Raw genomic sequence first — 72,089 nt, forward strand, 5'->3', positions numbered from 1 at the left:
ACATATAAGTACTATTGGGCCAACAAAAGAATAAGTGGACCTTAAACTGTAAAAGGGCCCAAAGATCAGTGTACAAAGCTATTTGTTTCAACTGTCCTTTGTTTATAAGAAATAACCTTTTTCTTTTTAGAATTATAATTAGCATAGTTAAATAACTTGCAATATATATATATAAACTACTTAGCTACGTCAAAGAGTTAACTTTCTTTTTTTGAAAGGTACGTCAAGAATCTCATTGAGAATTTAAGTATGTGTAGATCTTTCCTGTAGGAATTTGTGCAAGAATTTTTACGTAGCGCCTCATTTGCTAGCTGTCTCCTATACGAGTCGTTCAAGTGCGCTCAATTTGTTAAAGATCCTATGAAAGATTAAGGACTTAACAAAAGTTTATAACATATGTAGACTACTCATGTTGTTATCAATTGGAATTGAGATGGAACTTATGAATATTGATAGCGTTTAACTTGAGTTTCATCCATGTGTCTAATTAGGGTTGATCTGCGTGTCTGCCTCGAATTTACGCATTTTGTGATTAAATATTATTTGTTTTTCAACCAACACACATGGTTATAACTTTTTAATGTGCTTTGGTGGGTGAAATACCAAACAAAGATTCATTTCTTGGATGGACCAAATTGTGGATAAGAACTTCTAGATTTTAAGAAGTTGTTCGTATTTCTTTTGTTGATTTCAGAATTTTTTTATTATTATTGAATTCATTTCTTTTGTTGGGCTATCTCTTTCATTAATAAATGGAAATTAGAAACACAAGTCTTGTGGGCAAAACCCACAAGCGATACCTGAATTATTCCCCAGGTTAGCCAACAACCCAAACACTGTTTTGGAGTTTTCATATTTGGAAAACATGCTCCAATAAAATAAATAAATAAATTCCCGCTAAATTATAAATTTAGTTTATAAATTTCTATATTTATTTAATAAGTCCTCGAATTTAAAAAAACTGTCCAATAGATCTTTAAGGATCCATGTGATAACATTGTTGTTTCTTGTTTTTATTTCCTTGTTTTTAATAAAGAAAAATATAATTGCATGACTTCCAACACCACCAGTAGATCTAATAATGATAAAACAATATTTTTATTTATGTTGGAAGAAATTGGGAATGAGAACAAGAAACAAAAAACTTGCTTTTTTTTTGTTTTTTTGTTTCAAAACTTATCTACAATTTTGAGAATATTTTGAGAAATGATAAGCAATAAACCTAAATAGTTATTAAATACTTAGGCTTTTTTAATAAAATTGAAAATGGGAATGAATAAACGGGAAGGTTACCGGGCCCTAGACTTTTAGTTTTATGTATAATAGTTTCTCAAACTTTAAAAAAGTGTCTAATGAGTTTATGAACTCTCAGTTTTGTGTCTACACATTCTTGCCATGTTCGTAAATTTTTTTAAAAATTAACGAATCAATTAGACATTAATTTAAAGTTTGTGTGTAATAAAATTTGAACTTTTAATTTTGAGTGTGATAAAATTGTGAATTTTAGAAAATGTGGGTGAACACCCTATATTGGACACATAATTAAAAGTTTAGGGATCTATTAGACCCAAAATTAAAAATTTAAAGACTTATTAAACATTCTTAAAAGTTCCGTGATTTATTAGACACAAACTTAAAAGTTTAGAGATTAAACTGATAATTTAATATTTTTATTTATAGGTAAAAATATTATAATTCAAATACCAAAAATTTAGATATACTAGCAATAAAGGTTATTAATGTCAACATGTGCTTAATTTAGCGCTTAAGACACTTTGCTCCTAGAGAATGAAGTTCAATTCCACATCTTACATTTATTGAACTTAAAAAAGAAAAAAATATAGGAGTAGGAGATCGAACTCACAATCTCTATATTTGCTTTTGCGAGTTTGTTAATGTATTATTTAGTTGTGCTTTGTAATCCTCTCTGAATGTCATAATTTTTACTTTATAAAAAAGAAAAAGGGTATCTTGTCCTTTTGTGTTCCAATTCCAAATAAAAGATTATCTATTTTTTGGCGATTTATATTTTATAAAAGCCCTAACTTCTTAATTATGATTATTTTTTAGCATAACTAATCGTGTTTTTTTAGTATAACTATAAATACCAATTCCTTGAGTTATATACCTATTGGACAACAAGTAGATGAGAATTCGAACTTATAACCTTCTAAATTCTAAAAATGACTGTGAGCTAGATTCATGTTGGATTGTATAGTTATATGCTTGGAACATAAAAAAATTCAGAAAATTAATCTTCATTTAGCTACAAAATAAACAAAACAAAAAAGAAACATTAGTAAAGTTAAAGAAAAATAACTAAAATTAGACCAGCCTAAAATTCACTTATAACGAATATGATAAAATATTTTAAATATAATTTTCGGTTTTTTAGTTATTCTCATTTTACTTTTCTAAATTTTTTATATTATTATTTATTTACGCCAAACACGATAGCAAGTTAGTCACTCAATTAGTTATTCACGTCAAACACGATTTCCTCGATCTTAACATAGTAAATCACATTTGATTTAATAAAATCATGTTAGAGGGCAAATTAGTCAAAAGCTATTAAAATTTACCGCCTTTTTTTTTTTACTCGATTTTATGTTAAATATTAAAACGAGAAAGAAAACAACAAACAAAAGAAAACAACTTAACTAAAATTAACAAGGCTATTTTTCGAGTTCAAATTGAAGTTTTTTTTTTCTTAGTATAGAAAATTAAAGTTAGATTTAGAGGTGAAAATGAATTAGTTTCCTTATGATCATGAACAATCAATTAAATAAACAAGTGAATGTGGACCACCAAAAAGTCCGCAATTATTTCCTTACGAAATCTAGACCAAGAACTGGTAACGTGTTGTGCTGAAATTGATATGAAAATTATTAAATGTGATTAATAACATTTAAAGTTATAATGTAAATGATCCACGTAAACTTAGTTTATTGACACATGCTTCTTCCTTTGAAGTTGCAAGTTCGAAACCAACTGTCAATTTGTTGTACTAAAAATTAATAAATATATTGTAATATGAATGTTTAAACAACACAAAAAGGTTATATTTCAAAAAAACACATTTAAAGTTTGTAAAACAAAAAATACGAAAATAATGATTCAAGGTAAACTTAAAAAATATTATTTAATTTCTCTAACACATATGACATGTGAAATTATTGACGATGTTGTTTATATTCATCTCAATTTGTGTGTGTGGCTATTTATTGGTCCAAATTTTGATTATAAATCATCTAAAACAAGTCCATTTAAACATTGCTAAATAGATAAGATATTTATAATATTTTTCACTCAGTCATATATTTTTTATAGTAAAAAAAACTGAAATTTTGGACTCTGAACTTTTTTTTCTTTGTCATATTTATGACCAACAAATTTTTTGTGGGTTAAGGGATCGAACTCACAACTTCTTGAGTAGAGATATATGTTAATTACCGTTGAGCTATGTTTGCTTTGACAGATTGAAACGACGATACATGTCAATTTCATAACTCTCGTTGCTCATGACCAACTAATGATTTCTTATACAATTCATTTCAGTGTAGAAAATGATTAATTTACATTGAAAACCTCGAGCCTCTATCAAGTATCAACTAGGTTTAGGGTATTTAATGAGGATTTCACCCCAAACTACTTGCACAGGAGGAACCTCCAAAGTATAGCAGCGAATAATCTTTTTTTTTTTTTATTAATACTTCACCTCATAATCTTATAAGATTATAAATCTGTGTTAATTTGGGCATAACTCAGTAGATAAGACATTCTATTAGTATTATCTTTCTCAAAGTTGAAGGTACAATCCTTCTTTCTACATTTGTTGAACTAAAAACGACCTAAACCTAGATTCATTCATCCCACACTTGTTAAATATTTGTATTTGGTTGAATCCTATGGCCATGAAATTTTAAATTAAATTGACCTAATTAATAAGACATAAACCGGATTGATAATTTCATTCTCTATGATGAATAATTAATGATTAAAAACTCTAGAAGGAAAAGAAAACGATAATTAATTTATCTTAAAAAGCTCTTGAGTAGTCTCTATCGACTAGAGGGTTTAGACTACTATTTATCATTTACTTCACTCGTACCTTCTTACATTGGAGGAGATCTCCTAAATTATCACAAACTAACTAGACTAGCTCATTAATTAAGTTAAAATCGAGAATGGAAACTTAGAGTTTGGAGGCAAATGAATGTATATGTATATCCTATCTTGGAAAACTTTAAATGTTATTAATCACATTTAATCCTCAAAAGAGATTTTTTTTTTTTTTTTTTGGGGAAATCTTGATAATGAAGAAGAAACTAAAATAATACCTTTGAGAGAAAATTGATTTGATTCCTACTTTTTAACACGTAAGAACTTAAGGGTAGACATGTATCAATAAGGTGAATGGATCAGGAATTGATCTTAAACTATATCCAAAAGAGAAGTGTTAATTTGTACTATCTTGCCTAGATTTTTATATTTGTGGTTTCTTAGCCCTACAATTAGTCAATTAAAGGGGAAAATAAGGGAGACATATCAGGGAGAGAGATGTAGAAGAATTAGACCAAAGGGGAGAGAGAAAGTACAAAGAGAGTTTTAATTACTTTTAATATTCGTGATAAATTTCACTTTTTTATTATATGTTGATTTGCAAAATATGTTGGCTAGCTGCTTTTAAAAGTGGGTTGGTGCCAACCTGAATTTAACTGATCAACTAGTTAAATATATATTTCTTCCGATGTAAATCGAGATTACAAGGAATATTTGGATGCCATGCTGGGAGTCGATGTTGTTTCAAACTTGGGGAGTTATTTGGGACTTTCATAAACTTTCTTTAAATCTGAAGGAGATGATTTACGTAACATAAATGGTGTGGAAGAAGTCCATCCAAAGGTGGAAAGGTAGCATGTTCTCTCTCGGATGCAAAAAGAAGTTCTTATTAAAAACATTGCACAAGCAATCCCAACTAATGGGATAAGTTGTTTCAAACTTCCTAAAAGCTTTTGTGAGGATATTACTGAAGCAGTTGCTAGGTTTTGGCGGAATTCTAGAAGAGGAGAATCCCACTGGAAGTGTGAGCAGATGTGCCTTTCATAAGGAGCTCGAGGCTTAAACTTTAGGGACATTGAAGGTGTTAATCAAGCCTTTCTTGCCAAACAAGTGTGGCGAATCTTGAAAAATCTGGATCTTATGGTCTCGAGATTTCTTAAAGACAGGTTCTTCCCTAAAAGTTCTATTCTCCAAGTCTAAAAGCATTCCAGTGGTTATTACCTATATGGTATGGGCGGCTTTGGGGTCGTAAGTTACTTCAACAAGAGCTCTGTATGAAGGTGAGGAATGGAGAAGCAGTTTAAGTTTTTTACTGATAAATGGATTCCTAGAGAAGACACTTTTAAGTCAATCACTCTAGAGGGTAACATGCGTTCTTATATGGAGGTGGATTTCAATGCAACAAACAAGAATTGAGACATTCATAAGCTTAAAATCACAATAAACGAAGACGATTACAAGGCCATAATGTAGACTCCTGTTAACAACTATGGGGCAGATGATGAATTGGTTAGGCATTATGATAACAAAGGTAGATATAGTGTCAAAAGTGGCTACAAGCTCTTCATGTATAGCAAATGAAATCCCTAAATCATCTAGCACAAACAATTATGGGGCCTGGTGGAAGAAATTATAGGGTCCTAAAATTCCCTTAAAAATCAGAATCTTCATATAGAGGGCTTTTCACGAATGCATTCAGTCGAAATGTAATCTACAAAAGAAAGGGATGGAGAGTGTCATATTTGCTCTAAGCATTACAAGACAACTGATCATGTCTTGTTTGGCTGCAAACGAATGAGGAGATTGTGGAATTTATTGCTTCCTAATCTGTAGATTGATGTGAACAGCCACAATAACATCCAAGATATATTTATGTCTTTATTGGAGAGTCTTTCGAAATGTAAGTGATATGTATTACATGTGTTAAGTATCCCACATTGAAAAGATAAGAGACAAAATTAAGGGTCCTAACAAGGATTTATAATATAAATGGACTACGCCTCTCATACCAATTGATTTTAAGAAGAAACCCATTAACATTAATAATGTGTTGGTCCTCATGGAATGATCGGAATGCTATAAACAATATTTTAGGCAAATCTCTGATGTTGTGAATCGGAGAAATTTGATCACCTTGAAGAAACATCTATTGATTCTCTATCGAAGGCAAATGAAGGGAGTAACAAGCACAGAAGAGATAGGGAGCATAATAGTCGCAGGTCGCCCCCTCCTCACCGTTGGATGAAGATTAATGTTAGCTCTGGTTTATTTCATTTTTCAAATTGGCTTAGTTGTGCAGCCAAGGAAGAATTCGATTATTGTGTGGCCCACGTGGCTTCTTCATCTAATTAATAAATTATGTGTGTTTTGGATTCAAATAAAAAAAAAAAACTAGAACAGTAAGATTGAACTCCAACCTCAAATGAGGAATCATTACCATTGAACTATATGCTCATGTTAGCAATGAAAACATGTAGTCGAGTTATGTGAGTTGAAAACGAGTATTGAATAGACATATATTCAATGGTAAAATAATATAGTGAGAATACAAATAATTCTTGTTTTAAGGTTAGACACAACTCAAATAAACATACTAAAATAAAACTTTTAAAATTTCAAAATCCAAAATATTACGAACCAAAATAAATTCTAGTGCTATAAAAAATTATAATTTGTTTTAATTTGTTTTATTTATATTATTTTAATTCCCTCATTACGTATTTAGGCACTCTTTTGCACAACAGCCGAAATGGCTATTTATATTATATTTTGCAAAATAATAAATAATAATAATAATAAAGTTTATTCTATTTTCTATGGTCTGATAATTATACAATCTAATAATAGGTCGAAGTCAGCTGTCGGCGACGGGCCCCACCACTGGACTTTAGTCCGCTTGTTAGCGCGTCAAAACGTACGACATAGTGGGTCCCACTTTGATTTTGTGCATTTAATTTTCTTCATTAATTAGAATTTGATGGCTTTTTAAATATTTCGTTTGGGAAAATGAATAACTATTTATTTATGGAATTCCGTTTTTTCTACGCTTTTCATTAAATTGTGCCAAACAAATAAATGAGTTTTATATTTTCCTTTCAATTAGTTTTTTTTTTTGACAATCTTTCAATTATTAGTTGGTTTTTGTAATATGGTTTTGTCTTCTCATGATTATATATGCTATGATATTTAATGTTCATTAAATAGTGTAGGAAGGCTTAACAATTTTATTTAAGGTGATGTAGATTGTAAAGAAAAATAAAAATATTACAGCATGAGATCAAAAACACAAAAGAAATAAAGTGGCATGCTAAAAATGACTTAGCAAGGTTTTCTTTTCTTATCATTTCAAGTGGGATTAGTGTTTTTTCTTATTTATTTCAACGATGTGTGCAAATGTGGATTCATGTTTTTAAAAAATTCATTTCATATTAAGTAGATGGGTCCAAACATAATCACGCAAAACTGTAGAAAAAGAGTGGTCGGTACCAATAATCCAACAATGTATTTGTTAATTAGCATTATCAAATAAATTGCAGCGTACTATAAAGAAAAAGAGTCGATCAAGATAAGAGCAAATTGCTCCCAATATTTCATTGACGGATAGGATAATAACTATTTGAAGAGAGAATCGATGGTCCTTTGTTCAAGAGGAGAGATTATATTGGAGATCTGAATCATCGTATTTCAAATTAACTAAAAGTGAGAAATATTTATGATATGTAAATAAGAATATTCATACCTGATGGGCAATGTGAGTAATCGCATGGAAGCCATTGATCACGTTTTGATTAAGGAAGTGATAAAAAAGTATTGAAAAATGTTTGATTAGAAGCAAATCCTAATTGGAAAAAAAAAATAATGACTATAATTCTTTGGTTAGTGTCCTCTTTTTGCCTTTTCTGTTCACTTGTCATAAACTTAATTTTCAAAGTCTTGTTTATGTTTTTAAAATTTGACTTAAAAAAAAATAAAATACATATGAAATAAATTATAAGAAAGAAAGCATAAGTTTTAAGAAACATAAAATCGTAATCAAACAAGTTGTATTACTAGTCACAGATGAAATACTGATTATCATCTCAAAGATCAATATTTTAATCACCGTCTTTATAATTATTGAACTAAAAGAAATTTTATATTATTACCAATACATCATATTTACTTGATTTTGTATTACATTATAAGACCACTGACTATTCTCATTGAAAAAGAATGATACAACTTGGTTCATTAAATACAAAAGTAAAATAATAGAAAATGCTAACTAACGGAACATATAAGCTAATATCCTAATACTCCCCCTCAAGATGGGGCAAAAATATCAACAAGGTCCATCTTGGACAGCAACAAGCGAAGAGTAGAAGCAGTCAGAGGTTTAGTAAAGGCATCAGCCAACTGAGCGGTAGAATGAACGGGCAGAAGACAAATGAAACCAGGACTCTCTCCCGAGTAAAATGGCAATCAAGCTCGATGTTTTTTGTATGTTTGTGGAACACAGGATTGGATGCAATGTGTATAGCTGCTTCATTGAAAATCTTGTAGTAGACGGGCGGGTATCAACATAGGAGTCACAATCAGCATCCGAAAAGCCTCTCAATTGAAAAGAAGAGGATGCAGATAAAAAAAGCCTTGTCGAGGTGCATTTTTCAAGTAACGAAGCAAGTGGTATAGAGCATCCAAATGAGACTTGTGAGGATGAGAAACAAATTGGCTTAATTTGTGTACAACATATGTAATGTCAGGCCGTGAAATAGTTAAGTAAATTAACCGACCAACAAGGCTTCGATAAACGGCTGGATCAGAAAGGACAACCGAACGTTCAACAGTTTGAAGACGAAGAGCAGGATCCATAGGCACAGACATAGGCTTACAACCTAATAAACCAGTATCTTCAAGCAAGTATAAAGTATAATGACGTTGAGACATCGAAATGCCTCGAGAATTCCGGGCGAGCTCCAAACCAAGAAAATACTTGAGCGGACCAAGATCCTTAAGCTTGAAATGCTAATGTAGAAGTGATTTCAACTCATTAATAAGTGAAGAAGAAGCTCCGGTAAGAATTATGTCATCTACATAAACCAATAAAGCAGTGAAAGTGGAGCCAGAACCACGTAAAAACAGTGAGCAATCAGACTTGGATGGTGAAAAACCAGGTGATATTAAAGCCTCTGAAAATTTAGCAAACCATTGACGAGAAGCTTGCTTAAGACCGTAGATAGACTTTCAAAGGCGACAAACAAGACGCTCCCCCTTTCGAGTAACAGGTATATAGAGGGCTTGTAACCCAATGGCATATCCATATAGACTTCCTCAAAAAGTTCTCCATGAAGAAAGGCGTTATTCACATCTAATTGAATAAAAGGCCAATGGGAAGAGACGGCAAGAGTGAGAAGCACCTTGATAGTAACCAATTTGGCAACGAGTGAATAAGTCTCAAGAAAATCAAGCCCCTCTTGCTGAATATAGTCCTTGGCAACTAAACGGGTCTTATACCGCTTAATACTACCATCAGACTTGTGTTTGACTTTGTAAATCCAGCGATAACCCACTGTGTGATGGCCATCAGGGAGAGATACAACATCCCAGGTATGATTGGTTTCCATAACTTCAAGTTCGGCTGTCATAGCTTCCCTTCAACGAGAATGACAAACAACCTGGTGATAAAATCGTGGTTCATCAACAGATAAAATACCAACAGCTAGAGAATAATGTGAGGTAAACAAACAAGAATAAGAAACATAATGATGAAGAGGGTGCCGAGTAAAACAGGATGATGAATTGTCACCCTTGAGGAGAGCACAGTGGTAATCTTTTAAGTAAGATGGTGTCTTAGCGGTGCGAGAAGAATGACGGAGAGGAACAGCTGGTTCTGTATTAGACGAAGCAATAACATTATATGATGGATCTACTGATGTACCAACAACATGTGAATCGGGGACGGATGCAACAACACTAGAAGGTATTATCGGAAGGACCAATATCAAGAATGATAGAATCAGAGGTGCCATCAGTAGCATCACCAGAAAAATTCATAGTACCAGTAGTATCGAAAGTGCGAGACATAAGAACAGCAATAGATATAAAATCAGTAGCCATGGGGAGAACCAATTGTGGAAATGGATCAACATGTAGAAAGAGCTACATCATGAAAAGGAAAACAGGTTTCATGGAAAATAACATCCCTGGACACAAAAAACTCCTGCTTTTGAATATTATAGAGACGATAACCTTTCATACCAGCAGGATACCCAACAAAAACAGTATCTGTAGCCCGAGGATCAAATTTGGTTCAATGAGCGTATAGAGTAGATGCATAGTATAAGGAATCAAACATTCGGAGAGATGAATAATCAGGTGCAACACCATATAGAGACTCAAAATGAGTATGCCACTTAAGTGTAGGAGAATGAGTTCTATTGAGCTATTAACACACATTCACCCCAAAATGTGATAGGAACTCTAGACTGAAAATAGAGGGCACCAGCTACATTAAGGATGTGTTGATGCTTTCTTTCAACAATGGAGTTCTGTTCAGGACGACCAACACATGAAAACTGATGAACAACATCTTTGGTCTTAAAGAAATCTGTAAAAAGGAGCTCAGGGGCATTGTCAGATCGAAAAACTTTGATACAAGAGTTAAACTGAGTCTCAACATAAGCCAAAAAAAATGAGGAACAATAGTGGCAACATCAAATTTATGTCAAAGCATAAAAATCTATGTAAAACGATTGTGATCATCAACAATAGTCAGAAAATGGCGATAACCATTAGAAGTAGCATGTGCATTAGGTCCCTGGATATCAGCATGGACCAAATCAAAAGAAACAGCAGACATATTATTGTGCGAATCAAAAGAAAGATGCTTCTGTTTAGCTAAAGGACAAACAGAACAAATATGATCCTTATAGCTAACATCCTCAAAAGATAAAACAGTACGTAGAACACTAATGCGTTTAAAGGATGAGTGGCCAAAACAATTATGACAAATGTCAAAAGAAGGCTTATGTACATTAAAGGTAGAATGACAATTGATACCAACTAAAGATGCAGTAGTTGTGTCCCCAGCTGACGAAGCATGGAAATACAGCCCATTGAGTAAACTACCATTGTCAATCATCTTCGAAGTGTACATGTCCTGAATAACACAAGAACCATTAGAAAAGATGATATTTAAATGGCACAAATCTCTTGTTAGGACACTGATGGATAACAAATTGTAACTAAACTGAGGTATATAGAAAACATTATGTAGGGTGATGTCCTCTATGATGGAAACTGAACCACTGTATTCAACCAACAATCGCAATTGATTTGGTAAACTCACAAATACTGGAAAAATCCTCAACATATCAGAAAACATAGATTTGGAACAACATATATTAGCTTATGCGCCAGAGTCTAAAATCTAGCACGAAAAGGTAGGTAATGTACTATGAAGAGTACCTGTCAAATAAGATGTGGAAGCCTCATCAGTAGAGGCTTTCGAAGACCTAGAGGTGGCCAATTGAGATTGCAGTAATTGAATCAATTCGTGGCATTGGCTGGAAACATCATAACTTGAATGAGCATCATTCACTGACGAATTATCAGTTGCCTTCGAGTGAGAGGCCGAAGGCGTAGTGGTATAAACAGAGGGCGAACGCGAGCCTTGAAACTTATACCTTAGAGGATAACCATGTCGTTTATAATAAAGTTCAATGGTGTGTCCCTGAAAGCCACAATGAGTGTAAAACGGACGTTCCTTCTGAGTCTTGGAAGAATAAGTAGACTTATTTAAAGATTTGCCAGAAAGTGAGGCTTGAGGAAAAGCCATGGCAAAAGTCGAAGTCGCGAGATTTTAAGTTGCAAGATTAACTCCAAGTGAGGAATTTACACCAATAGAACGTTGTTGCTCTTCCTGGTTGACGAGAGAAAACGCCGAAGTAATCTACGGAGGAGGATCCATTAAAAGAATTTGAGCATGAGTTTAGGTGTATGACTCATTTAAGCCCATCAAGAAATTCATCAGGTACTCATATAGCAGAAAATGAGCTGCCAATTCGGCACCACCACAAGTGCAAGAACAAGAGGACGGAATTGATGCAATTCATCCGAGGTGGATTTGAGTTTGGTGAAATAAGTACTCACCGAATGTTGCTCCTGTGAAATAGTAGCCAATTGCCGCTTCAATTGAAAAATCTGAGGGCCATTGCTTTTCTTGAATCGCTCCTTCAAGTCGATCCAGATATCGCGCAGATTCGGAGAAAAGTATACTAGCCGAAATCTCCTTTGAAAATAAATTAAGTATCAAAGCAATGACAACATGATTGTTGCGAATCTAGGCCTACAAAATATCTCCAGATGGTTGAGCAATAGTGCCATCTATAAACCCTAACTTGTTTTTGACTGAAAGGGCAATTACCATCGATCGACTCCAGGATGTATAATTGTCTTCAGTAAAAAGTTGAGTAACTAAGACCAAACCAGTATTGTCTGTATGGTGGAGACAATAAAGATTGAGAATCGAGTCAATGTTTACCGGTGAAAAATTCGAAGCAAGAGGTGGAAGAACAGATGAAATCGAATTATCAACCGGAGATTCATCAACTGGAGAAAGAAGACGGAATAACATGCGGCATGTGGAAGAGAAACTATTTCAAAAATTTCACGTGGAAAATAGAAATTTTCTCTGATACCATAATATGACTGAATGAGAATAATTGACTGTTCTCATTGAAAAAGAATGATACAACTTGATCCATTATATATCGAAGTAAAACAATAGAAAATACTAACTAACGGCCGTGGTATATAACAAAATAGTGAATGTCATAACTAAGTATATAACAAATTAACTGATAGTGAATATCCTAACTACGTATATAACAAAGTAAGGGATAGTTAATATCCTAATACATTACTCAATTAATAAGAAAGTTGTATACTTCATCACATAGATATATCTAAACTAATGTGTTAATCCGAGTATAATTCAATAATATATATATATTTATGGATTGAATCTCCACTCTTACCTATTGTTGACTAAAAAAATTTTGTTGAATACATTTTAATAATTATTAAAATATTACACGATCATTATTGAATCCTATTGCATAATTTTGAGTGCAACATAAGTTGAAATAGATAAATAATTGCTATTATTGCAGCTATAACATTACATCTAGCTATTTTATTGTAGTTTATGTTTATATTTATGCTGCATTTTGAATAATTGATAATATTATCGAACCCCACAATGATTTTAGAAAATAATTACAATTTAATTTATAATTTTAAGTAACATTGATGGAAAATCTCAAATTGGCCCCAAAGTCAAAGGTTTAATAAACACATTAAATTGTTTTTTTACCCTCAAACTTCAATGCAAAAAAGTATTGGCAATATAATATATAACCTACGAAGTGTTTTTAGTATAACAAATTGAGGTGGGATTTGAACCACCCACGAATGAGTAAAATGTCAATTATCGTTGAACTATAATCATGTTGGCATAACCTATTTGAAGTTATTTAGCAAAGAGTAACAAAAATTTAATTGACGAAACATAAATCGATAAGTATTAATGTGTTCTTTGGAATTAGATTAAGTAGTCCATTACTTTTTCAAGAATGTGTTTGGGCGCATATGGGATTTTAAGTGTCAACGTTGATGAAAATATCAAGATCTCAATTTTATGAAAATATCATATGAATGAATATTAATTTCTGCCTAATTTTTTTAAAAAAAACAAAAAAAACTTGATGGAGAATTTTCATGACATTGAGGGTATAAGATGGAGGACTTAAAAAGGAATATTTAATATATTTAACCCTAATATTTTCTTTAGCATAATCTAATAAATAATTAATAAAAAAAAGGTGGAACAAGACTCAAAAACTAGAAACAATTATCTGTATAAACTTTTATATAATTGACATATTCCATTAGCTAAACATTATATTTCATTTGAAATACTCCCAATAACATTGGGGGTATTTGGAAACTTCCACACGGCTTTGGCCCAAACAAAATACAGACTTTTCACACATGAAGAAGAAAGAGGAAGATTATTATTAATCCTCAATTCATTTTCCTTTTAAAATTTTTAATTACGATTAAGATATAATAATAATAGTAATAATAATAACAATAATAATATATTATTTAATTAAGCATTTGAGTTGCTCCAAATTTCTTCGAGCTCTCTGGCGAAAGCCGTCCGTCTTCCGAGGACAATGGTGATGTGGTCTTTATTTTCCACCACATTCACACGCGCCCTCGGCACACGCGCCTTCACGTTGTAGCTGCACTCGACCGGAATCACGTCGTCGTCGCCGCCGTGGAATATGTTCACGCGGCACTTTACGCCGTCGCGGATGGCGTCCAAGTACCTCTCGATCTTCCCGCCGGTGCCGCATATGACGTTGTGCAGTGTGTGCCACGCGGCGTTGTGAGTGTGGGAGAAGAACCCCTCTACCAAAAACGCCTCTATCCTGAAAAAAAAAACACAAAATAATTAATTATTTAAAAAGTTCATTGTTATTTAACTTATTTTAGCTTTGGATTAAAATAGGATAAATTATAAAAATTTATTACTAAACTGTGATTATGTCTTTTTAATTCTAAATTAAAAAAAAATACTTTCCACTCAAAATCGTAACATAAAAATATCTTTGGAAAAGTCAAAAGTACTCTAAAATATTTTGTGAGAAAAAATGCTTGTAAATTGCATTTTTGCCCATGTCATGTGCTTGACAAATTATTCAAATACACCTTCTTCAAAATACAAAATACAAAATAATTGAGATACACCATAAGGGGACAAGTTAATACTTAAAAAAAAATAGAGAAAGATACACTCACTTATTTTTCTAACAATTGTCTAAAATAATTTTTGAAAAAAACTTTAGTACTGGCATGAAAATTTATCCAGGCTATTTCTAATTATTGTTTGTCATATTAAAAATATTTAAAAATAGTTTTGGAATCCATGAAATAAACTAATATATTAAATTAGAAAAATAGGTACTAAATACTAATAGAAATTTCTCCTTATTTTTGTAATTACGTGTTAGTCAACAAAGTAAATAATTTCTGTGGTACGTAAGAGGAGTTAAATAGCCGCATTAAATTAGAAAATAAAAAAGTAAAACTCTGTCTCAGAAATAAAATAAAGTAAAAATAAAAAAGTAAAAATCTTACTCTTTTGAGAGAGAGAGAGAGAGAGAGAGATATATATATATAATATATATATATAATATATATATATAAGTAAAATGTAAAATTTTGATAAAAAAGTATTATCCACCAATTTATATAAATAAAAATCTTATTAAAAAAAAAAGTAAAAAGTACGATTTTGATAAAAATAATATCCACTAATTTATTTCGCGTCAGTTTCGTATTTTCTTTTACTGCCATGCCTCTAACGTACGTGACAATAGATATAATAAATAACATGCATTAAGTTTTTTTTTTTCTCTTTTGAAAAATATTTGACTCTTTATTGATAAATACCAAATATCTTGGTAATTTATGTCCAACCTACTCAATATTGAGCTATATCTCAAACTAAAAGATTATGAATTCGATCTCTCACTCCCACATGAATTGATATGTAGTCAAGTATTTCTTTTTTTAATCAAATTTAGAAATAAAAAGACCCGACCCACCACTATATCCAAATCAACTAAATGCTACAACTCGAATCCAAGTGAAAGAGTACTTCCTGACAAGTCAGAATTCATTTTCATTAAAAGGATTGAAGAGAGATAGTTTATCAAATTGGAATTTTTTTAGTTGAACACGTGAATATATGAATCTAATTGCTAATCTTTAGTGGTGAATAAATATTTTATCACTTGAGTTATATTTAAGTTGTAGAGATGTAGTGAACCGATCTTTTAAGGGTCAAAGGATCATAATTTTAGTTGACCGAACCTGACTTGGATCGGGTGGTGCGATAAATATGGTAGGACCAGAAACTTACAATTTTATTTTTTATTCTTGAATTTTGAAAACTTTTTTCTTAACTAGTCATATGCATTTTATTTTATTTCATTTCATTATATAGTAAAAGTTTGGTGGACGGTGAGGAAAACATTAAACTAAACAAGAAAACGTTGAATCAAACTCACTTTTATTAAATTAGCTAGCTACATGGACCACGTGTCTTACCTTTGTTCACCATTTTAAAGCAATTTTATTTTTGATAAAATTCACTTCATTTTCTTCTGAGTTAGACAAAAATTCCAAAAATACTTGCCTAAACCACAAAAAAACAACTCGCATCATGACAATAAAAGTAGAAGTATTTTTAAAACTTTGCAGAATTTCCAATTATGGTTGGTGTTTACGAAGGAAAATAAAAAGATTTAGGATTCAAGTTTGGTAAGAAAAATGAGAAGAAAAAGAGAAATTACCTGTTTCTGGTGACAAGTTTGGTTAGAAACTCCCAAAAGCGATGGTTCTTGCAAATGAGTAGGCATACCGTCCTGGATATATGCTCATACCAGCACGCTATCGACGCCCCGCACGCCATCGGCGGCCACACCCGACGCGGAGCGACCTTCTTCATCACGTATTGACTCCCCTCTTCCCCTTTCGGTACCGGATAGTACGGCTGCAATACAACCGTTCTTTAACTTTTAAATTACCACTGAATCTAAAAGTTTTGGAGCAAGAAATTTAACATCTGACTTCAACGACGACGATTGATGCTTCATCCACTAAACTATATTCCAATTGAGTATGGACCAAAGGTTGAGGAAAGTGACACTTTGATGTATCCTCCCTTTTAATTCCGATAGAGTTAAACAAGTTTTAAAAAATGTTTAAAAACTTTTTCCGCTTTCAAGGTAAGTCTAATAATTTTATCCCTTTCAATAATTTTGTATCTAATAAAATTTTAATTAATTAGACATTTTTTTATTTAGAAAAAATTAAAACCACTTATCATCTACTTTCTAAAGTTTATGAACCATTCTATTAGACTCAGTATACCAAATTTATAATTTAACCCGTATTAAATTATAACTAGACTCAACAGCATTTAAAGAGGTAATGGTATATATTTAATATTGTATTTATAACTCTTTCAATTATCACATATTAATTGTGTAATGTTGTCCATTTTCAATTTGACAAATATAAACATTTTGTAATTGTCCCTATATTTCTCAAATTTTAGTGTATGAAATTTTAAAAGCAGCACAATCAAGTTTTCTTTACTAAAAAAAATCAAGTCTTTTATTTCTATTTTCAAATATTTTTTTTTTCAAAACATAAATAAAATCATTATTTTTGACATTAAAAAATAAATAAAACATAAAAATTAAAATATTTAATTTTAAACATTAAATTTCACATAAAAAATTCTTTTTCTTTAATTTAAAATTTTTGAAAACCAAGATTACCAAACATATTTATATATATTTTTTCAATTAAAGAAACAAAAAATAGTTACTAAATTCTATTTTATTTATTAAAACATAAAGAAACAAAAAACAGAATCTCTCTGAGTAACATTCTGGTTCTTTATTTTTTGTTTTCAATTCATTAAGAAAGAAAAATATGATTGCATTTTGTAATTATTTCTTATATTTTATCTTTCTGAAGCTAATTCCAAAATTTTTTACGTAATTTTGACAAAGTTTCTAAAGAAAAAGAAATTTCTAAATACTCAACTTTTAAGTAAAAACAAGAAACAGAAACAGAAACGATGACCCAACAAGAATGAAGACTCACCGGCGCGAGAAGCGTAAGGGACTTGACGGAGGCGGGGTACTTGACGGCGAGAGCGAGAGCCAAAATGCAGCCGAGGGAGTGAGCCACGATGTGAAAGGATTTTACTTTATACGCCTCTAAAACCGACGTCTCGATCATCTCCACGTGTTCTTTCAACGTGTACAGCGAATCCGACGGCTTCGGGCTCCTCCCGAACCCCAGCAGATCCACCGCCAGCAGCCGGTATCTGGCCTTCGCCGCCGCCGACAACTCTGGGAACACCGTCTCCGTCCAAAACTCCGACGACGAAATGAACCCATGAATGAACACTACGTCTTCACGTGCCTCATCTGAAAATACACATCACCATCATACTCCCCTTTAAATCCTTTTTTTCTTTTCGGCAAAAATTCGATTTTTATTTTACCCTCTTTATCCTTATTTTGAGTTTTAATAAAAACTTAATTATAGGAGTTATACTCGAATTGACAGTTTCCGAACAGCGGGTAAGTGGATATTAGGTTGAAAAAAGTTAAATGAAATTGACCGGTCTGGAGATAGTAAATTACCTTTAGGTCCTTGGGCTCGAACGAAGAGCGACTTTTTGGAAGAACACCAACAAGTACAGAGTTTGCAATCGCAATCGGACCACCTGGCGATCGGGTATTGGCGGCCATTGATCTTGTCTTGAAGCATTTCCACAATGGTGGAGTTGACAGTGAAGGTGGATCCGACGGCGGGCTTGGGCGGCGGAGGCAGAAAAGGTTTGACCTTGAGGCGGCGGAGCTCGGCGGCGGTGACTTTAGACAGCTCGGCCACCAGAGAAGGGCGAGTGTAAAGAGTGTCGGAAACTTCCTCAAGCTGCAGCCTAGCAGAGGAACAGAGGCCTTTGTCGGACACCAAAATCTTGTTCCCACGGCTGCTTATGGCCTCCTCTTTAGGGGAAGAACAATAGCAGGGCTTCCACTCCGATTCAAAGCAGAAATCCGCCACTTTGTAAGCAAAACACAACACAATATCAATAACGTCCAGAATAGAGAAGAGGAAGAAGCTGAGGGTTTCGTTTATCAGCCGCCCGACCATCGCCATTGCCATCCCAAAAAAAGAAAAAAACAGGGCCGGGTTACCTAATTTGTGTCATTGGAAAAAGAAATGGTAGAAATCGTATGGGGGTGACGCGAGTTTGAGGTCTTTTGAATGGGAAAGGAGTGTGTGGAGGTGGGGGTGTATTAAAAACTGGAGAGGAGAGAGAGGGAATAGTCACAGAGGAGCAGATAGCAGATGAAATGAATTGATTGTTTCATTTAACGCCATCTGTAGAACAAAGGAAGAAATGGGGTGGGTGGTGGTTGAACTGAATCTCTATTTCTCTCTCTCTTTCTCTTAAGGCAACCAAATTCTCCTCGGCAAATGGGAGTCTTGGCTACAAGTTTTTTCTTTTTCTCCACCACCAAACAAACACACAAAACCCCTCCTCTTTATATAGGGGGGAAATGGTTGTGCTTTTTTTTCTTTTTGGGTTAAAAGATTTTGGTTACATTTGCTGATTTAGTCCCTCTATTATCATCTTATGCTTTTAGCACCATTTGATTGGACTAGTGGGTAACCCAACAAAATTTCATTCTCAATGGGGGTAACCTACTGTTTTTGCACCAATTTTTATCATTTGTTAGTCCTATTGAGATGAATGTTTTAATGTTTATGTTTAAATGAGACTTATTAGATAAAATTGAAATTTGGAACAAGGTTATGTTCATGAAATTGACATCAACATGAGGGGTAAATTAATGTTTTTGTAGAATCTCACAAAAATTGATAAAATATAAAAATAAACGTCAACGTGATATCATTAATATGGCTATGGTGTTAATATTATTAATTTTTTTTAACTTATCTAGAAACTGTGAAATTAAATTCTAATTTGTTAATTTAAATATTTATTACGAAATTTTTGTTTTTATAATTTTTTAAGAAATATCTATTCACATCAACATTTTGTCAAGGAAAATATTAAAAAAAAAGTTGAGATTTCAATTTCAACGTTATTTCCAATTCACATGATAGTAATTGAAACCTTGATTTGGGCATAATTATTTAAGCTTTTTAGAGTCAATTCTCTAACCCCGTATTTGCGACGTTATATTCTTTAAAAAAAAAGAAATGGACCATGTTGAATTTATTGATACGCCCACACTAATTTTATCTCGTTTTGTCACACGGTACATTTAGTTACAAAACGGAAAATTCAAAGATATAATAATTATTCTTTGAAAAAATATATGTAATCAAGATAATTTTTTTTTAAAACCTATGGACCACCAAATTTCAATAACTAAAATTATAATTTAAACCTTAAATAAAAACCCTCAAAATTAAATCGAAGGCAGAGAATAAATCCAAAAGAAAAAAAGAAAAAAAAAAGACATTTTTCTTGGCAACTAGGATTACAGCTCATACAATGTGGTTATAGTCAGAAATTTGAGGCCAAACTCATTAAATATTTTGTTCACCACATTAATCTTAGTAAATGAATAAATATATGAGAAAAAAAAATCCTCTGATATTTAATGCGAGCTGCATAAGCCACATGACCTCTTCACCACCGTCTAACTGGTAAATGTCAAGTTATCTATAAGATCTAAACCAAATTCATGGTCGGTTCTCACTAATTTGTTAACAACTTGTGTATGCTTGAGATTAAGCAATTTTGTAATGGCTCTTCTTTTTTGTGTAGATATATATTAGAAACCCTCTGAGATATAGAGAGTTTCCTAGGTTTTGAAGAAGGTAGGAACCCTTTCATTCATAGATAGTAGGTGAGAAACGTACCACAAGAGGTTATATAAAGACTCTTAAGTTTAGAGAAATGGTTGACATATCATAATTACAAAAGAAAGATCATTTAGACAATGACTATGAGAAGCACAAACTTTTATGTCTTCTCGTAGTTGTGCAAATAATTTGGAAGTACCGTTGAAAGTACGATTTTTTTTTCATTCTAACCGAATGTTCCCTGAGATAGAACAAAAAATATTGCTCCATAGAATATTATTATGTCTGGTGGAGTGGGGAAAGACATACCTTCTTGAATGAAGTCTTCGAGCCCACGAGAGGAGGCTTTTGAAAGTTTTGACAAAAAGATTTGTCAAATCGATATTGTGAACCCACAAGGTAGACATAAGTGATCAAAAGATTTCGAATTCAGATGGCATAAGATGCACCAACGGAAACAAATGCAAGTGATTTTCCAACGAAATTGATCAATATAACGTGTATCAACTATTATCAAAGGTTATAGGCTTGGAAAGATACCTAATAGAACTTTGATTTTTTTTTCGAGGGTAACAAAGAACATAATAAAGATATGAAAATATATATGTGAGAAACATAAAGAGAAAAGGGAGGCGTTCACTCTAATTTAAACAATAGTTGATATATATTAAATGTAGGCAAAACCGATCCCATTGAAGAATTTTTCCGAAGATTCATTGGAATAAAACAAAATTTTAGATTTTATCTTTGAGAAAAGCTTTTGTTGTTGTTCAAGTTCGTTCGAGATGAACAAATGACGTGTCACCTCTTATGTGCTACTCTGCCAATTGGTTTTGAGATGAAACTCCATGAATATTAATATGGTATCAGAGCCCAAACACTCAAACGAGCATAAGATCCGATCAAGATTAGTGAGACGAGAAAAGGATTAAGGAACCTAACAAAGTTCATGAACTACTTCTTTTATTGCTAATTGGTTTTAAACTCAAACAAACATGTGGAACAAAAATTGACTTCGCAAAGATGGGTGAGCCCAAAGATATTCATGGAAATTATCATGAAATTTATAAAATATATAAAAATTAATAAACCCAACATTTCACCCTTTAAAAAAGTTAAAAATTCTTATTATTAAAATTATGTCCACATTACTTCTATTTCAGTAATATTTTTTTATATCTAATTGATTTTTATAAAAATGTCGATTAATCCATTGTGTTAATGTTGAACCTATCAACATATAAAAATGTTGATAGGAAGATGCAACTTTAAAATTAAAACACTTAGCAGGGTAGGGAGCTCCGAGAGCATATTTCGCCTGCTAGAGGTGTAGAATTAGCAACTGGAGGAGCAAATTGCACAGCTGCAGCAATTGTTGGGCCAAGGGCCCCCAGCTGCAGTGTTCCGGCCAAAAGCTGAGCCGCATTTCTGTCAAATTAACGTCAAGGTTGGTAGAAGAAACAATGCCCTGAATGATGCCATTCAGCAGAAGACTTTGCTTGCAACGAGGGCTTTCAGTTTCTCATCCTTTTCCTCCGTTGTTTTAGTGGCGATGTTTGACCTTCATTTCTTCCCTAATCTTCCCTAATTACCTTCATTTTTTTTTATCTTTTTGTCATGACTTTCTTATTCTTTTATTTTGAACTATTAAAAAGGCTTGACTGCCTTGATTGGATGAGACCTGATTTTATCTTTGAGCATTTGTGACTCTTGTACAAGCGTTTTCCCTTCAACCTTATCCGAACGATCGCCACTATCATGACTTCGTTATTTGCCATGTAGCAGGCTGAGGTTTAACCACCCCTTCTTGTATGCGGCAATTGAATGTTGTCCCATCATTTGACATAATTTGTGAGTCAGGTAGATTTTTCGTCACTCAAGCGTCGTGCACCTTTTCGAGGCGCGTCTCCTTGCTCCCATATCAGGTTAAAGGTGCGTTTGTTCTCCTTGTTGGCTTCTCGTCGCTTGCCTTATGTTTAAAAAGGGTCGGCAAGCCATCTTGGTTTTCCTTGCAAGCCCTTCCTAGTTTTCATCAAGATGTCCAAGTGCTGCCTGTTGGGATTATGGACTCAAAAGAGAAAATCTATATCCTATAAAGAAAAGAATTTTTCAACACTATTATCAATTCCTACCGGGAGTAGAATATTGTTGTCTTATAAGGATTACAATATTGTTTTCCTATAAGAATTAGGATATTTGGCCTCTTATAAATAGAGCTTTTATGTTAAGGTTTCATTTGTACAGAATCCAAATAAAAGAGACTTGAGTGGTTGTGGGCAGTGTTGAAAAGGATTCTGTATCCAGTGGATTTAGTGAGTGTTTTTCATTCATGTACCTAAGTATAGTGTGTTATAATACTTAGAAGTTAGAGGGTTTTTGTTGGGACCTCTAGGGGATATTTTTAGGGAGAGTTTTATATTTCAATCCTTAAACAATTATTAGTAAATTACCCACATCTGAGTGGAAGACTCGACGTAGCCCTTAGTGGTGAACCAGTATAATTTGCTGTGTTGTTATTTTTGTGCTTTTACAGTTTTCTTCATATTTTCATATATTTTGGTTGTATTTGGATATTTCTGTGGAAGGGGAAATTATTCAAGGTCTTCAATTCCCCAACAAGATTGTTGGATTTGTAAGGTGATTGCAAACAAAGTCTCACATTGGCTAGGGAAGGGAATGATCATGGGTATATAAGACAGGACAATTATCTCCATTGGTACGAGACCTTTTGGGTGAAACAAAAAATAAAGCATCATACCATTGTGGAGATACTCGGATACGAACATAGTCGTTTACACATTTTGTAGGCCTATGATGCCCTCCTTTTGTACTTCTTCCTCATAAATGAAATTTGTGATTATGCTAATCTTTTTTTGTCTCGACTTGCTGTAATTTATTATGCTGCATTTCTGGGTAGAAGTTAGTATGATCATTTTTTAACTTTGTCATCACCGTTTGCATAGATAATTTTCTCGAATGGGGTCGAGCTCCTTTTTGTTGAAGGCTTACTTCTCAGTTTTGACTTTCAGAATGTCTTTCGAGTCTATCAGGCAGTGGTGAATTCGTTTGAGGGATCGTCCGTCGACTCTAGGCTTAGGTATATGGTTATTGGTATTTTAGGGACAAGTAGAACTCTTTCAGCGAGGGGCCTTCCTCTAGGGCATTATCCTTGGGGTTACATCATCTTAGTAAAGTTTTGACTTGGGGCCTTGGGGTTCTTGACGAACATGGCCGCAATCAATTTTTCTCGCATAGGTGTCATGAAGGTGCCATGTACGCCTTCGTCCCCAGGCTTTGGGTTACCGGCAAATAGAAATCTAGCACTAGTATAATGCTTTGTCGAATGCACTCTGATGTTGGACCTCAAGTTGAAACAGATATGAAACAAGTAGAGTAGAAAGGCAGTAATCTTGTGGGCGAAAGTCTACTTGAAAGTGTATGCAGAATTCTCACAAGGAGTTGTGTAAATAAAATCCGCTTACCTTCATTAGAGTTGCTCTTCTTCTTATATATTGAGAGAGATGTTGATAGAGTGTGTATCAGAGAGAGAGAGAACGGCATGCCGCATTAGGGGTTGTTGGGACAACCATGCTCCTAGCCTCTGTGTTTTGTAGAAGGGGGCACGGCGGCGTCCTGTGGGACTCTCTCGAGCGTATCACGATTTGGACGTAAGGTATCAGTATCCTGCTTACTAGCTATTCCTCATTTTTCCAAGTGCAATCAGTCTCTCGACCAATGTGCTCGATCTTCGTGTAGTTTTTGTTGACTGGTCCACACGACTTTACTAGATCTTAGACGCGTATCACCTTTGATTTATCCAATAACGCACCAACCATTTCTCAACTTTTAAAATTAAATAATTCTTATAAGACAACTATCAATGCTCGAAAACTTTGAAAATTTTCAATTAGCAGCACCCAATAAACTTTCTAATCATAATATTTACATCTATTGCCAATCAAAATTTGTCTTCCACTTGATGAAATTTTTGGTGACAATGGAATCTTCCCTATTTGTCTGTAGTTCCTATTTGATCATTACCACAACCAAAATCCACCACGTTGGTGGTTGTTTGTGCCTCCAGCCATTGACACACGTGAGTGAATACAGAAGTTTTTTGTCTTCTCAAGTGACCCCATTTTAATTTGAGGACTTGGTTTCATGATTATGCATGGGCACTTTAAATCCAAGATCAGTCATCTTCATCTCTATAAAAGGTGTCATATTTGGTGGACGTGATGATATGATGTCTTTTGGATCCATGTTTAAAATATCTATACAACTCTGAAAATGAAATAGTGGCACTCGTGGGTAAAAGATGTCTATGATGTGAGGATATCAGCTTTATTCGCATGTGATAATATATAACCATTTTTTGTTCTGATTTTCTTAGCTATTTTACAACTCCTCGAATATATATTTTTTTCGTCACTAATCCGTCATGAATATTATTCTGTATGTTCTTATTTAATATAAACGCCTTTTAAATTCGTTGACATATTTGGAGATATTGTGTATACTATAGTATAGACCAAGATTAGATTAGACCACGTTCATATGAGACTTTGGTCTAAAATCAAATTTTTTTAATAGTATAGTCCATGAGTATCTGCATAACAAACAATTAAAGATTAGGTTAGATTACAAATTTAGTTGATAAATTTTTAAATTTGTGTCTGATAAATCTCTAAAACTTAAGCCAATATGAGTTTAATTAATAAGAAACATAAAAACTTCAGCCAATATGAGTTTAATTAATAATTAACATATGTTTCTGATCAAGAGCTCATGAATTCAAATTCTTTATTGTACTAAAAAAAAATTTTTAAATTTCAATTTTATGTTTAATAGATTCTTGAACTTAAGTATATATAATAAGTCTATCATGAACAAATTTGTTAAAAAAAATTAGCAGATCTATTAAACATAAAATTTAATTTTGTGTCTACTAGGTTTGTGAATATTAAAAAAAAAAAGTCAAATAGGTCTAGGACCAATTATACATAAATTCTAAAGTACTTTAGAGACCGTTTAGATATAACATTAAAAGCGTTTAATGACCTATCACATTTTTAAAATTTTATAAATTTATTAGACATAAAATTGAAAGTTTGGTGACTTATTAGATATTTTAAAGGTTCAGAATTTTAGTGGACACAAATTCAAACTCACAACCTAGTTGAAGTTTATGTCAATTATCGCAGAGCTATGCTCGCTTTGATAACTTTTTAATTTAACTTAAAAATTGTGATATGAGAATAAAAATAAGATCACAGTCAAACATTGTAGGTAAATTAACACAACACAATATGCTACGAGATCGACGTAAACATAGTTCAACTGCATTAAGAACGGTAGGCGTAGAGTTGACGAATGTTGATAGGAGAGCTAATGGTTTCATCTCCATCAAGGAGCTCTTTGGCAATGATGATATTAGCAGCTTCTGTTGGGTGATAAGCATCCCAAAACACATATTTCGATCGATCATCACAAAGAGAAGAGCTTCTATTTTGGTTTTGGCCCTTGTAGCAAACGAAAGGAGGGAAGTATCCACCACAACATGGTTGCTTTGCATCCACGAACCCTAACATATTGCTCAAAAATCAAAGTTATAAAAGATTTTGTGAAGAAATGTGTATATATATGGTGCATTTGATTATGCTTAAATGGCGTTTTTTATAATTATAAATTTTAGTTTGAATAGTTTGAGCTAGATTTCGACTTGGGTCTCTGTGATTTTAAAATTTTCATTGCGGTACCTATACTTTGGTTAAACCATTGTCTAAAAAATCCTATATTAACATTTCTCTTATTTTATATCTTTTTTGGACGTGGTTGATATCAATATTCATGGGTTCAATCTCAAAACCAATTGGTAAATGAGAGGGGTAGGTCATGTCTATTATAAAATCCCTTCTTTTATCAATGTGAGATCCTTAACATGACCCTTTAAGATCGTGACTCTTTTGGCTCATCGATCTTAGTCGGGATCCCATTTTTGGACCGGATACTCATTTGAGCTTTTTGGGCTCTGATACCATATCAATATTCATAGGTTCCATTACAAAACTAATTGGCCATAAAAGGAGTAGCTGCATTATAAACCTTTGTTAGGTCACTTATTGGGATCTTTAACAGTTGAGAGAGAAATTAAGGGACGAGTTTTGAGAAGTATTGTTTTTGAAGATGTGTGCAGCAAAACATATGGCTCCTTAGATACTATTTTTCTTTACCAAAAAACACAATTTAGGTGTGTTTGGTATACGTTACTGTTTTTTATTTTTCAAAGGAAAAATATAACTATAATAACTATTTCTTATTTCTTTTTATTTTGGTAACCTTTTTTTTTATTTTTTGTTTTCTAAAATTTTAAATTAGAAAACTGATGAAAATTAATATTAAAAAACTTTATTTTACATTTTATAAGTCAAAGTGTTAAAATAATGTTTTTATTTATGTTTTGGGAAAATTTTAAAATGAGAAGAAGAAACCATTAATTTGATTTTGTTGTTTTCGAGAATTTCTACATAATTTTGGAAACATTTGTTAAAAATGAGGAAAAAAATAGCTACTAAAGACTTATATTTCTAAAAACTTGGAAAAGAGAAACAAGAAATATGAGATGAAAACATTACTAAACCAACCAGCTCGTATTTTATATCCGATTCAAAATCTAATATAATTAACCTAAAATAATAAATCAATTTAAATTTTACAAATACCTTATACTAAAGGTCAACTTATTCACCTTTATCCTACCACCTCCAAAAGAAATGTGGCAGGTTAGAAAAAAAGCCAAGACATTTTAGAAGATTTAACACAACCATATAGTATAAATTTTAAAAATATCCTAGCGACAAAAATGGGTAATTTAAAATTTTTCTTAGTTTAGGAAAAACCCTCTAATATTTTAACCCAAAATGGAAAGAAAAGCCATGTGAAATATGGGGTTTGAGAAATCTAACCATATTGTTGATAATTATCAATAATCTGCATGAAGACAGCATAGGAATTGGCATAAACGAACATGGTTTTGGGGTTGAACTCTTGATTCAATTGGTCAACCACTTCACTCAGCCTAAAATTGTAGGCTTCAATCAGCTGATTCACTTCTTCTGAGCATTCATCATTTGGTGCAAATTGCAGTGTCCTGACAAATGGAATACATCCAAGTGGTCCAACTCCGACCACTACAACCTTTCTTGCCCCAACACCGTGGAGTCGCTTCATCAACAAAAGCATCCACAAGTCAATCTCAAAGGGTCCGTCGAGTAATGTTCTTGTTTTTTTTTCCTGTGTCTTTATTTTTAAAATGTTACCAAACTAAAAAACGACATAAATCACTATTAATATTACCAAACGTAAATATAAAATTGTTTATGTTTATGTTTCTTGTTTGTCTATTCATTTTTCATTTTTCTTGTTTTAACGTAAATGTTATCAAAGGGACTCAAAACTAATGAATAGGACAAACTGATATAAAATCGTGAGTCATACACCCTATTTAAAGTTGACCCACTATGTGGTTTGGACAAAAACTAAAAGTAGGGAACATGGGTTGAAATAAGTGCTTGTTTCAAAATTTTCTTTGCCCAAAATCATGCCAAGCTCTTTGAGTCCTACCAAAAAGCAATATTGTCCAACAATTGACACTAAACTCTCATGTGTCCTTGCATTCTTCTTTTTAATTACATATATATGGTGGGCAACCTTTTGGCCTAGGGCTTTCGTGGTGGAGGCAATTGGCCAAAACACGTTTTTAATAGCAACTCTTCAAAAAGGTAAATATATATGAATCGACTGTTTCTTTTTCCTCCAACTGCTCTTTATTATTTCTTGGATTAATTTTAAAATTTGTTTCCAAAATCCAAGTCTAAGTTTTGAAAACTGAAAAAAACATAGTAGTTTTTGTTTTCAAGACTATAAATTCATGTGTTGTGTTTTTTTTAAATGGTGAGAAACATACTAAAATGATAATTTGCTTCTTTCTAGCTATATTAATAAACAATGCAAGAATAAACTTGATGAAGTATATGAATGTTAAGACATTTTATATCGTTTTACCTTGAGCTGTATTGTTATGTTGGAGATCATATGATCCAAGTAATCACTTGGGGAAGCCTTGTTTGTTTGGAAAATTGGAATGGAGGGTTGGATGTAGTTGATTATATCATTGGATCCAACTGTTAAAGAGAAAATTGCATTCTTCAAAACCTCCATTGTTTCATTCTCTCCCTTTACCTTCACCATGTACCTTCTACTCTCCTCAAAATTCTTCACTTGCTCCCTTAGTGGAATCCTTCCCAACTGTGTTCCACATAAACAATTTATTCAAAAGCTTGTATTTTTCTACAAATTATTAGTAATTTTTACATTGACATTAGGAAAAAAAAAACATCTTCAGTATACATTTTTGCTCGTTGAATTTCATGCCAATATTCGAGTCCATGTGTGTCGAGAGTATTGAGAATATATTGAAAATGTTGAATTTAGGTTAAATTACTATTTTAGTCCCGACCCTATTGTTTTAAAAGCTTGAATTTGACCATTATACATGATCTTGTTAAATCTCCTAAAACATCGCCTTATTGAGTACCTCTTAAAAGTTCATGGTTTTTTGATCTGATATATAAAATGTGCGACATAACAACTATCATCTAGTACCGAAATGATGAGGTTTAGAGAGATTTAAACCATTTAAAATCATTAAGGCCCTGATTAAAAGCAAAACATAAGTCATATAAACTAAAATGGTAATTAATTTGTTCTAAATCTAGTACAATGTGGCTCGTGATTTATCTTTTATGTATGTTTTTTGGAGGAAATGTTTTAATTTATAATATTTAATTTTAAGAACATATATAGTAATGTAAAAGTGGACTTACAAATAACAAACCAGTTTCATCCAAGATGCCAGAAGCTCCAGAAGCATAGTTTATTCCTCTATACATTGTGTCTACTTCTGTATTTGGAGCCAAAAATGGTGGAGGAAATGACTTGGCACCAAGATATTCATCTGATTCAAATACTTTATAAATACTTTAATCTATAATATAAAGTTGCTTTGATATATATATATCAATTCGACATATATATGGCATGCTATTTAAAGAACATTGGCAACATTGGTAAGAAAAACAATTTATAGTTTCTTCTATTTTTGTTTCTCTTACTATTAAAAAAAAAATCTCATTTTCTGTTTTTTATTTCTGATTTTTAAAAAGATTGATAAGATTGCTTTTTTTTTTTTTAATCATTTTTCGCTCACTTTTTTTCCCTTGTTCATAAGATCTCCCTTTTTTGTGTTCAATACACATTTTTGTTGAATGGTTGCAAATCTAACGTAATTAAGCTGGTCAAAAAAAAATAACAAATACACGGAATCATCATCGTTATAGTTACACCAAACTTACATTTAAGCACCCGTTTGACAAGTAGTTCGTTCATTTTCTGGTTTTTGGTTTTAGTTTTTGATTTTTCATTTTTAAAAAACGTGCTTGTTTTTTAAGATTGTTTTTGAAATTTTTAGTAAATTTCAAGGGGAAAAAAATAGTTTTCAGAAACAAATTTCTGTTTTCATAATTTCTTTTTTATCTTCTAATGCTGTAACTTTTTTTCTTTAAAATATTCTTACCAAAATTTCTCTCTCAAAATTCTTCTCCCTCTATAATTTTCATCTTGAAAATATTTACAATTATTTCTCTCCCTCTGAAATTTACATTTCTATATATTTCTATTTCTTTATTTTTTTCTAACATGCTACTCTCATCTTTCTTCTAACATGCTACTCTCATCTTTCTTTCTCTAAAAGTATAATATATGTATATTTTAAGGTTTTTCATTTTCAAATTTTGCCTTTTATAACTTTTCTTACTCTTTCTATATTTTTCTCTAACAAATATATCTTTCAATTTTTCTCCATCTAAATTTTGTCTCATTCAATTTTCCTTTTTACTTATAACTTAAGATTTTTTATTTTTGTCCTTTAACTTTACTCTTTCAAATTTACTCTCGCTAAAGTTTCTCATTCAAAATTTATATTATCTCTCTAAACTCTTATTTTCATGTCTCTACATTTAGAGATGACAAAAATTCTCGTAGGGTTCTAAGAACAGAGAATACAGTTTCCACTATGTCTCGTCCCGATTTCATTTTCTAAATAATTAATATATATTTGTTTTATTAAATTATGAATAAAATATTAAATATCTTTTAAACTAATTATTTATATCAGTAAATAATAATTTTTGAATAAAATAGATATAAATTATATATCTTTATTACTTTTTATCTTTTAAATTATAAAAAAAATCAAATTTATTATTAAACCAATAACTTTTCTCATGAAAATTTTCATCGTGACGATTCTTGAACTCGGACCTCGATTCTTGGAATAGGAAAGCAAGGTGGAAATGAGAATTAGAAATTTTTGCAAGAAGAGGATGGAAGAGGGGATCCTCACTTCTACTCCACACTATTGTCATCTCTACTTTATATAGATTTTTCGCTCTATAATATATACTTTAAACTTTGTAACTTTTTAGAAATAGAAAAATGGTGATCGGTTTGGTTTTTAGGTTTTCAAAAACAAAAAACAAAAATAGTTATCATACCGTACCCTTTTTTGTTTTTTAAAAACACAAACTAAAAATCCAAAATCAAAAACAAAAAAATCAAAAACTAAAAACATAAAATGTTATCAAAATGGGTCTAAGTTAATCACCAATTTTGTCTAAAATTATTCTAAACTCTAAATTACATTTCAAAATGGTGTGTTTCTGGTAAGCTTAATAAGAAATCCACATTACCAATAATATCAGAAATAGTCCGACCGTTGGTGAACCTTCCGGTGGGTTGGCCGCCGGAGGGCTTGAAATCGATGCCGTAGGGGGGCGAATCAGCCCTCGACAGAGTGAAAATGTAATCGTTATTCCCAACATCGACGAGCGAATCTCCAAACACGAATGTCGTTAGACAAAGACACGACAAGAAGTTCATGGCCGAAACAACTAACATTATAGTTATAAAGTGAGATCTAGAAAACTCCATTTTGATGAACATTTTCCTTCATTCCACATTTTGGTTAAATAATGAAGTGAAAAAACTTGATCACATTTGCAAGAGAAGCATAGCATGTGCATGTTCTCAAACTGCGATTTGAAGTAGTCGCCAATGGGAATAGGAAGCAGTCGTCTTCTAACGTAATTTTTTGTTTGCATTAGTGTCATTGTTTGAAGCCTTCAAAGGGCTTAGAAATGGACGAAATTGGCCATACCCTGGTTTTGGTGGGCAAAACTTTTTAAGGCTTTTCCTTTTTTGATATGGGTAAATATGTAATTTTGGTTTTACAATTTACTAATATCTGATTTTATATTTTATTTTATGTAATGATGGTTGATTTATACTAAACCACAATTTATCTAAATATCTATCTAAGATAATCATATTTGTTAGGGGTAAAATAACCTCAATCTAGAAGCAAGCTACATAAAAAGTCGAGTTAAGTAGCACGGAATAAATGTCTTTGTACTAAAAACGATCGAAGAATATGAGACTTGGGGTTTTTGTCCAAGGGGCCAAACTTGAGGGGAAGCTTTTCGATGTGAATTCTTTATCTTTATTGAACTTGAAAGGAGAAGATATTGAGAATACATTAGGTGATCTCTCCCTCTAGAAAATAGAGAGGAAAATCTCATAAATCGATGTAGGATAAGTGAGTATGTGTGATAGCTAGCACTACACCAATGTGTAATCTCTCTTCTTTTGTAAATTTCATCGAATCATTTTATTCCAGAAGAGTTGTGTGAAATTCATTATTATGTTTGGCCAAATTTACGCATCAACATATTAATTACATATATGTCTATATTAGATATCCAATTACTTTTATAATTATTTCGATATAAGATATTTTTAAATTCCTCTAGTATATCTAACTTTATATATGATGTATATTATACTAGTCACATATTAAACAATTTGTTTATATCTCATTTTATCCGAAGGGTTCAGGATCATTGAATTAATTTCAAAATCATGACTATTTTAAAATTTAAACTTTGAAGTTAATTCTACTTTGATTTCTGAATTTTAATAGGTAAACCATTTTCATCTTCATGATTTTCTTTGTCGTTAATTGTTTAATTGATAGATAATTAATATGATTTGAATGTGTATTAACCTCTTAACCTACACGAGTTGGAACCATATAAGTTGATTGCTGTAGGTACTGAATGGATAGATTATAATAAACGGAAGATTCATATAATATGGACTTAAATAATTGTTATTTTTTCAATATTTGAAAGTTCTTTTTTTCTTCTAATTTTTATTGATCAAAATGTCTATTTTGAAAGTTAAAAAACTACAATAAAATAAATTTGAAAATTTGAAACAAAAATGACATTTAAACCTAAATAATTTCTCATTAGATCATGTTGTTAAAGGCTAGTAAAGCAAAATCTAGGAATTGTTCCAAAAACAAATTTTAATTCCATTTTATGGTTCTTTTAACATCCACGACTTTTTCTATTTTGGTCCCAAAATTTTTAAAATAACTATTTTATTTTTTAATATTTAGTCACTAGTCGCACTCGTTTTAATCAAACTTATATATGTAGCTTTAATAGTTGTTCATGTTGGCACATTAATACATATATATTCAAAGATATATATATAATTCACATTTGATAAAAGCAAAAATAAACATAAAGATCATAATTGCTGTTATCAAGTAAAATCGGGGTGCCACACACGTTGCAAGCTCTGTCTGCCTACATAGACTGCGTCAAAGAGGAACCACAAAAGATTGAACACAACATACCCAATTGAGCTCCATACAAAGAATAGTCAGCAAGCAGGATGCTAACATCCTTTATCAAAAACTGTAATACGTTTTAGAGGATCACCCAGGATACTGTCACGTCTCCACTTGCGGTGTATAGAGGGAAAAAGAAGTTGTTCGATGGTCCCCATTAGACCAAGACGTGGCACACCGCCCTCCTGTCTCCACCCCTCACTCTCAAGCTTACCCACTCTCTCTCTTTCCATATATAAGGAAGAGAGCAATCTTACTCAAGGTAAGTAGTCTTTTTATTACACAATTCCATGTGAGAATTCGGCACACGTTCGAAGCACGTTCTCACCCTTGAGATTATTATCTTTTTACTCTATTTATTCCAAATTCATCTACTTACAATTTCGATTCTAATTTAAGCATTGGAGTGCGTCGATACACAGCACCACACCAGTGTATTAGATTTTTGTGTGTAGGTAACTATGACCTCAAGGACAAAGACGTTTGTGGTACGTCATACCAACAAGAAGTCTGCACATAAATCAACATCTACAATGGTCTTTTTTTAATACACATTTCAAAAGTTCAGTAATTAAACTTAAAAGATTTGAGACTAAAATGAGATTTCAACCGAGAGCAACAAACAAAACAACAACGAGAAAGAAAAAAATAACAAAAACAAAAAAAAACCAAGTGAAAGGATGGTTTGATCATTATAAGCTTAGTAGAGTCAACTCGAGGAACGTGGCATGTCACAAAAGGAAGACATTAAATATACAGCAACGAGATATCCGATCCCCCTTCATCTCATTTGACTTTTCTAGCTGCTCCTCTTTAATGGTCATACCATTTTTGACCTTTTTCTCTGCCATAAATTTGCTTCACTGTCTCCAACTTTTCTCTCACTAAACCTGTAAGCCCATTGATCAAATTATTTAAACACATTGATGGGGTAACTGGATTTCATTTATGTATCCCAAATTAAAGTCTGTGCACGTCGGAAAAAGAGAGAGAAATTACATCAAACTACACATATATAGAAGCTTTGACTTTGGATTTGGCAGCTTCAAAGACAAAATGAGCTGTGATCTTTAAATAGAATCCCATGTCTTGTGGGCAGCTTGCATGCAAAGAGTGTCTTCTTTGTGATTTTTTATTTTTTTTCCTTTTTTGATATACGGCTTCTTTTTATCTTGTCGGAGTAAAAAATATCTATGATATATAAATAAGAAGAACATTTTTAATTGATAGGGTCTATTTTTAGGTGATAAAAAATAAAATCATAGAGATTCAAATCTAAAATAGACATTATCGTACCATTGTAAAAATATAAAAGAGTTATTTGTCTCGTCATTTTGTTCGTTGACATGCATCGGCGAATTACGAGAGAAGCCTTTAGTCAAAAGGACAGAGAGGGTCTTCAACATGTGTCTCTGCAGAACCGTGTGGGTGTGGTTAGAAGTTAGCCAATTATGGTTTTTTATACAGTTAGAGCCATGCATGACTCTTAATTATGTTTTGTCAGTTTGGGAGATCCATTCTTCTGAACTCATAGGGCCTTGACGAATCAATGCTTGCAGAGGAACTGCAAAGACAAAATCTCAACTGACCTAAACTATGTAAGTCAAACATTAAGGACAACAAACATTTTCGTAATATTCTATCATGTTATTGTCTACTTTGGACATAAGTTTTCGTGGTTTTACTTTTGATTTCACCTGAACGTCTCATATTGATAGAGATGTTATCTTTCATTTATATACTCGTGGTGTTCTCTTTGTATAGCTGATTGTGGGAAGTTTCCTGCACCCCTACTGACATCTATTAGTAATTAAAAAGAATCTCTCTACTAATCCTTGTACTCTTTTGGTAGAATTTGAAAGTAAAATTATATTGAGTTAGACTAACTAAACTGAACAATATCATAGTATTTGTAACTGATATTTGAATGGCAAAAAGATATTGATATTGATGCAGTAATATTTTTACTAAATGAAATATATTTGCATTCAAATGCTCTACCACTGAACTAAATGAAATATATTTGAAGTGTGTTTTGGGATGGTATTTGTGTTCCAAGTGATCAGAAATAATGCTTTTTAGAACAAAATAATACAAGAGAAATTATTCAATTAAAAAATGGCATTTCAAATTAGTTGAAAACACACAAGTCAATGACAATATTTATGTCATTTTTAACCCAAATATAAAAACCCACAAAATTAGTTGGTGACTTGTTTAAAAGTGAAACTGTTCAAGGAAAAAAAGTCTAATGAGAAAACAAATCAAAAGCAGGAGGTTGGCTTAATAAATACTCCATTTTAATTATCTTCCATTTTCCTTCTTGGATCCAAATTTGTTTAGTGTATGGTTCCCCTTTAATCGACCAGTCTTTGGTAGCTCTAGTAAAGGCACCAGACCCAAATAATATGGTTATGCTCAGCACATGGAGAGCACAACCCTAGACTAGGGGTCCTGATCAAACACCTCGGCTCAGCACGCGACGAGTCCCACCTCAGCTTAGGGAAAGATTTGAAATTGTGGAACCCATCAGTCATGCCTCTATATTCCCTATGAATAACTAATTTAAGTATCGGAGTGTGTTACGTATACAACACCTTACTAGTGCGAGTTCTCTATACAAGTCATGACCTCCGTTAAGTCATCACGATCTTAGATCTGACACTATCAAGGTTCACCTGTGTTAATCACACATCAATATCATTTATATGTTGGCGCAGGAGGACGAGTCGTTGTTTGTCATAATCCTATGTTTAATATTTTGAATATATATTATTTTTATAACAAAATCATTGTATTCCAGTACATTATTAGTTGATATATGACATCTCAACAAGAATTTGAAGCTATGCGACAGAAATTTTTTTCAAATACATTCTAATTTTGTCGGCATAGACCACTTATGGCATCTTAGGCAACATTCTTAGTTAAGTTGAGCTCAAGGGGTGGATTATTGTGTGTTTTAGGTTCATTTTAGTCAGGTATAGTTTAAGGGAGGTGAGTTTACATACTTTGGCATGGGTTTATTTTCGTACCTCATCAAGCACTATTTTAGTTAAGTCGAAGTCGAGGGAGTGGGTTGTGTAAGTTACGTTTCATTTTAGCCCCTAAAACACCATTTTAGTCGGGCTAGGGCTAAGTTAAAGGGGTGTGGGTTTGTGATATCGGATGAGATTTTGGCAACTTAAAGGACCATTTCGCTTTTTGAGTTCAAAAGAGGTGGGGTAGTGTGTTTTGAGTTTATTTTGGTATCTAATTAGGAGCCATTTGGAGGAGACATGAGTCGATGAGTTTCGAGTTTATTTTAGTGCCTTAGATTTTAGGTACTTTTAGACGTGTTTTTAGCTACTTTGAAACACTACTTTGAAATGCAAATGGTGGCCATGTTAGGTACGTTTTGTTCTTGTTCATTTAACGCACTCCTTTATCCCTAGCTTGAAAATTTAAGGGCTCTTTTCATAATGTTTATATTCTTCCTTAATTTCTTGTGGAAATCTAATATTTCTATTAGGTTTCTTGTTCCTCATTTTTTAGAAACATTCCAAAAAATGTATAGAAATTTTGTGAACAATAAAATCAAAATTTTTGTTTCTTTTTTTCATTTCTAATTTTTTCCAAAACATAAATAAAATTATTGTTTTCTCATTATTGACTTATAAAATACATAATAAATATTAAAAAGTAATAATAACACAACAAGTTTGAATATTCAATTTAAGAAATTAATTTCATATAAAATTTTTAATTAATCAATTAAACGGAAATATTACTGTATATATACTTTCTCCAACGCAATGAGTGTCGGGAAAAGCATAGACAACCTCTTCAGAAGCTTAGAAAATCATCATCGTGCAATATCCTCTTATTTACTTAGATATATTGAAAGATCTACGGTGTATTTAAAAAATAAAATATAATAAATTTAAAGAGTAAACCTCCACATTTTTTTTTTTGATGCAGAAGGTTTTAGATGTCATATATGCTTCTATAACATATTTCGTGGTTAGGAATTTTCTCAAAACATTTTATGATAAAAACATCATCGTTTAAATCCAACGTTAAACAACGAACTAGAGCACTCGTCGTCTTCCCAACATATGTAGAAAACAAACACCATTTTCAGCAAGTTTAGTCCATATTAACCTAAATGAGCTTTATTTAAGAGGCCCATCTCAAGAAACTATAGCTAGCCAAAGGGCCCATTTAGGTTATGAGGCCCATATCAAGTTAAACTATAGTTAGCCCAAAGCCCATTTATGTTTGAGGCCCATCTCAAGTTAAAACAATAGTTAGCCCAAATGCCTATCTTTCCTTATAGGAATTTATTTTTTATGTTTTTTTATCTTTTAGAAATCCCTTCAAGGGTTTTTATGCATAGGAAGAGTATAAAATTGTAATTTCTCATTAGTATACATAAATTCTTGGAGAAACTCTCTGAGTTGAATTCCAAAAAATTTCCACCAATTTAAGTATTGTTTGTAATTTTTGTAACACAATTTTTCAAGGGAAAAAAAAATTAACAACATATGTTTGACTATGAGAATGTAAACTTAAAAAAATGTAAATATTACAACCTCTAACATGTTTTGATTTAGGGTACAAGTTAAAATTTAAAAAAAAACAGAGAAAAAAATATAATCAATTAAGCTTGACTTTGTAAGTATAAAATTGAAATGAATTTCTAGTTTGTTTTGGTTAGAATTTGTCTTTCTGTCAATTTGGTTTGATTTTGAGGTAATTTTTAAAACAAACTTTAAATTCTATTTTACTTTTGAGCTTTTATGTTAATTTTATTTTAGTCCTTGAAACTTTAAAATATTTCTTTTCGAGTTTATTTCATTTTAATTTCTATATTTAGTCCACTTTATTTTTTTACTTTCAAAACTCTATTTTGATTTTTTTTTTTAAAGTAACCATTTTGCATGCAAAATGTCAACACATATTCTATAGCTAATAAAAAAATCTTAATTTTAAATTATGATTACATTTTAAGAAATTTATTCAATGATTCTCCCGGAAAAAAAAAATTATTCAAGAAAGTATTTGTACTTAAATTGTGACCGTAAAAATGAGATTAAAGAAAAAAAAATAAATTGACCAAAACAAATGTTTGAAAATTACATGGGTTAAAATGTGTACAAAAGCAAAGTACACAAATCAAAATGCATACCACAAATTTGGGCTTCAATTAATTGTAATTAGCTCTGCATACGTTTTTTAACTGTCATTACATACCTGATAAGACTTGATTTAAGGTTAAAAAGGATAGGTTTGTATGCTAGTTGACGATTATCTGGGATGAAAAATGTATTTTCATGCATATAATTTAGGGAAAATGTGCATAATTTGTGATTAGAGACTTTGGAATTCAATTATAGGTAAATGAAGGCTAATTTGTGTAAATATGCTTATTTTGTAAGGAAAAGTGAAGATTGATGATCAAAATGCGTCACGCACATTGTAGGACCAAAATTTCTAGCTTACTCTAGGAATGAGTCAGCCGAGTTATTTTGAAAGTTCTAGCTTCACAATGCTTCAGCCACATTCGATGCCTAGATTGTCAAAACGAGAATAACAACTTTTGACCAAGTAATTGGTCAAAGATTTGTTATTAGTTCCTAATATCTCTACAACAACTATCCAACTTCCCTTGAATTTTTCAAATCCTTGTTACTTCCATGGTCTATAAGAGGAGTCTCCAAACATCACTTATACACGTCTCATTTTCCATGCTTTGCTTTTTCTTTCTAAATTCTTATCAACTTTAGCTTTTAAGTTTTAATTCCAACTTTAAGTTTTGTTCTTCCTTTATTGTTTTTACAATTATTCCTTGCTTATTTTATCGCAATTCTAGTTACTCTAATTTGTGTTCTTCTTTCCCGATTCAATGAAAATACATTCTTTTGTTATCTTCTTTTGCTATTGCATTTATTTTAATTCCATGAGTAGCTAAATTAAATTTTCAACCCTCCTACGAATGGTTTAGTTCATCTATTTTAAATTACATCTATCAGTGAGCACGGCGTATTACACTCTCTTTGCTTATCTTAATTGATACAATTTATCCATTTGATTTTCTTGTTGGCCACTTGTTTAAATCACACTAGTTTGAGTTTAATTCTGAGAAGGCTAGAGTTAAACGGATCTCATCAAGGTAAAACGGGAAGTTACCTAGCAATAAGAACTAAAACAAGATCCTAGACATAGGCTCTCTTACCCGTTAAACGTAAGTTGATATTTAATTTATTTAGGATTCTAGAGTTGCATAGACGTATGTAAACACTAACCTAAACTTCTAAACAAACCAAAAGCGGTGTGGAATAGGAGTTGAACCAGTTTGCATAAATTAAGCGTAATTACGGGCACATTTGGTAGGTATAATTCATCATTTTAGAACTAAATAGTAGTAGGGGGTTGTCCTTTTAAATTCTATTATTTTCGTGTATTTTTCGTGTTCAACCAATTTCACCCATTTTTATCACAAACCTGATTGCTCATTCCAGCAGTTTTCAAATTCAATTTTAAAAGAAAAACTAGTCTCTGTGGAGACGAATTTGGAGTACTTTCATATTATTACTTGTGACAGTGTGCACTTGCACTCTACCCTCTAGCTATTAAGCAGAGGTGCAACAATACCTTTTTTTGTGACGTTTCTAATCCCCCGTCACGAATACCCTTTCTTGGTATACAATGATGTCGAAAAGACATCACGAAACCTTTTCGTTACATTTTTTTAAACGTTATTGAAACCTAAATTTGTATCATTGAAGAACATTTTGAAATTACAAATATTAAAACAAACAAAAATAAAATCAAAATAAAACTTAAAGAGTTAAAAATAATAAAATGAGATTTATACCCAATCAAGGTCGTTTTGTTTAGTTCGCAATCTAGATACCTTTTATATTTTCATTTTCAGTATTTTCTTGTTTTGAATTTGAAACTTTAAAATTTGTTAAAAATTAAAACACCTAAAATATAATATATTATAAGTTATACAACATTGAAAATTAATAATTATACCAAATTTATAAAAAAATGTTAATAAATTAATTAATATTATTTTAAATTAAACTAAATATTTAATGGATAACTACTGCTCGTTTATAAATATATTATTAAAAGAGGTTTGTCATTTTCAAATCTGCTATATCTGAAAAATAACTTGAATGATTGACTGGTTTGGGCCATGGATAAAAATTATTAAGGTAGATAAGAGAGAAACCTACTTCCCTGGATCCTGAAATTAATAAGCAAGAGGTGCATGTGACATGGAGCCATTATTTCCTTTTTACAGATCCCACATTCTCACAAAAGCAAAATTCATGACCCAATGGACCTACCACACTACCTTTCTTCACAAAAGAGAGGGAAAAAAAAAAGTAGCAGAAAGAAGAAGAAGAAGAAAAAAGAGCTTCAAAAAGTAGAAGACATGGAGGAGACGATGATGAAGACGGATCCTTCTCCTGATCATAAACCCATCTCCGATTCCACTTTCCCAAGCTGGAAACTTTACGAGAACCCATTTTATATTAACCCTCCACACCCTCAAATCCTTCATAAATCCGCCATTAACAAGCACCTCCATTATTGTCTGAAGCTAGCTTCAGCTTCTTCTTCTTCTTTCTCCTTGTGCGATCTGATTCCCAGCAAAAGCCGAATGGATTCCGAGCTGGATCTGGCCCGGAGTCAGATCGCGGAGCTGAAGACCGAGCTTCGCTATGAGCGGAAGGCTCGAAAAAAGATGGAGTCTTTGGCAAAGAGGCTGGCTAGGGAGTTGGATGAAGAGAGGAAAGGAAGAGAAGCCATGGAAGGGCTGTGTCAAGACCTGGCTACTCAGATTTCTTCGCATCAAGCACAGATTGATCTCATGAAAAAGGAGATTGAGGACGAGAGGAAGATGCTAAGGTTAAATCTAGTCTCCCAATTTTTTGGTCTTTTACTTTTAAAATATCTATTTCAGTCCCTGAAACTTTTTTAAAAAATATTCCTTTTTCTTACCTTTATTTTGCTTTAACAAATGAATAATGTATCATCGAGGAGGGTTGAAGTTATATAGCTTGGTTAAGAGATTGAGGAAGAGAGGAATATACTAATGTTAAGTCTAGTCTTCTTCGGTTTTCAAGATTTTTGTTTTCGATTTTGTCTCTAACCTTCTAGACTGTTCATTTTTATCTCTAATTTTTTATTCTATATTTTGGTTGCTAAATTTGTAGGACAACACTAAGTGTTAGGAAAACATTTTGAAATGATTAAAAATATTTCTTTAAAGGAAAAATCAATAATCAAAATAGATATTTTAAAAGGTTGGATAACAAATTCAAAAAAGAAAAACCAAAATGAGATTGGAATATTTGTTAAATCCCAACTAATTTAACTAAAATCCTTAAGGTACTAAATTAGACACAACAATTAATTATGAACATTGAAATTTGTTAGATTTCTAATTAAATTTACCCTAAACCATTCGCTTAACTTTCTGAATTTATGGAGTTACTGTGTTCAAACGCTACTTTATCATTTCCTTTCCTCCCATCTATAAGTGAGGGAATTACTCGGAAGTTCCTGTTCTAATACCGTATCCAAACCCAAAATTCCATAAATTTAATCGACTTTTCATTAGGTTGGCTGAGGTTTTGCGAGAAGAGAGAGTTCAAATGAAGCTCGCAGAAGTAAAAATCGTGTTCGAAGACATGCTTTCAGAACTCGAAGCAGGAAGCAGCAACAACAACACATTCTCCGATTCCATCACCAAATTTTCCGGCAGATTGAAACAGACGGCGGAGATCAACGGCGGATCTTCAACGGCGGACCAACCCACACGATCGGCCGCCGCCGTGGGAGATCAGAGCGAAACCAAAATGATGGAGATTCCGAGAAAGGCCTCGCCGGAGCTGGAAAACCCCCACATTGTTAGAGGAATTAAAGGGTTTGTGGAATTCCGGCGAGTGGTTCGAGGGAAGGGATCGAAGGGTAGAGATTCAGACGCCAAGTTGGAGTGCCAAAAGTCTCAGCTTAGGGTTCTACTCAAACATAAAGGGGCTGTCAGATCCAACAACCTCATTATTACATAATTTTAGTTTTTTTTTTTCCTTTTTTCCTTATTGACAGCACACTCGATCTATGTGGATTGAATGATTGTTTAGTTTTTTGGGGAATAGTCGCATGAACTGATGAAAATAAGGAAGATTTTGCATTTTTGCTTTTTGGTTTTGGGCTTGGGCTTGGGTTTGAGATGGCTGTGGAAGAGATTTATGTGTATAGAGTAATTGTAGGTTTTGTTGAGTTTTAATCGGTTTTCATTTGAAAGTGATAGTGATAGTTCAATTATAGACGTAAATTGGGTTTTTTGAGGATGGATTATTGAGTAATAATATATAGCTCTGTTTTTAGTTTCTTTATTTGTAAAGTCTAAGTTCTCTAACAAGTTGAGGTTTGTAATCGGATGTAATATGATTCTTAAACTTTTAAATGTTTTCTTTCAGTCTTTCAACTTTTGCATAGAGAAGTGAGAGTGAACAGTGAAAGACAATACCACCGGCAGGACAATGACCCACCTTCTACACTTTCCACGCGTTCTTGCTTCTTTAATTATAAGGAGTTTAAACTTTTTTTTGGATAAACGCACCAAAGGTAACAACATTTTACTCTCTGAACTTGGTTCATACAAATCATTTTCTATGTCACCTTACCCAGACTCTTTGAAATGGTTGAGAACTACCTTCAAAACTTTAATCGCTATCTTTAGAAATAATAGATTTTTCAAGGAAAAAAAAAAAAGATAAGATGGATACATACCCTGAGGATAAAAAAACCACGAATCAAAGAGGATGCATTGTAGAGATATACCGAGTCAACTATAAAGGTTGAAAATATTCCATTATATTAGTATCAGAGGGCTATGTGGGTTTGTAAGAGGAATGTGCAGATATTCAGGATATTTGGGGTATCATTGTCCTACGGAGGAATGACTTAGGAGGCATTCCTATATATACATCGTTTCTCCAACAAATGAGAAATGGTTCTCCAAAAAACTACAAAGACTAAGTGGTTATCTCATAGACTAAGGCAAAATGATTCCAAGTATAGTAAAGATTAAAATGAATATATATATATATATATATATAAAGTTTCAAGGTAAAGTTAATTTACTTTATAAAAACATATTGTGCATAAATTGTAGTTCAAATTTGAAATATATATATATATTAGTTTTAAGAGTGGACTAAAATGCAAAAATTTTTTTTTTTTTTAACAAGGGTAAAGAACAAAATAGGATAATATATAATGAACAAACTTAATTTTTAAAAATAATAAATAAAATTCTTGTCAGATAGAACATAAACAAATCTATTGCGAATTAAATTCCATTCCACCAATCTCTTCGTCTTTTTCAAGACTTCCTCACATGCCTTTTCTCCTCTCTTATCTTCTTTCAAGAGATCACATGCTCGTTAGTTTTTTACATTATTGATTTACCGCAATACATATCGTACATTGACTAAGATGTTAATGTGTTTATGAGAGAAATATATTTTAAAATTTGGTAAGAAATAAAGTATAATTTCTAAATATAAAAAGTTATAGATAAAATATTAGATTTTTTGCTGTGAATTTAAATATCTAATCTTTTAACCGATAATATATAGATGAAATATTGGAGTTTGTGCAAATATAATAATTTTTTTAACAAAATTAAAGAAGGGGAAGTGAAATGCCTAAATCTCGTATCACTTAAAGTTCTTATAATTGCATTGCTCTAGCCCTCGGGCACACTCTTAATCCTAAAAAAGACATAAAATTAGTCTTTAACTTCAAACGAAAATAATGTTTAAGTTGTTTGTGTGGAGAACTTATTCATTTCGTAGAATAATTAATGTGGTTAATTTTGAAATTGAGTTGGAAAGCAGTAACATTTATGTAGCTCTGATGAGTGATTTGTGATATGGATATACATTGCAACTATAGAATGCACGTCATAGTTCAATTGAAGAAAACAAAAAGACTAAATTGAGTTATGTACTATACATTGGAAGGTGTAATGGCATGATTCTTAGGTTTTTGTGTAATCTTTTGATAATTTTCTCAAGGAAACCAAATATTTGATTATGTCATATACATGGTTTTAAATATCTCTCGATACGTCGACATTCCCTTCAACATATTTATGTTTTCATGGGTTTTTGACATCGATATGAGGAATAAATCGATATTTTCGTCATAGTACAAGAAAATCGACAAAATACAAAAAATATCAACAAAATGTCACTAATATTTCCTAATATTAAGATTAATTATTTTTTACTAATTTAGAAATAGGAAAATGTTTATTTGTTCATTTAAATATTTTTTTTTACGATTCTTTTAATTTTTCTCGATATTGATATTTCCATGAAATTGAGACATCGGCATTTTCATCGATATCATTTAAAACCTTAGTTATAGACGTTGTTATTGATTTTTTTTATTTTTCAAATAAAAACTGTGTGTTTAGTCACTTAATTTGAACATAATTGTCACTTTCACTTTTATCCATGATTTTTGAAACTTGACATTTTTGATCTTAAAATTTAGAAAACCTTCCATTTTGATCTTTTACACGTAAGTTATCAACTTTTCATTATTAAAACCAACAAAAAGTTGAGTAGATGCGTCATTAATGTATTAATTATTATATCGTTTTTTAGTTTTTATTTACAAAAGAAAAATTGCATAAACAACTCAACAAATCATTAAAAATAACTAAGTAAACTAGAGGACAACTACCCTAATTCTTCACCATCTTTTATCTCATCCTGCTAGATTCAATCAATTTCATCGCCTATGACGATTCAACCAACAACCATTACTTATATGAGATTTAAACTTAATCACCTTGTTTATTCGTTGATACTTATTATTTTTATTCATTCCTTCTAAAATATCCAATGGACTCCACGAGACGTTTTGATTTTCCTACGACCCATTATTCTCTCTCGATACATACTAGGCTAGATTTACAGTCACCGCCGAAGATAAATTGACTTAAACTAAGAGAGACTAATAAAAGCCCACAAAGATTTGGGCCAAGGCCTTGTAAGTTCTAACAAAACAAAGCAAAGTAATAAATGGAAGAGTGTACTTTGGTGGGGCTGACCAAAGCAGTTGGTAAAAGCTAAAAGAAATCGAATTTGTTAAAGCAATTATGGCACTTCGAATGAGTTCCCCATCCCCAATGCCACCGTTTGAACTTGAAATTGAATTGAATTTTAGCGCCCAAACTCAATCAAATCAAAACACAACACACACACACCCTTTCTTTCAATTTTGAATCAAACTCTTTCTCTTTCTCTCTCTAGTTTCCATTGATTTTGAGTTTCCCAAAATGGGTTGTGTTTCTTCCCATCTTCTGAATCACGACGACGAATTCGCCCAACTCGGAAGCTCGGCTCTGAGTCACCACATCGTCTCGCTCACCTCCACCACTTATGGCCTCCTCAATCTCGATCCGCCGCCGATTCCGATTCAATCGCCCGCCGCGCCGCGGTTCACGTTCGGCTCCGTGTTCTCGAGTCCTCTGTGTGAGCCCAAATCGGCGTGCCCCGAGCCGGAGGTTATCAATTCCTGGGAGCTCATGGATGGCCTCGATGCCGATAGTTTCCGATTCTCTCTTCTCCCACAATCCAAACGCTTCGCTCTCAAAGACCCTCATTCCAACAACGAAAATTCTAACCCCAATTGCCCTAATCACATCCTCGAATCCACCATCCTCGGACCGTCGTCTCGGGCCGCTGCCACCGCCCCTGCCACGATACCCTCTCCGGCAAAGCATTTGCTGGACAGGTATATTAAACTATCATTCATTGTCCATATAGTTGCAAAATATATCTGGTTCTATGCCAATTATCAATCGACATCTTTAAGAAATCTCATTACACCTTTACAAGAATTTTCATCATAAAAACTATATCGTTTTTAATCTATGCTAAAGTTTAAGGATTACACCGTTAGAAATGGTCAACTTCAAGGAGTTAATCGTTAGCTACGGACTAAATCGTTACTTCTTTCTATTAATCTTTACTCATTTATTCTCATTCTTTTAACGCTCTATTAATTAGAGGGGAAATGACATGTACGAATACGAAAGTTCAGATTGGGGAGTATATTCAATCCTTTAATTCATTTATTCATGTTCTTATCAAGGTTCGAGAGGCTCTGCCCGCCGAGCGGGGAGAACCGGGTGGTGGTGTACACGACGACTCTACGCGGGATACGAAAGACGTTCGAGGAGTGCAACGCAGTGAGAGCAGCGATAGAGGGCACCGGAGTGCAGATCTGCGAGCGAGACGTGTCGATGGATCGCGGGTTCAGGGAAGAGCTAAAGGAGCTGATGAAAGGGAGAGGGCCAGAAGCTATGGTTCCCCCAAGAGTGTTCATAAGAGGAAGGTACATAGGGAATGGGGAACAAGTGCTGAAAATGGTAGAAGAAGGAGCTGTGGGGGAGCTGCTTCAAGGGCTGCCCAAAATCAGAGGTGGGTCAGTTTGTGAAGGGTGTGGGAATGCAAGATTTCTGCCCTGTTTTCGGTGCAGTGGGAGCTGCAAATTGGTGATGCCAATGAAACAACAGGGGAAGAGGGCTGTGGTTATCAAGTGCCCAGATTGCAATGAAAATGGCTTGGTCCTTTGTCCCATTTGCAGCTGATTGTGCCTTTCAGATAACTTATAGTTCTACACTTTTTTTCTTCTTTTGTTTATCATAGAGAAGGTTCAGAGAATGGGCATTATTCTCTTTTGTTGCTCTTCATTTATATAGAGTGCTTTCTGTTGAATCTGATGCAGAGCTTTGTACTTTTTACAATAAATCTAAGGTCAGTTCATGGCTGATTTTACATGAAAGAAATTGGTTGTCTTCTTTTGGTTCAATCTTTGGAAGCTGGTTGTAAATAGCTCTTCGTTCTTGAGGGTAGTCACTCTGTTAATACGGTTTGATCCTAAAGTAAGGGCTTAGATTCATAATGTATAATGTTATACCATTTTAAAGATGTGGAAAAGCTTGTTGTTCGAATAGAACTTTGGTAAGAATTCACCCTAAAATAAAATGAACAGAAAAAGAATGAGATATGGAAACTACATGATAAAAAAGATTGTGATGTATCACACAGGGTTTTTTTTTTTTTTCATTTGTATTTATCAGACGAACACACTGTATTGACAAAAAATAGGATCACTAAAGATTACATTAGAAGAGCAGTGACCATACATCACAATCAAATTCTACGAATAAAAACAACTATCGTTTGGATAGAAAAACGTTAAAATGAGTTTAGTTCGGTAATTGACATATATCTCCAACAACCAAGAATAAAAACAACTATCTTTTGGATAGAAAAACGTTAAAACGAGTTTAGTTCAGCGGTAATTGACATATATCTCCAACCACCAAGATATATGAAAACTATAGGATAAAAAGATTGTTACAAATCACATATGGTATCCAGCGCATTTGTGGATGTCCTTTTTTTTTTTTTTCCTAATTCCATTAATGGGCTATAGAGGCTTAAATTCTATTTAATCTCTTATTTTATTTTGGTTTTTATATTCAATATTATGTTTTACTTCTTAAATTTTGTATAAGTTAGTACTTTAATTGTTACTATAATTTGTTTATTGTAAATAATTTAATAGAAATGTGACGGATATTTTCAAAAAAATTTTTTAGGAAGATGCATATACAAGTGTTGGGATATAGAAGCAACATTGTTTTAACAACAATTACTAAAATATTTTTTCCTCATAGTTAAATAACTTTCTAGAAAAAGAAACAATTATTAAATATGTGTTACATTTTGCTTTCTAAAAAATAGAAATTAAGAAATTAAAAATGGGAAATGGGAAATATAAATGTCATTTAACATATTATTTGAATTTATTTTAAAAATAAGTTATCTGAGTCTTTTTTATCTATCAATCAAATCATAGTTTAGTAGATAAGATACAATTATAAAACAATTACAAAGAATATCATCCATTTCAGCCATGGTTAAACTCAGATAAGTAAAATGATTTTTTTATTTTTTTGAGGCCATTGATCAATCCATGAACCCCGGGCCCAACTCAGAAAACGGAACTGATAGAACTTGGGCTGACTTTATAATCAGCCCATTAAGAAAATTATTTAGAAAAGCTCGGTTGGGAAATGAATTTGCATTAATGTTTTTTTTTTCATTTTTAAGTTTAACCATTTTTAAGGTAGGAATAAAACTATCAACTTTTAAGATGTTAACTAGTTGAGTTATATTCAAATTAACCCACATAACTTTTTTATAATGACTACTGCATAATTTCTATTTCATAAAAAAAAAAATAATGTAATTATATTAGCATCACTCAAATCAATTTGTTAAAGGATTGTTTAGGGTCTACATTGGTTATCTAAAATCAAATTAATTTGTGATATTTCAATTCTCAATGATAGATCAAAGCCAACAAAGTTAATTAATGATTCAACTAAAAAAAGTGAATCATATGATTGATTAAGCAAATCTAGATGATAAGTGGTTTACATAAAACTAATTATCCTTTATTCAATTATTAAGAATTCATTTGACAATTATTATATTGTTCAACAATAAGTTTTCATTTCATTTTCTTTTTAAAAAAAAAGCAAAAACAAAAATTCTTGTTTAAGTCTTAGTTGAGTTGTGAAAATAAGGTTCTTTTCGAAATGTATTTTACTTTACTTTTTAAAATTTCATTAAAATTTCAAACTCACGTTTAAAGGAAAATGATCTAGTAAAAAATTGGAGATCTATTTGATTATGATTTTACTTTCTTTTTTCCCCCTTCTTAATCATGTTTTCTTACTAACATCTCTGTTGTTTAATTTTTGGCTTCAACTTTTGAAATATTTTTAAATAGTGACCAATAAAAAAAACATATCTTTGATAATAATTTTATTTTCTTATTATGTTTTCCTTTTTTTCATTTGGAAAACTTAATTTGTTACTCATAATAATAAATCACTACTCAACCCAAAAACTTAAGTCGATGGATAAATTTAATTCATTTATATGGATTCTAACAGTTACTACCAATATTTCTTTAATTGTTCACTCTCTGAAATCATTTTTAAATCTTAGGGCTAAATTTCAAAATGGAAACTTGATTTTTGGAAATGGGGGATTTATTTCATTTCTATTTCTCTTTTAAATTTCTATTTCTACAAACTTTGCTTATATTATATTATTCTATTAGTAATTTTTTCAAGAGCATTTTAAATCTAATCAAATTGTTAAAAAAAAAAAACCATAAGAGATGGTTGTTTTAGAAATTATAGAAATTGAAAGTGATAATTCTTGACCAAAGAACTTGTTAGTTGAACAATATATTTTTTAAAATAAAACAAAAATAGAAACAAAAATATTATTGTTTGGTTTTCAAAATTTTACTTTTTTCTCCTTGTTTTGTTTTTTAATGATTTCAAAACAAAGAAAACTAATATCATGAACAAAGTTACATAAATTATTAAAAGCATAAAAAAATACATCCATATCAATATCAAATTAGCTTGTAGTAACCAAAGCTACTTTTAGAAGACAGAAATATTAATCATTAAACGGCCTTTACTAAAAGGTATATAATAATAGTAATCAATTATTGATAATTAGTCAATTAATTACAAAGAAAAGAAGATTCAATCAATAATTGGCATGCAACAAATAAAGTCGTTGCTCAAAATTATAGTTTTACCAAAAAAAAAAAAAAATCATCTAAACTTCGTTTTCTTTTCATGCTTAAATTGTCTAAATTTATTAAAAATTAGAAGTGTCAGCTAACTATATTTAATTAACCAAATGAACAATTATTTGTACCATTTAAAAAAATGTAGGAAATATTTCTAATATTAAACTATAAACTTTGTCTTTAATGTTTGAACGTAGTGTTAATTTAGACCGTAAAATTTAAAAATTTTCAATTATATGTCTATGAATTTTAGATTACATATCTATTTAGTCATGTGTTAACACACCATTAATAATAGAAGGCATAATGCTAACATAACATATTTATAGTTTGTCAATTTGTCACTTGGAGCCAACTAAATAAATTTAGTTAATGATATCAACAATAGAACTAAGTAGAAGCACGATCCAATAATAGATGTTATTTAACCTACTTTTAACTATTTTTGTCAATAATAAATATAAAAGATTAAATATACCTTAATCTATCAACTCAAGCTTTTGTGAATTAAAAAAAAAAAGCTTTGGGTCGATTTAGTAACAATTTAACATAGTATCAAAATATGGATATCTTACATTTAAATTGTTACAATTTTATTTCCTCCTCAATTAATATCGATAAACGCACTAGTTGGGTCTGGTTCAAATTTCCAAACTCACAACTAATATAGCTTAGTTTAACAAGTTTCTAGATACAAACTCATATATAATCTATGCCAAATGCAGCATTGCTCCGCGGTAATTGACATATAAGAGCTTAAAAGGTTTTGAACCCTTTGATAGAAAATTGAAAAATTCCTCTGTCATTGAATTTCCAAAATGTTACAGAAAAATTGCCTAAGCAAAGCTTGCTCAAAACCTTTCTATATTACACATGGTTGAAAGGCACAAAATTAGTGCACACTTTTAGAAAGAGAATCAGTAATTTATGAGGAAAAATTAAAACTATAAAGGCCAACTAAGTAGGGAATTAATTGGCTTTAATTTTCCTGATGTTACTGTAATCTGATTGACTTGATGCATGTCCAATTATGATGTTGAGTTGTTCGTTGGCTGAAATGACAGTTATTGTTGGTTGATGTGGCAGTGGCTGCTGATGAGTTATTGTTGGCAGTGTTGGATTGTTTACAGAGCTTGCGATTTCGAATCCCCACCTACCTTAACCGTTGAACTACGCTCATTTCAAATTTGATAATCAAATATTCACAAATTAAATTTTGCAATTTTTTAATTCAAATGAGGGCATAAAGCTAATGTGTGTGTGTGGTTTGAAAGCCTTGAAAAATTGTGCATGGGTTTGGTGGGCTAAAAGTGAGTCCCTAGGATGTTACCTTTGGGCTGATCATGATTGAGACTCTTTCACCTAAAACATCCTTAAAAGCTAGCAAATGGTCTTCTCTATGTACTCTCTTTTATGCCCCAAAATGGAATTTGAATTACATATATGTATGGGATGGGAGGCATCTTATCAAGTATATATATATATGTACCAAAAACAATGCTGAAATTTAACCAAGTCTTTGTTTTTCTAGAAGGGCAAAAGAGAACTATATATTCAATCTAGCTCAAAGGAATAATCAAAATTACTTTTTCCTTTCAACCTTTTTATATTGTCTAGAATAACTTTTGATTTTGTCTTGCAATTGATGTTCCAACCCCCTACAAGTGTCGAAATCATTGAGGTAATTAATTGCTCGTGTGTTGTTGTTGGATGATTTGTTGATTCAATTATGATATCGGAGAGTTTATAGGGTTTGTTTGATTATGATTTTTACCTTTTAGGTTTCGGTTTGCAAAAGAATTTCGTGAAATTTGGATAAAATTGCGAAAGTGTTTTTTTAAGAAACCAAAAATAAGCAATTGAAATGGTTAGTAAATAAGCTAAATTTTTACAAATTACACCCACCAAGAAACAAAATTATTATGGAATCAAACCTATAATTGTCAATAATTAACCAAATGGTCTTGGTTTTTGGGTTAAGTTTCGAAAACAAAAACTGATGTAGAATCTCCCTAAAATTTTGGGGAAAATTACAAATAAAATAGTCAATTTAAGTAAATATTGAGAAACAAAAACGTAATCAATTAGGTTAAGGTGCGGATATCTCGTTCTCTTTAAAGAGATTCAAGCCATCTCTACACGGTGTGTATTTCTTTATCAACTACCCGTGTAGCAGGTACTCAAAAACATTATGCAGTTCAAACCACTCTGCTACTAGAGGTTAAGTTCAAAGCTCCACAACAAAGAATACACCTCTTTTGGTCGATTGCTCTTAGAAAAACAAAATAGAGAAAGTAGGGAAGATACAAGATATGTTGTAGGTTGTTTTGGTTGTGTTTTGAGATTGAAAGTAAAGGAATAGAGGTATTTATAGGAAACTTTTAGGTCATAACTTAATATAAATTAATAAGTTTTTTAACCTCCCTATTTCAAATATGTTTTTTTTCCATATTTTGATTAAAAAAAAACCTCTCAAAATTTAAATTCTCAAATGAAACAAAAAGAAGCTTATATTTTGATTATTAATAAATAGTAAAATGTAATAGCAAAAACTATAAATTTTGATCAAGACCATTTATTTTGAGTAATAAAATTCGACGAACACAAGAAATACATTTTAAAAGATGTATAGAAATTACAAAGGAAACGGATTATCAATAAACAAGTTTAATTATTTTAAAACATGACTTATAAAATGATATTCAATTTTTCAATAAATTTTAACATTTCAAGAAAGGCCTAACCACACCGTCAATTGTTATCAGCCTCTAAGAAGTTGGGGTTGGTAAGCCTGTTACTTGTTAAGTCATCTCCACGCGCTTAATCAACATTTATTAAGTCAATGATTAGGGGACAATAGAATATTTAGCCCAAAAATAATTGTGAAAAATGAGATCGATAGACGTGTTTTAGAAACTATGAGATGTTTGTCTAAATAGAAAATAATTAGGAAAGATATAAGAAATATTTGATGGTTATGCTTAGGTCAATAAGTTTGTTAAGCTATGTTTATCAAAGCCCTAAGAGGGCTTCATAAAGCAATGAAATGGATGTATCATCTATTATTAATTCAATTGATTTAAGGTTGTAGGGCCGGTCGGTAAAACTCATAAAACTTTTCTCAAAAGTATCACTCAAATAATATTTTCTTTTAATTTTAATTTATAGAGACATGAATATGATAAAGCAAACACAATTTATATATATATTACTAAATCTTGTCTGAGGAGATTTTCTTTTGGACTTTTAAAGTAATTGGAAATTAAGTAAAGTACTTAATGGTCAAGTTTGGGTTCCCAAATGGAATTTGTTATTCTATAATTTTAATTAATTAGTTGTACTTTAAACTTTGGTTGCAATGCTAATATGGAAGATGTTGATTGAAGAATTGAAAATGATGTATGTGTTCAAGTAATATATTCACCCCATAGTTTATAATAATATTTTAACCATGGGTGATATTAAAAATCTAGAGCCCACCATCCCAATTTGTTAAGGTTAGTGTGATTTAATTGGATGCTACGATTGGATATCATATTTTAAAATATTTATATTTTATTTTGGAGTTATACGTAATTACTATCCCGAATGTCTTAGTATTTTGCAGTGTATTTTGCCTGTTAATTAACTTACTCGTATATATAACAATTATTATTGAACAAGCCATCACAACTCTAATGAAAATTAATTATAATTTAACCTCATTCAACTATTTGTTTGATATTATTTATTGGAAATAAACTCTCTCTCCTGTAGAGAAGTTCGGGATACAATAATGGATCGTAATTATATTCTTGGTAATTATATTCTTGAGAAAAATGAAAGTATAAAGAAACCTACTTTGTTTGATCTGTTGATGGTTGATGAACTTATTCTTCATTCGTCTTTTCTTATGTTCTCGTTAAATTTACTATAATCTATATATACATAACCAACTCATGGTCTTCATATAACTATCCCAGTTGTGAAAATAAGTTCATACTAGTCAATTTTTATCACAATAAATCATTCTTTTTTAGGTACAAACTTAGTTATAATGGAGAATATTGATACTTCAATTTTTACTATTTTTATTGTTGGGTTCAATCTACTTTGAGGTTCAATAGATTGTTTAATCGTATCTTTCACTAAATTTTTGTGCATAACAATAAATGAACTAATAATTTTAATGTTAGTCGTCAATGGCAACCGAGGGCTAATTTATATGCTCTCAAAACTCGCAATCAGGGGTGGATTCACGTCGTGGATAGGACACGTGCCAGAATTAGCTTAACTATAATATATGGTGTATACTTTTAACATATAAAAGTTTGTGGTCCGGTTCAATCTCTAAAGATTGATATTATTTTTGTTACGTACTATTTTTGAATAAAAAATATAAGTTCTGTTTTATAAATTAAAAAATAAAAATATCATTTAAAGAAAATATTTAAATTTTATACCTAATAAATTTATATGGTAAATTATATTTTTATGAATTTTTGTTATATATTCTTTTTAAATTAAAAATAAAACTATTGTTTAAAGAAAATAATTTAAATTTTATACCTGATAAATTTATATTGTAAATTATATTTTTTTCAACCAATGATGAATTTTTGTTATATACTCTTTTTAAAGTAAAAATATAACTATTGTTTAAAGAAAATAATTTAAATTTTTATATCTAATAAATTATTTTTTTAATGTAAAAAAAATTATATTTTCTTTAATGAATTCATCCATGAGATAAAAATAAGAAATACCGACCAATTTATAGTATTAGGTTCTTTGATTTTGTTTCTTCTTTAGACAATTTATGTCAAAAGAAATTTAATCTTATTAAAAATAACTTTATTAAATATTCTTTATTATTTTTTTATATTTATACAAGTAATTCAATCCTATTTTATTTTGAACAAACTAATTTCTAATTATGTATAGATAATGTCATAATTTTTTAAGAGTTTTGCTCAATAATTTTAATATTTATGCTAAATAAAAAAAGTATCATACGTAATAATCTATTATATTCTAGTTTGCAACATTACTTGATCTGAATGCTTGTAATAATTGCATCGAAAATTATATTTGGGAAGGAAAAAAACCCTTTTCACCTCTACTTGTATCAATTTTTCAGCGTAAATTTTCAATTTTATCAAATACAATTAAACTCTAAATTTCGATAAGTTATGTAATTTTACCGTATATTAATTTTCGTTAATTCACCTATTAATTTAAACAAAAAAATGTAAAAACTCATTAATGTAATAAAAGACAAGTTTTTTTTTCCAAATTAAGTTTGTCTAAGGTACAAAATCAACTATTAAATAACTCTACTAAAACTTACAAATTAAAAAAAAAAAAGCAACGTTGACATCGTTTTTATCTAAATCCTATCATTTTTATACCAAATATATATCTATAATCAATTTGACACATATGAGTGTACTCTTTTCAACTATGAAAATCTAAAACTTGTAATACTTTTTAAAATTTAAAGGAAAGATTATAATACTTATCCAAGTTTAATATACAATTCGATTATTTTGAAAGTTTAAAGTAAAAATATAGATATATACTTAATTTGTAATTCCGTAGTGGTTCAAGGTTTAATCGCTTTAGCCAATTACCTTTATATGAATTTGTGCTCCTGACATAAAAGTATAGATCTGCCACTGCTCGCAATAGTATTGTGATGGGATTGACTATCTTAAATTTAAGCAATAAAACACAATGAATCGACGTCAACAATATCTATCTTGTACTAAAGTTACTTACCCTTAATTGAAATTTTCATATCCATTATTGGACCTTTGTTACCTTTCCATGTGAATGTCTTGGACACAATAAAGAATTCATTAGGCTTTTTCCTTATTCAACTAAACACTACAAAAACTATAGGGGATCAAGGAACACTCTATATGTCAATATTTTAACTTTCTTGTTAAGACATTAATAATCTGATCTTATTGTTTGGGGAAGGAAATACTCGGGACACGTGGAAGGCCCCTATTGGTGTTCCAAGATGACTCATGAATCATGTCCAGCTCGGAAGGCCGAGATGGCCGCCACCAACGCCGACAAATGCCAAGTGTGAGGGCCGAGGTGAGCCTGGCTCAGGTCCGACCCACCGGGGAGCTCGGTATGGGCCGAGATGCGCAACTGTCTGCGGCGTGATTATCGGGCGTAACCGTCGGTCCCGAGATTACCGGATGTAACCGACGGTCCCGAGATTACCGAATGTAACAGTCGCTAGATTAGCGGGACCACCACCCATAAGTAGGGGACCTCACTCCCCGATCAGGTACGATGATTTCTGGCTTCGAACTAGACTTGGAATCCGACCTATACTGACTTGATCGTCGGAGTGCTCACCTTTTTGTGCAGGTCCGCCCAAGTGTTCAGGTCGGTCCGGAGGCCGGATTCGAGCTACAACCAGGAACACACTGTTGTGCAAATCTTTGCATAAACACTTATAATTCATTATCTCCTTCATCGGTCATTTGTAATCTTAGTCAAATATATATAAAAGTAAATTGATTAATATATAATACTATAGTTTGATCGTTATATAAATTGGTGTCCTGTCAGATAGTTCAGAAGAAAGAATAAGAACACTTAGTTCAAATTATTGGTAAAAAAGTCCTTATTTCATTACCATATTAATTAATTAAGTGACCTCATAACTTTGCTTTCTTAAGATTGGAGAAAGAAAAAAGTGGATCTTTATTGTGAAAAGGGAAGATATGGAAGCTTTTCCCCGTGATTAACTCCTTAATCACCTTGTAATGGCTAAGCTCATGAGCATGTCAAGGAAAATTACCATAATCTTAAAAGGACCACACACCATCCCATTTACTAAGGTATTTTCTTCTCTTAGTTATTTATAATCTATAGAATACTATATATTTTTCTTCACATATATATCTACTCTATCTTTTAACAGAGTAGGGTGTGATTTGATTGACACTCCATCGATTTTGAGAAGATGAGAAAAGTCTATTTATTAAGAATTAAGTGGAGGGCTTGGCCAAAACGAGCATTGATTAGCGGTAATTGACATATATCTCCAGTCAAGAGATTGTGAATTCGACTCCCCACCCCACATGTTATATTAAAAAACAATAAAGTTGGAAAGGAGAGACGTGACCTACCACTCATTGCTAGCTAGCTAGAGTAAGTTATCTTGTTTTAAGGTTTAAACATGGTATAAAAAGCTGTCTTGGGCCAATCATCTTTCAACCTTAATATAAAAGTTGTCTTATGGTCACAAGTGCATGAGGACAAGGGGATAAGAGTCCACCAAGATGAATATCATTTAAAAGCAATAAGTTCAAAAATCAAAAGTTAAACTTTCGGGTGTCAACCCATGTATAATTCAATGGGTAATATATCTCTATTCTTCTAAGATATTAAGTTCAAATTTCCATCGTATAATTGTGATGTGGTATTTTCATGGGAAAAAGAAGGAAAAAATGGTTAATTTGAGGTGGTTTGTGAGCTAAGTCTCACTTCTTTGGTCTAACCACTAATTGTGGATACAAAAGGACTTCATAAAAATGGCACTTATGGGAAGGATAATTTACGAAAACATTATTAATTACAATGAATTTCAATACATATTTGTGTGGTGTAAAAGAAATGTTGTACTTACCTACCGTGAAGTCTTGTGTTCGAGCCTACCCTAATCACAGTATTGTTTTGTCGAAACAAAGAGTCTTGATTAATTATAGGGATCCGTTAGCGTAAGCCACATGACATCCATTCTTAAGAATAATATATATATATATATATATATATATAAATAAAATGTTAGGTTCGATATTCCACATTTTCTTTAAATTTTAAAAATAATAGATCAACAACAAGATATCACGATCCTTCCATCACCTTCAAGAGTACAAAATATTTCAAAGTCATCATAAACCTCCCCCTTTCTTTTTTCTAGTGCAATTTTTCTAGAGTGTTATATGTTATTATTATTTTTTTTCTTTAACTTTTCATATATATAAAAATATAAACAAATAGGCAGTACTAAAAATTAAAAATTAAAAAAAAAAAAGGCAAGAAACGATATCTCTTTTTATCTCAATAGCACCACAAATATATCAAATGAATTAAACTTGGGATATGAATGCAAAATAAAATAAATTAAATAAAGTTATTCTCGACATAAAAAAGAAAAATAAAAGACTCAATTTGAGGTTCTATATAAAATAAGGCAGGAAAAAAGTCTCTTTTAATGTTAGCTATTTAAAAATATAAAAATAAAAAAGGTTGAAAGTTTTAATTTTGAAAAAAAAATTAAACATAAATATCACCTATATGAACCATACTTATCATAAAAATTAAACGAGAGAGATTACATGCTTTTTTTTTTCGTTTTAAAAAAAAACTATCAAATTTTTAATAATAGTTAGTAAAAAGTTCTAAGATAATCAAACAACACATATTTGACTTCATAACTAAAAGAGATATCTTATAGGGACAGACAATCTCAAAGAATGAAAGCTTTGGATTGAGAATACAAACCTAATTGAATTGGGCCTTTATGTTTTAGAAACTCGTAAAGAAGTTCACATTTGATGAATTTCATGAAGGATAATAAGAGTAATGGGTGGGTGATGCAATAGATTCTTCTTCTTCTTTTTTTATATTAACGAGTTGTTCGGATTAACTTATGTGTACCTCAACTAATTTTACAAAACAACAATTTGACTCTACTACATTCGATTGTTAAGAAAATGCGTAGAATATTAAATCCTAAATAGGTTGGCACATAGAATATGATGCAAGATGTAAGATTCTTCGCTAAGCTAGGTATCCTTAATCTTTGGAGTTGAACATGAAATATGATCTGGATCAAGTATGAGAAATTAATTTTTTTCCATTTTACTTTTTAGTATAAATAGGAGTTGAGAGATTCGAAGTTATGATCTCATAACCAGAAATATATATCAATTATTGCTAAACTAAATTCAGATGGACAAGTATTAAAAATTAACTGGAGAGCAAAGTTCGAGAAGTTTTTGCTTATTTTTAAATGAATTTGAGATTCTCATTTCCGTCAAAGTTTGAATTAACTTCCCAACAAAATATGTTAGGGAGGTGTTTTTTTTCCTCTCTCCTTTTAAATTGAGTCTCCATTAATGTGAACCACTAAATTACAGAGAATCGTGGCAAAAGGAAGTTTATTTAAATATTATTCTTCTAAAAGCATTTTTATGTCCCTTCGAAACCTGATAATTTGATGTGAAAAAAAAAAAAAAAAAAACTTTTAGCCTGTGAAAAGCATTAAAAAATTGCTTAGTTAAATCAAATATAGTAATTATTTTGTAAATTATAAAATATTGTCAAATATACATTATATCCTATTTTGGTGCTCAATTTTCTTTTTAATCCCTTAACCTTTTAGTAATTAGAATTTTATACCTTAGCTTCAATTTTAATGTCATTTCCAGTGGATTCTGACATGGCAATATCATATAGAAAATTTGTCACAAATGTCCTTCTAAATACATATATATCTTTTCTTTTCTAATTTTCCTCTTTCTTTTTATTTCTGTAAGTGTCCAAATTAATTTGTGCATGTTTCGACTAATCTCAAAGAACAATATCTGACCATAATATATTTGGTTGTAAAAAAAACACAATAAAAATTAATTTCTAAATAGGTAACTATCGTAATAAATTATATTTTTTAAACATTTACATAAAAAGAAACAAATAAAAGGGAAAAAAAAAAAGATAAAAACCGCATGCTTGCACATGTGATCATATGTATAACAAGACTTTCATTTTCTTTCTCTGTAATAATGAAAAACTTAAAATGAATTTAATAATCAATGATGTGACACATCTATATTATTTCAAATTATGATACACATGTGGTGTACCAATATATCCATTATTACTCTACATTAGATTAATTTATTTGTGGCACGTGAGCAATAAATACAATATAGTTAAATTACAAACATATAAAGTTAATGGAAATTTCAATGAGTGACAAATTCACATTGACATATTTACCAATAAAAATAATTTAGGTGTTTATCGTCCCAAGTTATATTTTATTTGAATAGATGGGAGAGAGAAAGGTAGAAAATGAAATATTTTTTCATTTTTTAGAAAGTTAAAAAATTGTCAAAATTTTATTGATGGTTAGCACAAAAGTAGATATTGATTGGTAAACACCACAGTATTGTTCTTTGCATATATATTTTTTCAATTTTTAATTTTTTTTATATCTATTTAGACATTTTTATGTCATTCCTTTTTATCCTTCTACATCACTCTTTTAAATATGTGTAGTTTCTTTTTGGCCGAATATTTTATTTAAATATATTTACAAATCTAAAATATTGTTGCTATTTGAAATTAATTGGTTTTGTTCTCGTCACAGCACTCCTGAAATTAATGGGCTAGAATTATTTTTTTTATTGATGTCTATTATTTAATGTAAAAGATGTCAAATAAAAAACATTGAAAAAGAGGAGGTTATGTGGGTGTTAGCTCAATTGTCTTCTTCCATCCAAACTTCATTAATTAATTCTCGAAAGCCTTTAATGTTCATCATCTTTTGGAACAATCCCATATGACTTCAAATTAAATTATTTTCCAACCCATTTATTCCTTTGCAAATCCCGCAAATTTTGCTTTCCTTTTTTTGGTCTTTTAGTTCTCTTAGATGCAAAATATTAAGGTGTAAAGTGTTGAATTTTATTATGCTCATGAATTGGTCAAATCAAATATCTTATATATCTTTATGCAAAATAAAGATGTCTATGTTAAAATAGAAAGTATTAAAAAGAAATAATACAACTAAGGGTTACATCATAAGAGTGAATGACCACGCACCACAATCAAAATCCGTGATAAAAATTATCCTCATTCAATGACGTTGGGGGAGAATCCTCAATTAATGCCTCCCAAGTTGCCTTATTCTCCACCATGACATGTAAGGATAGATTATGCAAATTTCTCAAATCATGTCGGCGAATCTCAATACAATAAAGATTGATAGCCTCAACAAATTCTAAATTGGTGTTTAAGTCCATCGTCGTTGCACCTCCGAAATCGCCCACCTTTTGCTTCGTCATCATCGCCTCTAGACCATGAAAGTTTTCTGAACAATGATACAACGAAGATGTAGAGTCATCCCAAGAAATCGTAGGCAGTTGTTCTCTCCAATTTTGTGCCTGATAACTATTCAACACGCTTAGATGACGAAGCCACAAACAATACATAACAATGTTATTGCATTTGATTTTGTCAGCTGCAACAACACTATCTACATCCAACGGGGAGATTCCTAACACCCGACCACCATCCACCATCACAAAAACCAGCGAGAAAGAAGGCTCCTCCCTGAAAATCGCCTCCACAAGAATAAGAGAAGGTCTCTGTTATATCTCGACTCATGCTACGTACTTCGTTAAAAAAATCATGGAAGAATTGAAACAAAACAGAGAGGAACACCCTCTAAAAAAAACTGTGTTGAATGACGAAGAGAAAACGCAAACCGGAGGATAAGGAGAGGAGGGGAGCAAACGATTGTTCACTGGCCACTCCCCTCCACGCTTTTTTCTCTAACTTCTTTTAAAAAACTCAGCTTTCACATGGAAGAGAGGAAATTAAAGATGATCGCAAGACGTTGGTTATGTGTGTAAGAAAGAATTTTCACAGAATAGAAAGAATTGAATGACTTTTCTTTATGTTTTTATAGATTTTTTTGCGCATCAATCTCTGACTTGTGAATTTTGCATTTTGTTTATTAATATTTCTTAATACCAGGTGATATATGATTTGATGTATATTTGAATAAAAAAATACTTGCCTATAAAGTTTTTAAAAACACACACACTTCTAAAACATTTCTCTATCATCTCTCTAATTTTTTTTACAAATATTCTCTCTCAAATATGTTTTTATTTTCCTTCCTCCACCTATGTTTCTCTCTAACATATTTACTTATCTTTCTAACTTAAAAAAAAATATCAGAAAAATCGTAATGGTAAGGACATTAAGTTTTGTGGCATCATCTATAATGAGGTTTTGTTCAAGTTCTATGTTAATCACAGTATTGTTCGCAGTCTAGACAACGAGTCCCGATTATAGAGATTCACTAGTGTAAGCCACACATTCGAGAAAACATGGGAAGAAATGATTGTCAAACCTGTTTTATTTTCTATTTTCTGCTGTGAAAAACAAAAAATAGTTATCTGTATAGTTTTTGTGGTAAATAAATACAAAATTTAAATTTAAAATAAAAAATAATTATCAAAGGAGCCAAAATAAAATTTACACGGCAATTGTATAATCAAACATGAAAGCACGACAAATAATTATGTATAAAAATGTTTTTTATTTTGTCTCGTGTCTTGTCCCATCAAAGTATTCTTGTCTGAATCAAATGTATCATCGCGGCATATGTTAATGATAATTCACTATCATTTCAAAACTGTATTAATCTCTGTTCTTCGATTTTCAATTTTTCCTTTAAAAAAATATGGTTGTTTAATAATTTCATTCAATTTTAGTTTCTAAAATTTGAAAACGTTTTTAAAGCTGTATGTAAATTATTATATCAAAACCAACAGGAATTTAAAAAGCCAGGTATAAATTTTCAATATTATTATAATTATTTACACTAGGATGTATTTTTTCAACCTAAAAAAGGGGAAATTTTTTTTTTAATTTTTCTCTTTCTAACATATCTACAACATGAGTATCTGACTGTAAGATTACTCTTTTTATATATAATATATTTTTTCTTTTTGTAACCTATCTTTTTTTCATATTTTTGTCTCTCCAAAATATCTTCCAAATATTAATATAATGATGAATTAAAAATTAATATAATGATAAAGGTTTGAAAACTATAATTATAAAAATAAAAATATATATTTGATATTTATAATTAAAAAATAAAATTGTGGTTTGATCGTTATTATAATTGGTAAAATAATTGATCACCATTAGAAAAAAAACAATTTTAATTTTCTACAAAAATGGAAATAGATGACAATATAAAACATGTTCACTTTCACTCTGTGAAAAAATGTATAATCAAAACTCTTTAAAAGGACAAAAATTAGAAAAAGTTATTAAAAAATTAATTATTATGGAGAAGTCAAAAGTCTATGTTTTCTTCCTTCTGGTAGACTTAGAAGAGATGCATTGAGACTTTACAACATACATTTCTTTTGGTTCTTTAAATCTTTTGTGGTCTAATTTTGGTCATATTAATCATTTAAACTTACTTTTCATTTTGATCATTAATCTTGCTTTTAATTTGGATGTTTAGCCTTTTTCATAAAGTTTTATGAAAAATTTATGCAAAAAAATTTATAAAAATTTGAATCATAATTTTGTAGTAGTTACCTCAATTTCAGTAACTCTTTATGATTCCACGCTAAAAAAAGAAGTTTAATTATCAAAATATATCAATATTATTTACGAAAAGATTGAACGTAGAATTTGAATAAAAATTTTCAAAAACTAAAATTGAGATGTTTAAAGCTAAAATACTACCAGAGAAAGTGGAGACAAAAGTGAAGAAAAATTAAACTCAAACTTTTTAAAAATTAAAAGAATAATGTAGATAAAAGTTAAATTTGGGGGGGGGGTAAAAAAACGACCACATTTCATGATTATTATTCCCTTTTCCAATCAATAACTTTCAAGCACGACAGGATAAAGAAATAGAAAGATTATTAATTAATTTATTTTTTAAAAAAGTTTCACAATCAGTTTCAAATTCGTACATGATGTATCTCATCTCATCTTATTTCACAAAAGGCAATCGCCTTTTTTTATTATTATTATTATTTTCCAAAAGGAAAAAAAAAAGAAGGAAAAAAAAGTTTTTTCTGGTAGGCACCTTCCTGTGGGGCCCAACCCTGCACACTTTGTCGTCGACTGTACACAACATCCCGAATGACAGTCCTCCAATAAAACACAGCCACGTCAGTGCTCTCCTTGGCGGTATCCAGAGCCCGGGCCCCACAATCCCGTTACTAAAGTCAACGCGACGCCATGATTTATCTGTCCAAAAATAATAATAATAATTAAAAGAAAAAACTCTTCAATTTAGTTACGAATTAATCGGCTTTGGAGCATTAGCTTTCCCACATCATTTCCCCCATTGACTCAACTCGACAGCTACCAGACTCCATTTCATTCCTTTTTTTTTCCTTTTCAAATAATTTATCGATCCCAATAATTTGTCAATCTCCATTGAGCCTCATGAACGTCTTCGAGACGTCTGTAATATAGAATATTTAAGATTTTGTAGTTTTTTTGTGCAGATGAAAAAGGGAGGCCGTGGCGGGGTGTATTAAAATCTATTAAAACTTATTACACATATATATATAGAACAATACATTATAATGTATACTAAGCCAAAAGAAGTATGAAAATGGGATAGTAGAAGATGAAGAGATTGAGATTGGTTTTGGTTAAACCGACAAGTGGGATAGTGGGTCTAATGATGAGGGAGAGGATGATTTAGTGAAGCCCCAAATATCGGTGTCGTGGCCGAATCCCAACCCTCTGCTTGATCGGAAATGAGAGAGTTGCAGATGATCGTGATCATGATCCTCTTCTTGATCTTCTCCCATGTTGGGGCGCTCCAATTCGTGGCAGTTCAGCTGGGAGGCGACAAGTCGGTCCAATGCCACCCAGTTGTCCAGCTTCACGACATGTCGTCCTGGGGATGGGGATGGCTCACTTAACTCCGAGAGCGAGAGCATGGCCTCGTGGTTGAACGACGCCGTTTCCTGGTGGACTGGCAGCGTTGTGGGGCTGTCCAGCCTTGGCAGGTGCATGAACGATTTTGAATTGGTGTTATTCATGTTCATGTTGTTGATCTTAAACGACTCCGTTTCGAGCTTGCATGTTCTCCCCATGTATTGGAGTATTTGGTCAAGAACCACGTCGTTGCCTGAGCTCAGCAATTGAGCCTCCGAATCTATGGAGCTTGGGGACGTCTTCGGGCTGTCCACGCTCTTCTGGTAATTCTTCTTCTTGAACACGCGGCATACCACCCACCCGTCCTCCGCCACCTCTCCCATCGAGTTGCATACCTGTAACCCATCAACTTAAACTTTTTAATTTTATTCATGACGAAGAGCGTGATGTTTTGTGTTTGAATTTAGAGAGTTACATTGTTGTCGCGGTCGCAGTCGCGGTCGCTGTCGTTGAGACGATACTCGTGCATGATCCAATCGGACTTTTGGCCATGGGGGGCTCGTCCTTTATAAAAGACTAGAGTTTTTCTCAGCCCAATTCTTCTGGATCCGGTGTAAATGATCTTATCTCGGCCGGTGGCCTTCCAGAACCCGGCCGCCGTGGCGCGATTCGTCCGGGTTCCCGTCGGATACTTCTTGTCCTTGTGGCTGAAGAAGTACCAATCGTTCTGTGGGGTGGATCCAATCTTGCACTTCTCTGCACAACACAAAATTAAAGAAAAACATAAATTAACAAAAACCCATAAATGAGAATCAGAAAAAAAAATTAAAATCACAAACCTTGAATATCCCAAGGCTCAAGCTTGTTGAGATCAACATCACGAATGACATCAAGATCAATCTTTTGGAACCCAACTTTCTTCCTGAGGTAATAATGCAGAAGCTCCTCTTCAGTGGGGTGGAATCTGAAGCCAGGAGGAACCCTAGACTGCCCATTCACGGAGAGAGTCATATCTTGTTCCGCCATGGAAACAAAATTATCTCAATATATCTCGAGGAAGAAGAAACTAGAAACTGAAAGTAGCCAGTTCCAAGTTTCAGTCAGCAAAATAGAGAGAGAGAGAGAGAGAGAGAGAGAGAGAGAGAGAGAGAGAGAGAGGGGTTTGAAGAGCAAAGTTGTGCGTAAAGTGTAATGAAGTAATGATAATTTATAATGGGAGGGAGAGAGAGATTATTATTGGGTTTTGGGGTAAGGCCCTGAAATTGATGAAAAGGGGTTTTAGGTTTGTAGGTATGAGAGATGGATAGATCGATAAATAGGGCATTGGTGGTACTTGGGGTATGGAACCTATTAGCTTCAACAACAGCCAACCACCTAAAATTATACACAAAACCCATATATTTGGTAACTTCAATTTTTTACCAAAAAAATACAGAAGAAGAAGAAGATTAGGGTTTTAATTTTGTGGGGCCTCAAGAACACTAGAATAGAATAGAAGAGGAGAGAGAGAAAAGAAAAAGGTGAGTTGAAATTGGATTGAAGGTTAGAAGAAAGGCAACAAGACATAGTGCAGGCGGGGGGAATGCCCCAATCCAAACCATGACCTTCGACCTTAAAATCTATTTGAAAACCACACCTAAAACAACAACCACTTTCTAAATTTATTTTCCCTTATTTTTTTCTTTTGAGATTTTCTCTTCCGCAGAGAGAATTTTAAATTTATGGATTATTAGGAAAGAGCAATACTAAGCACTTAGAAATTTGATAGCTTTTTAGTTTTATATATCTTTTTTATATTTCTCTCTTTTATTTTTTTTTAAATTCTTATGGTGATCGGTTACATTGGGTGCTAACCGATAAACAACCAAATATTTTTCATTAAGAAATAGATAGATTTTAAACTTGCATTGGTTATTAGGGGATAGTTACAGTGTGACTGTTACATTTAATAATTTAATAATTTTATTTTTTTATGGGAGAGAAAATAAAAGGGGGTATTGGAAATGCAACCACCTTGAAAGACAAGGGAGGCAAAAGGAGGGATGATGGGGTCGGAGGCACTGAGCTTTCAAAGGGGTGTGTGAAGAAAAATCAAGACGTGATGTGGCTTTTTCACAACTTAGGGCATTCTTTTTTTTTTTTTTTTAATTTTATTTGGCATTCACCTATTTCCAAATTATAATTGCACTTTTTTTAATTTTTACCTTTCCAAGTCACTTCAATTATTTATTCCTTCATCCGTTAATTTCTCTTCATCTGCTTTTCTTTTTTCGGAAAAAGAAAGTAAGATTGTTGGTAAATAGTGATTAAAATTACCGAATTCTAGTTTTCATCAATTGGTTAAAGTTATTGGACCTCACTTCTAGTCATAGAGGATTTGAGTCAATGGGACAGTAAAAAAATAACAGTTAAATTCTATTTTCGTTCTCAAATTTCTATTTTGGTCTCTAAATTTTTAGTCCATTAAATTTTAGAAGGTTTTGTTTTAGTTTTTAAACCTATGAAAAAAAAATTATTTTTGCCGCTTTTCGGTGATCAACTTTTCATTAATGAGATCTAAAAAAAGAAAAAAAAAACTTTTCATTAATGATGATTATTTAGTAAAAATATTGAATTTTGAAAATTTGACATTTTGACTCACCCAAATATAATTTAAGTATTTTCCATATAAATATCTTGTTTAGGTACATGAACAAAAGATATGTGTATGTTTAGATTTTTGTAAAAAGAAAAATGATAAAATAAATTAACAGCATGGACTAAAATTACTAAAATAAAAGGTTTGAAAGTGTAAGGAAAGGCAAAATTATCCATTTAAACCGTAAAATATATTAACAAAGTAAAGCAACTCATAATTATGTAGATGGAAATGTTGAAATTTTAAAAATGAATAAAAAATAATTATTCTATAGAATATTTACTTCATGTTAGCCATATATTATAAACATAAGTGTATTTAAAAAGAAAAGTTTAGACTTTAATTTCTTTGCATTATTTGTAACATATTTCATCCATTTTAAGAGATCTATCCTTAATCATATTAACTTATACAAATACAATGTAAAAAGTTTATGATTAATTCATTCTTTCAAATGATCCTAATTTTTTAAAATTCAATGAGATTCAAACCTTTTGGTCAATGATATATATCATAACTAATTGGTTATTTTTAATCAAGAATATTGATTTTAAGTTATTCTAATTAATTAAAAAGATTCGTAATATTTAAATATAAGATTCATATACTTTTTCTAATTTGGTTTGATTAAATTCGTTTAACTATGTTCACCTTAATACTTTTTTTTTTTTTGCCTTTTCCCTATATCGGAGATATATATCATCAATTTTTTTCGAGATATTTCAAGCTCTCCCATGAGAAGTGTTTTTATCATAAGATCATATTTGAATTTAGTGTGGTTAAGTTCGTCATTAGGATTACATTTTCTCAATACTGTTTAATGTTTGTTTACTAATTAAGAAAAATCTCACTAATTTTTATGATATTACTCGATAATAATTTTGTTTTTAATTTTATAACTTAATTTTATTTATTAGTACAGGCAGAAAAATAGCCATGAGTATCTGAGTTCTCTTGTATAGGTCTTTCCTAGCCAAATGACACTCAACCTTTCCCCAATCAACTACTTTTGATCAAGTTCGACCTTGACCGTGGTTGCACGAACGACCAAATACTTTTTTAATTGGGTCTTTTTCATAATATTTTTTAGTACAATATTTTGGTTTGAGATATATGTCAATTACACTGAGTTAGACTTGCTTTAACCTTTTTTTACACAGTACTTTAATAAATTATAGAAATCTTAACAAAATTTCATACATAAAATATAAAGATTCCATGCTATAACCATTTTATTTTTTGTTTTCTTTCTTTAATTAATCAAGTTTCTTGACCCACCATTTCTTTTTGGTCTAAGTTTTTCACACTTTTAAAATACTCTTTGAATTTTTAGCAAAATCGTAAAAAAAAAAAAAAATCGTTTCTCTTTTTTGAAATTTTCATTATATTTCTTTTTAGGCAAATTTCATTAGAATTTTAAAAAAGTGTTCAGAAGTAGAGTACTACAAGACAAAAATAAAACTATTATTTGTATAAGCATGTTTTTTAAAGAAAAAAAAGAACCAAAAATCAAATCCTATTGGCTCATAATTTCGAAAATGACTTTGATTTGTCTTTAAGAAAATAGGGTTCTAAAGACATTTTAACAGCTATTATTTTTCGAAAAAGATATGTGCCATCTTCAAATGCTCGAAATATTAGATATATGGAATTAGAAATATTTGACATCTTTAGATAGACTATATTTGTTTGGTAGAAATATTTATAAAGATGTTTGGAAATATTTGGATAAGTATGTATAGGTATGTTTTGCAGGATTGTACCTAGAAAATAGTTTAAACTTAATTGTTCCAACAATGCCCTTACCAATCCTCTTGTAATTTATATGTTAACATTTTTTTGAAAAGAATAATTAAATATAGTTTGAATTTGTATAGAAATTTTTTTTTAGTAGTATAATATGATTTCTTTTATACCAATTTAGTTTACCTTGGTGACTATTAAAAGAGTGAAATAAATAAAAGATTACACACTAGATTTCAAATAAAAATAAGTTAAAGATATTATAGAGTCTCCTTAAAATTTATTTTATATCTAAATGTAGTATATAAATATATTTTTAGTTATATATAGTCATTGATCAATTAATAAATATATTTGTCTATCTTTTTTCTTTGTTTATTTTAATGAAATTCATCTAGAGAAATAGAAATAAAGAAAATCGTTGAAAGAAAATACATATATAAGTACAATGGAGGACAAAAATGTCATTAGAAGATATGGAAATTTGGACCAAACAAAGGCCCCTTAAAACTATATTTTTTAAAGTTCATTTTAAAAAAGTAGATAGAAGAAAGCTTCTAGTAAATAAGCATAATTTTTTTTACTCGAGAGAAAAAAGAAAGGTATAGTTTTAAAAATTTTATTAACACTAAAGCGCACTCCCTATTAAAACACATACAATAATGTTTATATAAATTGTAATTGTTATGCCTTTTCAACTATTTTTATTCCCACGCCATATTAACTGTCAATTTAAAAGGAAATTCAAAATAATATCTCAAAAAAATTGAATTAGTACTTAAAATATTATAACCTACATGAATGAACTCTTCTTAAATAAAGTCACTTGACTTCTTATGATCAAAAAAGAGAAATTTAAAAATTACAAATTACAAATAATAGTAAATGTCATCCTGATTTGTTAATATTTCGATATCATTATTTAGATAAGATGATTAGTTAATTTGATACGAAAAAAGTAAAAATTACCCTTCCTATTTGTAAGGGAGAATCCAATTTTGGTGGCTTAACGATTATGACTGTGATGTTTTCTGTATTGATGTTATATAAGCTTCCTAAAAAATAATAAATAATAAATAATAATTCAACATTGCATGTGGCTTCTTCATCTACATTTGACATATAAATTTGTTTGTCTCAAACAACACCAAAGCGAACTCGATAATTGATACATATCTCTGATCAAGAGGTTGTGAGTTCGAACCCTACTGTAACATGTTGTAAAAAAAAAACCATAAAACTGCTAAAAGTTCAGGTTATAAGAGGCCATTTTATAATTATTTTTCAAAAAATCCACCATCTTTTATATATTGAATTAATTGAAATTACACATTATTGATGTCTTATGATTTTATAATTTATTAATTAATGAATTTCAAGTGGACTATTGAAAAGGAAATTATTTTGAATAGGAAACTTTTTTTTTTAGTATAAAGAAATGAATTTTGTTTGAAATTTAATTTAAAGAAGGGGTTTGGCAGATAATTCCAAAAGAAAGACAATGAGGGGTTTATGAGTGTGTAGCTAGGGTAGGACTTAGGAGTACTAATTAATTTTCACAATTTAAATGTGGCAATTTTTTTGGAAAATCTATGAATTATTTAGACTTTTCTATATAGTAATCATAACATTTCAACTTTTGATTCTTCTAAAATTCTCTTTCTTTTTCTCTTTTTTTTTTAAATATTCTTTCCTAGAGGGCATAGCATGCTTTAATTGCATCAATTTTGCTTCACAAGCTACCGAGAGATTATATATATATATAAAGGATGTTTAGCTTTACATTTTTTATTTGAAAAATTAATTAGTTTTTTTAGTAAAAATATTGACTAAGGAACTTCCTTTCAAGTCCAACGAACAATTTAATGAACACTCATACAATATTTTTTATATAAAAAAAGTTAAATAAATCTTTAGTTTTATCAATATTCATGGGTTACGTCTCAAAACCAATTGACTATGAAAGGAGTAGGCTTCACTGCTATAAATCTTTGTTAGGTCCATTTTCTTTTCAGCGCGGATGCTTAACACAGTTTAAATATTATTTTAATATGACTTTTTCATATTAGTTACATTTTAATCCTTTAATTTTTTTTCTTAAAGCTACAGTTATAAAATTGAAAAAAAAAAGACACAAATAAAATTTTATACAAAGTTTACGGATGAGAGACAATATAGTAGGGAAAAAAAAAAGCCCAGGCAGATAAAAATAAAATAAAATACAAAAGTTCATCAACTTTGTATGTTCCTTCATCTACCCGTATTAATAAAATGATATCTTGATTCCTAAAAAAAAAGTTCTTGCAACTTAAATAATCTATTTAACTAATTATATATAGAATGAATTAATATGCCATAGCCTCTAAAATTTATATAGGAGTATATGAATTATTTAGTCTCTCAAAAAAATGTATCTTCTTTTATTATATGCCCCTCGTTGATCAATATAATCAAGACAAGCCATAATCCTATATTTAACATTAGTATAAAAATAAAGAGTAAATTAATGATGATGACAACATAGAGAGACAAGCCACGTTATAGTTTAAAGTTGAATAAATAATGTCGATCAGTTAGCTAGCATAAAATCATATTATAATTTTGAATTATTTTCCTAAGAAAAATGCATGCATGCAATTTGATAATGGTTGGAAATAGATGAAAATTGTAAGTTTTCAGATAGAGGAAATCTCAATTTGTCTTAAGCTTTATCCGTTTGTCGAAATTTAAGTGTAACATGAACCACTCTACCAAACGATGTGTCGTTTTATTTTTATCTTAATACAAATAGGAAAATGCCTATTTCTATGCCCATTTGGTGAGAGCTATGACATCTTGAGCTGCTGTGAATTACGTATGCAAAAATGTCATTAATGGAAGAGAACCTCAAGTTTCAACATTTTAACTTCTTGTTAGGTAATGATTAAAAGTTACTGAGGAAATTAATTA

General features: G+C 31.1%; 5 protein-coding genes across 5 annotated transcripts; 2 read left to right on the top strand and 3 right to left on the bottom strand.

Annotated features, from left to right (window-relative positions):
- Positions 1 to 13,945: 13,945 nt before the first annotated feature.
- On the bottom strand, positions 13,946 to 19,241 carry LOC111023146 (putative lysophospholipase BODYGUARD 3). Its single transcript, XM_022300514.2, has 4 exons — positions 18,342 to 19,241; positions 17,794 to 18,122; positions 16,470 to 16,669; positions 13,946 to 14,540 (listed from the first exon to the last, which is right to left on the bottom strand). Exons 1-4 carry the CDS (start codon positions 18,865 to 18,867, stop codon positions 14,216 to 14,218), a joined length of 1,380 nt encoding a protein of 459 aa, XP_022156206.1. The 5' UTR covers positions 18,868 to 19,241; the 3' UTR covers positions 13,946 to 14,215.
- A 6,648-nt stretch (positions 19,242 to 25,889) lies between these two features.
- Positions 25,890 to 31,593, bottom strand: LOC111024890 (GDSL-like Lipase/Acylhydrolase superfamily protein). Its single transcript, XM_022302709.1, has 5 exons — positions 31,353 to 31,593; positions 29,430 to 29,560; positions 28,609 to 28,851; positions 27,510 to 27,768; positions 25,890 to 26,128 (listed from the first exon to the last, which is right to left on the bottom strand). The coding sequence occupies exons 1-5, from the start codon at positions 31,591 to 31,593 to the stop codon at positions 25,890 to 25,892; spliced, it is 1,113 nt and encodes a 370-aa protein (XP_022158401.1).
- A 9,030-nt stretch (positions 31,594 to 40,623) lies between these two features.
- On the top strand, positions 40,624 to 42,762 carry BLT (branchless trichome). Its single transcript, XM_022301111.2, has 2 exons — positions 40,624 to 41,269; positions 41,985 to 42,762. Exons 1-2 carry the CDS (start codon positions 40,695 to 40,697, stop codon positions 42,433 to 42,435), a joined length of 1,026 nt encoding a protein of 341 aa, XP_022156803.1. The 5' UTR covers positions 40,624 to 40,694; the 3' UTR covers positions 42,436 to 42,762.
- Positions 42,763 to 45,578: 2,816 nt separating this feature from the next.
- LOC111025931 (uncharacterized protein At3g28850-like) lies at positions 45,579 to 47,260 on the top strand. Its single transcript, XM_022303856.2, has 2 exons — positions 45,579 to 46,183; positions 46,544 to 47,260. Exons 1-2 carry the CDS (start codon positions 45,726 to 45,728, stop codon positions 47,040 to 47,042), a joined length of 957 nt encoding a protein of 318 aa, XP_022159548.1. The 5' UTR covers positions 45,579 to 45,725; the 3' UTR covers positions 47,043 to 47,260.
- Positions 47,261 to 64,378: 17,118 nt separating this feature from the next.
- LOC111025968 (NAC domain-containing protein 12) lies at positions 64,379 to 66,037 on the bottom strand. The gene is made up of 3 exons (XM_022303911.2): positions 65,599 to 66,037; positions 65,235 to 65,515; positions 64,379 to 65,154 (listed from the first exon to the last, which is right to left on the bottom strand). The coding sequence occupies exons 1-3, from the start codon at positions 65,783 to 65,785 to the stop codon at positions 64,528 to 64,530; spliced, it is 1,095 nt and encodes a 364-aa protein (XP_022159603.1). The 5' UTR covers positions 65,786 to 66,037; the 3' UTR covers positions 64,379 to 64,527.
- Between the last annotated feature and the right edge of the window lie 6,052 nt (positions 66,038 to 72,089).

The sequence above is a fragment of the Momordica charantia genome, assembly GCF_013281855.1.
Source record: "Momordica charantia cultivar OHB3-1 chromosome 6 unlocalized genomic scaffold, Mcharantia_2.0 BLBB01000006.1, whole genome shotgun sequence".
NCBI lineage: Eukaryota > Viridiplantae > Streptophyta > Magnoliopsida > Cucurbitales > Cucurbitaceae > Momordica > Momordica charantia.

Excerpts from the sequence above, each read along its gene's own strand:
- LOC111023146 (XM_022300514.2), bottom strand. The coding sequence starts at position 18,867 with ATGGCAATGGCGATGGTCGGGCGGCTGATAAACGAAACCCTCAGCTTC. Across the intron at positions 18,123-18,341 it reads TCGAGCCCAAGGACCTAAAG|ATGAGGCACGTGAAGACGTA; the intron begins GTAATTTACTAT and ends GTGTATTTTCAG. Across the intron at positions 14,541-16,469 it reads AAACTTGTCACCAGAAACAG|GATAGAGGCGTTTTTGGTAG; the intron begins GTAATTTCTCTT and ends TTTTTTTTTCAG.
- LOC111024890 (XM_022302709.1), bottom strand. The coding sequence starts at position 31,593 with ATGGAGTTTTCTAGATCTCACTTTATAACTATAATGTTAGTTGTTTCG. Across the intron at positions 27,769-28,608 it reads ACATAACAATACAGCTCAAG|CGACTCCACGGTGTTGGGGC; the intron begins GTAAAACGATAT and ends TTGTTGATGAAG. Across the intron at positions 26,129-27,509 it reads TGATAATTATCAACAATATG|GGTTCGTGGATGCAAAGCAA; the intron begins GTTAGATTTCTC and ends GCAATATGTTAG.
- BLT (XM_022301111.2), top strand. The coding sequence starts at position 40,695 with ATGGACCTACCACACTACCTTTCTTCACAAAAGAGAGGGAAAAAAAAA. Across the intron at positions 41,270-41,984 it reads GACGAGAGGAAGATGCTAAG|GTTGGCTGAGGTTTTGCGAG; the intron begins GTTAAATCTAGT and ends ACTTTTCATTAG.
- LOC111025931 (XM_022303856.2), top strand. The coding sequence starts at position 45,726 with ATGGGTTGTGTTTCTTCCCATCTTCTGAATCACGACGACGAATTCGCC. Across the intron at positions 46,184-46,543 it reads GCAAAGCATTTGCTGGACAG|GTTCGAGAGGCTCTGCCCGC; the intron begins GTATATTAAACT and ends GTTCTTATCAAG.
- LOC111025968 (XM_022303911.2), bottom strand. The coding sequence starts at position 65,785 with ATGGCGGAACAAGATATGACTCTCTCCGTGAATGGGCAGTCTAGGGTT. Across the intron at positions 65,516-65,598 it reads TGAGCCTTGGGATATTCAAG|AGAAGTGCAAGATTGGATCC; the intron begins GTTTGTGATTTT and ends TGTGTTGTGCAG. Across the intron at positions 65,155-65,234 it reads ACTGCGACCGCGACAACAAT|GTATGCAACTCGATGGGAGA; the intron begins GTAACTCTCTAA and ends GATGGGTTACAG.